This window comes from Trachurus trachurus (genome assembly GCF_905171665.1).
Source record: "Trachurus trachurus genome assembly, chromosome: 16".
Taxonomy (NCBI): Eukaryota; Metazoa; Chordata; class Actinopteri; order Carangiformes; family Carangidae; genus Trachurus; species Trachurus trachurus.
In genome coordinates this window covers 14733680-14787059 of record NC_139902.1, presented here as the reverse complement: position 1 = coordinate 14787059, position 53380 = coordinate 14733680, and the positions used below count along the sequence as shown (strand labels likewise).

At 40.8% G+C, this 53380-nt stretch overlaps 1 protein-coding gene across 1 annotated transcript; it reads left to right on the top strand.

Annotated features, from left to right (window-relative positions):
• Positions 1-3429: 3429 nt before the first annotated feature.
• LOC310999130 (cell adhesion molecule CEACAM6-like) lies at positions 3430-39753 on the top strand (the record flags this gene model as incomplete). The annotated part of the gene is made up of 5 exons (XM_083989453.1): positions 3430-3531; positions 7760-7869; positions 13400-13649; positions 17614-17886; positions 39461-39753. The coding sequence occupies exons 1-5, from the start codon at positions 3483-3485 to the stop codon at positions 39751-39753; spliced, it is 975 nt and encodes a 324-aa protein (XP_083845579.1). The 5' UTR covers positions 3430-3482.
• Positions 39754-53380: the final 13627 nt, after the last annotated feature.

The window sequence follows — 53380 nt, the reverse complement described above, 5'->3', positions numbered from 1 at the left end:
AAATGGTATATATCCTATGTTTATTTATAGACCCACCACCATCACCACCACCACCAGTCTGTCCAGCTGGCTGCATCATTGGAATAGTAATCGGCTGTCTTGTCGTAATTGCACTTTGTGTTGTTCTTGTGTTTGTTCTTTTGAAAAAAAGGTAAGTTGAAACATTTATTTTTAACAGAGATCCCCCACCAGCAAACACTGGTAAGTGATTTAATCTGACATTACTAGTCACTCAGACTTTTATATGAATAAATTGCAATGATGGACAATCTTTCAAAAAAAGTTTTTAGTATTTTTCATGTTGTTTTATTCTCTGCTTTGCATAGAACAAGAAGAAAAAACATATGTGAACATTTCACCAGTATACAAGACCATAAAATGAACTCTATGATCTTTCCTGTAAGGTACGTTTTAATGTAATTTGTTTTTTCTTTTTTGATTTAATGAAAAGGGTAGAAACAGTTATAAACATCAACACTTTAATGACCTGTTAAAGGTCCCATATTACACCCTATCCTGCGAGCGAGTGAGCCAGAAAAAGTGATTAGAATACGTACTTTTCAATCAGCCTGTTCTGACATGCCACATGCGACATCGCTCTGTAAAGCAATGTCGCCAAACCCGGAAAAATTCACTCGCTCTGTCTCTATCTGGACGAAGAAATTAAAACGAAATTAAATACTCAAAGATGTGAAAAACGGCAACCAGGAAATTCCAGGAATCTCTGTAGTAAAGCCCTCGTCTCTTCTTTAAGCTCTTTGCTTCTATTTAGGAAGCAGAGATAGTACTGCCATTCCTCCTAATCAATTCATAATTGACATGGCCTCATATGTTCTGAAATCTACTAAAGGCTTTTACATAAGTGCTAAGTAAATCTCATTCCGATTTACTGAAAAAAACAAGAGAGAAGAGAGGAAGTTTTCAGTAACTTCTGTAACCACCTGCTCACCTAACTCACAAACTATTAAATCTATTTTTTTTTAAACAAAAAAAACATTGGCATATTCTTAGCTTTGACCCCGGGTTGGCAACAACATTTAAAGATCCTCCTCACTTCTCTGAGAGATCATGCAGATTTTCAGTCTAAGTCTCATATGCAGCAACTTCCATTGTGGACACTGTGCTCAGTGTATCACTGTTCAGACAAATTCTTTCACTCGTCCACACAGGAAAATGTTTTATATTAAGAGTATTTGCATCAATACACATTGTCTATTTGATACATTGTCCTTGTGGACTTGCATACAGGCAAAAAAATCCAGACAACTTGTAAGCAGAGGATCAGTGAATATAAGAGTTCAATCACAGGAAATGACAGGGACTATCCTGTTGCTGTTCATTTCAATGACTTTAATCATGACATCTCCACTTTTTTGGTTTATAGGTATTGAAAGGCCTGTTTGCCCAAGGGAAGTGGGAATCATGATCTTCTAAACAATGTGAAGCCTACTGGATACATACACTAAAAACCCTTGCCCGATGTGGCCTAAATGATGAATTATTATGAACTGTCATGTTCTAAAACAAGCTGGAGAGTCGATGCCTACTGTGGATAGACTTACCAATGTTTTCCTTTTACTCTAGGCACTAATTTAGGACAGAAGTTATGTGGATAAGATGGAATTTCTCCTTTTAGCTTCTCACACATTATATAGTGATTATGTATTATGTTTGCCCAGGTTAGGTTTGGTGCAGTTCCTGTCATACCAAGCCTTGATTTACCACTTTATAATTCACTAGTTCTTGGAATGGTATGTGAACCTTGTATTTAAATGTAAACCTGATACCGGAGCTGAGTGATGCACCTCATTTTCACTCATTGAGAGTCTCTCATGGTACATGTAAATAGGAAGTCTTTCCTGTATTGTGCAATTTAGTCATCATTTCTTATATTTATTATATTGATTGTAGTGTGTTAGAGCATTTTTTTTGTGATCAACTGTTTATTTAATTTGATTTGGTTTAAAAATTACCAAACAGTCATACAAATCATTATTGACTATATAAACAACAAAACCCCAAACAACTAACAATCATAATATGATTGTTAGTTGTCTCGTTTTATATTATAAAACGAGACGAGACAAGGACACAAAATAAAAGGACCAGAGGAAAAGAGAGAGAGAAAAAGAAGGGAAAGCTTTGAGGGCAGAGGTTGAAGCAATCTTGTACATGAACGCAAGGATCCTCCATTATCCATAATAATGTATATTATCTCAACTGTGAAACCAAAAATGTTATAGCATGTTGACTGACAGAGGAGGAGCTCACTCAGCTCAGAGCCTGTTGATTACTAATGAGATTCAGGTGTGGGTCATTGAGATCTCTTCCTAAGTTTTGTTTGCATCTACCTTAGGAAGGTCCAAGACTGAAACATTAATAAATGTATGTGTATGTTAAAGACAGTGTTTGGGTGTTTTTCCTTCTTTCTTTTCTTTTGATGCTCTCTGCTCCATCTACGCACCTGTTAAAGACCGCTTTGGTGTGCACAAGACTGTTTGTAACAAAGGGATTCATTTATAAACGTTTAGTGTCTTGTATTTCTGTTTATTCAAAACAACCACTTGTTCATTCCTCTCCTACATTTTGACAATGAATGTTTTTGAACATGTTTAATTGAAAATAAACTATCTGTTTGCCTGTACCCAATACTTTGACTCCTTCAGTTCTCTAATTGTCATGTATTATTCCCTTTACACAAAAGGAGATTAAATATGTCACTACAATGATGAAGATTCTATTTCACCTACATTATGTCATGATAAACAGTTATGACTGATGTTTCTATTTTCTCCTGGCTGCGCCTAAGCAAGAGCAGCTATGACCCACTCACTGTCTGATAGTGATGGACAGAACACATGAAATAACAGAAATTAGAAAAAGATCACTGGCTGAGTGGCTATGTTGTTTGATTGTTTTGTCAGTCTTGTTCCATACATTGTTGAGCAACGGTGTTTACATCACATCATCCTATGACGTAAACGAGAAAAACAATCGCGGTTGCCATGTCCACACCACCCGCTGAAACCAACCCCAGCCCAAAACCCCACCCTGGACTCCGGTTTCAAAAGACCACGGTTTCAGGTTCCAAAAGCGCGGTTGCTTGTGGACAGAACATAGAACCGGGAACACATGTTCACGGTTTCAAAAATACCCGGGCTCGTGTGGACTAGGCCTGAGAGTGTCCTAATAAATGACTCATGAACAGGACCTTTACCTCCGTGCTGCAGTTCAAACCGTCTTCAAACCCCTTCAGCTCTGTGGTCAAAAGCTGCAGTATGTCTCCCTGTGGTGAAATGAGTTGGTGCAAGTTATGTGCAAGAAGAGAACAGGAAGGTTCAACAGTACAATGCAGATTACTTCCTCATACTGCCTTCATACTTGAAAACTACGCTCTCGCACTGAAATCATCAGAGGGAAAGACAAGGAGTGAAAAACATATCATTATTTTTGTTGTTTTATTTGATGATACTGCAGAGGAAATGGCAGCAGCTGTGTTAATATACACTGTCATCATTGGAGCCATCACAGGTGAGCTCTCCAAGCTTGTTACAGCAAATAAAAGAATGTAATGATCTATATATCTACTGACAAATTTGTGAGTTTTCAAAAAAAACAAAAAAACATTGAAATGTTACTTTTTTTCATGGATTCTCTACCAATTTCACTAATTTGAGCTGTGCTCCTGCTGCACCTCCTCACTAACGTACTTGTGCTTTTCCAATCTATATAGAGACAGAGCACACATATTTTCATGTTTGTTAGCAGTGACGGACTGGCACCAAAAAGAGGCCCTGTCATTTTTGACAGAAAGAGGCCACACATTACACAAACACTAAGGTGTGTATATACAGTATGTAGCAGTGATCATAATAATGATGAGACACGAAAATGCATTGATCTCCAATAGCAGGATTTGTACAAAGACTGGACCATAAATCTTGATCCCAGAGCAAGCAGCCCTATAGGTGAGCTTTTACCCCAGTTCATATTGTGCTGTCAGTTTTTTAGAGTTGGCCGGCCGTAAACAGCTGGCCCCAAACAACATTTTTTATTTTTTTTTGTAATGCAACCACATCAGCACAGCTGCATCTTCACACGGCCACCTGGTCACGTCATTACACAGACACCTCGCAGCGGCCGCATCATTACGCAGCCGTTGTGGTATTTGCCCATATTGCCCTATGGCCAGTCCGTCTGTTTGTTAGTGAGATTCTTTCTTTCAAATCTGCAAGTATTTTTGTGACTTAATTTCACTTACAATTTTTTTTATATTTGAGGACAATTCCAGGCAAATTCAACCTGGGGCTATAATTTCCTAATATTTTAGGTCTAAGAGAATGAATCTGAAGATTTTTCTTTTTAATTGCTCCTGTTATGCAGTAGTTCTGTCTGTCCCTGCATTGCCACAGCAGCGTACGTATAGGAGTGGACAGATCTTAGGCTGTTTAGGCTGTTCACATCCCACAAAACCATTCCCCCCCCCCACAGACAACGTCAGATGGCTATTCGAATCGAACATACACTGAGGGGTTTGTTTACTTAAGCGGATACAGGGCTCTCAAAGCAAAAACAAACAGAGCTGCTGCCCTAAATGCCTAAGTAAATGTACAACATGTATGGTGTGTGTATGTGTGGGGGAGTTTTTAATTTATTGTTTTTTAATTTATTGTCTATTACTGCTGTATTTACTTTTGCACCTGGGATTGCGACCAATTTCGTTGTGCTTGCGCAATGACAACAATAAAGTCTAAGATCCGTCCGCTCCTATTATATGCTGCCGTGGTGATGCAAGGACAGACAGAACTACTGCATAGCAGGAGCTATTAAAAAGAAAATATTTAGATGCATTCTTTTAGACCTAAAATATTAGGAAACCATAGCCCCAGGTTGAATTTGCCTGGAATTGTCCTTTAATAAAATAATATAAGAGGACATTATAACTATGAAATTTACCCTGTCATGGTTTGACGACATAAAAACAAATAACACAACATTTACAGCTCAATCCTCTTCTCTACCATTTGAAAGTGTGTCTGTCTGTTGTTAATGATTAACAGCAGTGCATATTTTAATTTTATGGGAGTGTTTTGTCCCCATGTGAACTTCCGGGAGAGTTTTCTTTGAGAATTGGTGACTGATCTTCTCCTGAGTGGGCAGTAAAAATCACTCAAATATCTCAGACATTTACATGTTTACAGTATCTAGACGTGAGCTTGTTAGTTTCTGTGCTAGTGGAGGTTTCAATACCTTGACACCATGCCAGAAGCCCATTAAAAAGCATCTGGTTGATTAGGGAGCCCTGTTGATAGAAGTTATGACCTGCTCACAATGAGCTCACAAAAGAGTGGTCAATATTTAGGTAGGCTATGTTGTGATACTGAGTTTCCCCTGTGTACAGTTTACAGGTTCCTGTGCATTTAGTACTGTGTGCAGTGTCTCTCCCAGTTTAAAACTCTCACTCATTTGGTGTGTGTTGCAGGGCTGTGGAGTAGCAGCCTGGCCCACTGGGGCTGCCCTCTGAGGGGCTTGCTGGTATTGGAGGTCCCATATTTTAATGAATTACTTCTCATTTCAATAAAGACTTATTTGTACACCTACCTGTCTCTGTGCTGGATACTCTTTTGCCTCTGATACCAGACACGACGGGTTAATAAAGGTGGTGACAGCTTTCTGCTACCTCTAGAGACCTCAAGGCAAAATTAATTACTGTAAATTACCCATGACTTTCTTATCCTTTCTGTGCTATCATTGGTGAATGAACAGATCAGGAGTGAAAAACAAATGATGCTTTTCCCTGTTATAATTGATGAAACTTCAGATGACATGGAACAAGCTGTGATACACATCATAATCCTGAAATGAGCTCTGACCCAGCAGAGTTCTCTCATTGCTGAGGACGAGATACCTCAATACCAATTCACCTTGAAGGAATTCCCTCATATCTAAACATGCTAATTTTTGCTAAGAGATTAATTGATTAGCCTCAAAGGTTAAAGGTCACAGTTACTGCACAGAGCACATTTTGGCCAGAGCTCAAGAATTCATGAGATTATAGTGATGTCCCATCAGACAAAAATGATGAAGTGATGTTAATCTGTATATAATCTGTAGCATAATGAAAACTGTCATGCTAAAGAAACTCACAGAATTTTTTTAATGGAGTTAAACTGTTTAGTAACAACAACAACAACAAAGATATTAAACTCATGATAAAGTGCATGAAACTATAACCAACGTAATTTGGTGGCCCAGTATGAGAGGCCGTAGCCCAGCTCACCCTCTCTCTCACACACAAAGAGAAATCAACAGGAGTAGCCTACATACAGTTTACTGATATCCTCACCCATAACCATGTGACTCACCATCCCCCTCTATAAGACTACATAAACAATATAATAATCCAAACAAACAACACTAAACGACCCCTAACCTTAAAGCAGAAGTAAGCGATCCGGTCGTTTTGGCTAATGCTGCGTTCCAGGCAGGCTTTTGAAACCGTAAATTACAGCTTCAAGTCACAACTTACGACTTTGTAGCGTTCCAGGCAACCCACTCGTGTTTTTCCGACCTGTTTTACCTGTGAAAGTCACTATAACGGCCACTCGTAACTTCTGACCCGTGAACTCGTACCAGATCGAACTGGTACCACTTCACAGGTCGGAAAAACACGAGTTACGAGTTTCCTTGAACGCACCATAACAGTCCTCGTCCCTACGTCGCCACATTCACGGCGTCCCTTGGCTGCACACACAGCCCTGCATGCCGTTCTCTCTCCTCATTGGATGAAAACTGTAGGATACGATTTTTTTTCAAAGGAGGTTAAATCGAAAGCAACTGAACTTAGTTATTTGTCTAGGAAGACGTTTCACCTCTCATCCAAGAGGCTTCATCAGTTCAGTTTGAACTGATGAAGCCTCTTGGATGAGAGGTGAAACGTCTTCCTAGACAAATAACTAAGTTCAGTTGCTTTCGATTTAACCTCCTTTGAAATACTATGACTTGGACAAATGAGAATATGCACCGGCTTACTGTAGGATACGATAAATGTTTTCTCCTCGGCTCAGAGCAGAGCAGAGTGACTGGGAGACCCCGTGTTTCAGTCCAAACACTGTATGTAAGTGATTGCTGTCGGAAGATATAACTATTTAAGACTTATATTAACACAAATATATCACTTACTTCTGCTTTAATATTAACAGAAAAAACACATCATTTATTCACAGCTCCTACACATACAGTATTTCACAAGTGTCATGCAGATACAGAACTGATTGTAGGTGCTATAAGTCTTGACAAACAAACTACAACTGGACTGATTAATAGAGGAATACAATTGTGATGTGGCGATTGTAATTTCACTTGAGAAGAATTTAAAATATCTAAATAAAACTAAAATAAATATTTTAATTATTTTCTGGAAGCAATTTGGATGTTGGTGATTTCAACTAAAGAAGAAAGATGAGATTATATGACCCTTGTTATTTTTCCAGTAGTTTTTATTTTACATGTTGACTTTCTCATCAGTGATTTTGTTACCACTGGATAACATTATGAAGTTTTCATTACAGTCTGTCTTAAACTATATGTGCCTCCTCCAATTATTCTGGACAAGTCAAACTTCTGACTTCTGACACTTCCACGCTGTTGTCATTAATTTGTCATCAGCAGGTTGTGTACTTGATACCTGCATCTTTTCCTTATCTCCTTTTCCTAGTTTGGGAACAGGCATAAATGTGTCTCTTTCTCCTTCTTTTAGGAGTGACTGGTCAGCAAGTGGACGTAGAGCCAAATGTGTATTCTTATCCTGGCCAGACAGTCAACCTGAGCTGTGTCTTGACTGATACAACTGGGATTAACATTATTGCGGTCAGATGATGCCGTTTTCTTTGTTTCAGTTAGGGCTTGATAACTTTTTATACCATCATACTCACACACTCATATCTTAAGATATGAACTTCTAAGTCTGACAGTGCAGCTCACTGATGTTCAGATTGTTTTTGGACTACAACTTTCACATCTGAAGTGAAAATATTTTGGCCATTTAATGAAGATGCAACTTTATACTGTACTTCACAACACAAATTAGGTAATTTTGTAGTGTGATGGGGAAACCAGAGTTGCAGTTGGTTCTTGAACATACCCTTGTGTTCAGGCCAACCCCTTTCTACTGCCTCCTGATTAGACTGAGGGCATTTAAGTCACCTGTGACCTCTTGGCTGTCTCTTTGTCTCTCTCTGGCTGCTGTGTGGGCTTCCTCTGACTCTGAGGTAGGAAATAGAGCCACTAGTTTAAATGTTACTTTAAATCAATTATATGTAGTGACCAGGTTGCAATTGTTTGCCACAGCTCTCCTCTCCCTCTCTCCCCCGGTCTTACTGGTGTCTGCATCTACTAATGAATGAATGGAGGTATGTTGTGAACTGTTGATGCTTGATCTGATGTGGAGTGGTACTAACAAATGAAATTCTGTCCTTTTCTATAGTTCTCCAATGTGGGTACTCATTAGCTGGTACCTGGGTTAGCCGGTGCACCTTTTTATTAAGGTAGGCTTTGTGATTTTGACCTGTAAGCAGACAAATTGAATTGAAATGCATGTTTGGTGTTTAGTTTTATTATAATTTAACTGGCCTTTCTTGAATTTATAGGTCATTGTCAGCTGCTGTTTTGCCTTGCTTTTAGTGTTGCCTTCATTGTTGTTGCCTTTATTGTGATTATTGTTAGTCTGGACCAACTGGTGTTTTTGTTGCTTGTGTTAATGTTTGTTTTGCTTTATTTCTTTTAGTGGCATTAGTCGGCTTATAGCGGAGGCTAGTCACAATAGAGTGGTTCCCTTCACCGTTTGTAGTGTTAAAGCGCACCGGGACACAGTTGCAGTGTGCACCATTTGCAGTGATTTGCCGTGAGCACGCGTGGTGGGTAAGTTGTTGCACCTCTGGAACACATCCTTAGGTAGGCTGCCTCCCTGTAGTTGGCTTCTGTCCACTCCTTTTTGTTAATTTCAGAATAAGTGTCACCAAAATAGTAATTTTAGTGTTTTTATAAAAGAATCCCCTGTTAATAAAATTTGTTATACTTTCCTAATTTGATTCATCTTTTTTGTGCCACTAATCCCCTTCTTTACAGATATCTCCAGTTATTGATTATTTCAATTGAAACAAATAAATTTGGCTTTATTTGGAAACCACGTCTCTGTCTTGTCTTAGTATACGAACTTGTGTTGTCTGTGAAAGTATTGAGATCTTATTCAGAATTCCATAAGATATTTCCTGGGGTGAAACTCCCCAGGTGGCGTTGTTTGGGTCAGGTTCTGGTGGCCTCCAGCCACACATTCACCTCGCCACATTCTGGCGTTGTTGGCAGGATTACTGTAAAAGCAGAGACGTGTGTTTGTTTGTCTTTGTTTTTTTTTGTTCTTTTTTTTTTTTCCTCACCAGTTGGTTCAGTTAGTGTGTAGTCCTCATTGATGACAGTTTTAGTATTTGCATAGTGAGTATATGATAGTGTGTGACAGGCAAAACAGCAGCTGATTCTGTAACGGTCTAGAACTTCAAGCAACAGGCCTTGGCTAACCTCTCCTGCTCTTGTCTCCTTCATCATGGCCGAGCTGGATCAGCTAAGAGACTTGGTGGCCCAATTGCGAGAGGAGAACCGGTTGCTGCGAGATCAGGATGCAGCATCTGGAACCAGTGCTGCATCAAGTGACTCTGCTCCTCCTCCCCAACCCTCTACTGCTCCAGCAGTTGAACGACTGTTTTATGTTCCAAGAGACAGAAAATGTCCAATGTTTAGAGGAAAGACTGGTTTGAGCATCAATGAGTGGGCAGAGGAGGTTCAAGCATGTATTCGTGCCCGTCACTTGTCCAGGACTGATCAAGCACTGTTTATTTATGATCATCTGGAAAGTGAGGCGAGAGAGGAGATAAAATATCGCTCTAGGGAAGAAAGGGAAGATCCAGATCAAATCCTTGCTATGACCGAAAAATTTAGGGAATACCTGCTGGGCCAGAAATGTGTAGTATACACAGATAATAACCCTCTCAGTCACCTTTCAACAGCAAAGTTGGGCGCTGTGGAGCAGCGCTGGGCCTCAGAGCTTGCTAACTTCGACTATGTCCTAAAGTACAAGCCTGGCAAGCGTAACGGCAATGCTGATGCCCTCTCACGGCAGTACTTACCCAGCACGTCCACCACAGATCATCTGGCCCGCAGCACTCCGCTTCCTGAGTCCATGCAGCAAGCCTGTAGAGCAGTGCCTGAGGTAAAGCAAAATGCTGTTTCTGCCTTCCCATGCCACTCTCCCTCTAACTTACGTGCCCTACAGGAAGCAGATGCCACCATACACCACTTCCTGGTGTTCTGGATCAGAAAGAGGGGGCCGGATGCAGGTGAACGACGTCAAATGTCCAAGGAGGCTCTTGCACTGGTCAAACAGTGGGATCGAATTGTAGAGCAAGATGGTGTGCTCCATCGCAAGGTCTCCTCCCCCGATGGTGATGAGATTCTCCAACTGGTCCTGCCCTCGTCCATGAAGAGCCAGGTTTTACATCAACTGCACCATGAGCATGGCCACCAGGGTGTGGAACGAACTGTAAGCTTGGTATGGCAGAGATGTTACTGGCCGGGCATGCACCAAGATGTTAAGCGCTGGTGCCGAGAGTGTGAAAGGTGCCAGATAGCTAAGGACATCCAGCCATCTACCCGTACATACATGGGCCACCTCCTTGCTGCACGACCAAATCAAATTCTGGCGGTGGACTTTACAGTATTGGAGCCATCCAGGAACGGGATGGAGAATGTGCTTGTGATGACTGACGTCTTCTCAAAGTACACCCAGGCTGTCCCCACCAACGATCAACGGGCCTCAACTGTTGCTAAAGTACTGGTAAATGAGTGGTTCTGCAGGTTTGGCGTCCCCAGTCGTATCCATTCTGACCAAGGAAGAAATTTTGAAAGCATATTGGTTCAACAGTTATGCAGTCTCTATGGTATTGAAAAGTCCCATACCACCCCTTACCACCCGGCTGGGAACGGCCAATGCGAACGATTCAATCGCACCCTCCATGACCGTCTACGCACCTTGCCTACAACAAAGAAAAGGGACTGGTCATCCTACCTGCCTCAAGTTGTTTTTTCATACAACACCACAGCACATCAATCTACGGGTGAGTCCCCCTTCTTTTTGATGTTTGGACAAGATCCTCTTTTACCTGTTGACTTCCTCTTAGGAAGGAATCCCACCCCGGCCACAGGCAGTACTCATGATTGGATCCAGGAGCATAAAAGATGTAGATGTAGAAGAGAAGATGTAAAAGATGTTTTTATACCAGAGGGAAAGCTGGTGTACCTCAAGGATGTGGGGCTGAGGGGCCGCCATAAGATTCAAGATGTCTGGAGCTCAGTTGTGTACAGGGTCATGAAGGCCCCTAGACATGGAGGATCTGTGTACACCATTGCTCCAGTAGATGATCTCAGTAAGACAAGGAATGTTAATCGCTCTCTGTTGAAAGACCGTCTTGGACATGCAGATGCAGCTGCAACATCTGTGACCTGTCCCCCAGAAGAGGAATCCCCTGTGGCCTGTCGCTCAGAAGAGGAACCCCCTGTTGAAGACTCGTTTGAAGGTGATCTGTATGTGGTAAGGCCAGAGAGCACCACGACTCATGCACCTGTGAATTTATGTCCCCAGGCAGACACTTCACCCTCAGTTCAACCACAGATTGCTCCTACAACCAATACGACCTCAGAGGGACGGTCGCTGGCTACACACCCACCTTCTCAACCAGAGGACCAACCCGTCATTGATGCTGGTGCAGTAAGGAGGACCAACCGTCCCACAGCTGGGAGACACACAAACGTCCATCGTCTCCCACAGGCAGCGGGCAGCAGGGCAACAAGGGCTACTGCCTCCCATGTACGTGTAGCCGATATGGCCATTTTTAGACCTTGGCAATAAGGTAATCGTTAGGGCCAACGATTAAAAAAAAATGGGGGTGGATTGTGATGGGGAAACCAGAGTTGCAGTTGGTTCTTGAACATACCCTTGTGTTCAGGCCAACCCCTTTCTACTGCCTCCTGATTAGACTGAGGGCATTTAAGTCACCTGTGACCTCTTGGCTGTCTCTTTGTCTCTCTCTGGCTGCTGTGTGGGCTTCCTCTGACTCTGAGGTAGGAAATAGAGCCACTAGTTTAAATGTTACTTTAAATCAATTATATGTAGTGACCAGGTTGCAATTGTTTGCCACAGCTCTCCTCTCCCTCTCTCCCCCGGTCTTACTGGTGTCTGCATCTACTAATGAATGAATGGAGGTATGTTGTGAACTGTTGATGCTTGATCTGATGTGGAGTGGTACTAACAAATGAAATTCTGTCCTTTTCTATAGTTCTCCAATGTGGGTACTCATTAGCTGGTACCTGGGTTAGCCGGTGCACCTTTTTTATTAAGGTAGGCTTTGTGATTTTGACCTGTAAGCAGACAAATTGAATTGAAATGCATGTTTGGTGTTTGGTTTTATTATAATTTAACTGGCCTTTCTTGAATTTATAGGTCATTGTCAGCTGCTGTTTTGCCTTGCTTTTAGTGTTGCCTTCATTGTTGTTGCCTTTATTGTGATTATTGTTAGTCTGGACCAACTGGTGTTTTTGTTGCTTGTGTTAATGTTTGTTTTGCTTTATTTCTTTTAGTGGCATTAGTCGGCTTATAGCGGAGGCTAGTCACAATAGAGTGGTTCCCTTCACCGTTTGTAGTGTTAAAGCGCACCGAGACACAGTTGCAGTGTGCACCATTTGCAGTGATTTGCCGTGAGCACGCGTGGTGGGTAAGTTGTTGCACCTCTGGAACACATCCTTAGGTAGGCTGCCTCCCTGTAGTTGGCTTCTGTCCACTCCTTTTTGTTAATTTCAGAATAAGTGTCACCAAAATAGTAATTTTAGTGTTTTTATAAAAGAATCCCCTGTTAATAAAATTTGTTATACTTTCCTAATTTGATTCATCTTTTTTGTGCCACTAATCCCCTTCTTTACAGATATCTCCAGTTATTGATTATTTCAATTGAAACAAATAAATTTGGCTTTATTTGGAAACCACGTCTCTGTCTTGTCTTAGTATACGAACTTGTGTTGTCTGTGAAAGTATTGAGATCTTATTCAGAATTCCATAAGATATTTCCTGGGGTGAAACTCCCCAGGTGGCGTTGTTTGGGTCAGGTTCTGGTGGCCTCCAGCCACACATTCACCTCGCCACAGTAGCAAAATAAAATATTTGTTAGCTCCTCTCCAGTGATGCTGCCCTACAAAACACTCCAGTGTCACTTATCAACAGCATGATGACTGAGGCCTGTTGTGTTTCTCAGTCACTGAACACATCCTAACCACTGACCCTGAGTCTGCTCCACTACAGGTCTCATGGAGATATGACCTAAAGGACGGGGGGAGGACCAGCATTGCTTCATTTGTCCCAAACAATGACCCCAATTACCCTCTGTCACCAGTGAAGGACAGAGTCAGCTTCTCACCCAGTCCTCCAGACCTGAACAGTCCTTCCATCCAGATTAGTGAGGTTAAGAAAACTGATGAGGGGAACTACATCTGCTCCATTGCTGCCATCCCAGGTGGCAACAGAGAGGGCACCACTAACCTGGAAATATTGGGTAAGTCACTAACATAATCTACATTAAGTGTTCAACTGAGACACTGGTCACCACCATGTTGTTGTTGTTGTTCTTCTTCTTCTAACAACATAATCTACATTACTGTAATAAAGTGTTCAACTGAGACACTGGTCACTACTGTGTGCTACTACTGTATATTCTTGCTACCCAACAGTGCAAGCATATATCTGTGGATATATGATAATTGTTACGTTCCTTTCAAGGAAACTGTAACACAACAACCTATGAATAAATTGTGATTTTATTTACATCAGAATTAACAGAGCTTTCTCGAGAGAGAGAGAGAGAGAGAGAGAGAGAGAGAGAGAGAGAGAGAGAGAGAGAGAGAGAGAGAGAGAGAGAGAGAGAGAGAGAGAGAGAGAGAGAGAGAGAGAGAGAGAGAGAGCGAGCTCAAAAAACAGCAATATAACAAACAGCAACTGACAATAATTGACAAACCTCAACATCAAGAATTGACCATACAAAACAGTGATGTATGGACCACTCATTTTAAAACACTGTATCACACTGTTCAAATTAATGCAAACACAGAACAAGCTCAAAAAACAGCAATATAACAAACAGCAACTGACAATAATTGACAAACCTCAACATCAAGAATTGACCATACAAAACAGTGATGTATGGACCACTCATTTTAAAACACTGTATCACACTGTTCAAATTAATGCAAACACAGAACAATCTCAAATTCACGAGACGCTAACTAAATTAGAACTAGCTATAAAAAATTATCAGAATCCATTAGACTCACCCATTACTGAGCAGGAACTCCTAAAGAAACTGCAGACCCTCAAATCTAAAAAAGCTTGTGGGCCTGATGGCATCCTGAATGAGATGCTAAAACACATGGACAAAAAATTCCAACTGACCATATTAAAACTGTTCAATTTGGTTCTGAGTGTAGGTTTTTTTCCTGAGATCTGGAATCTCGGACTTATAACCCCAATATATAAACATGGAGATAAATTTGACCCTAATAATTACCGAGGCATCTGTGTGAACAGTAATCTGGGGAAGGTTTTCTGTAATATTATGAACACCAGACTTATGAACTTCCTTACCAAACACAATGTCTTGAACAAAAGTCAAATTGGATTTATACCAAAACAACGCACAACCGATCATATTTATACCCTACATACCCTAATTGATAAACATGTAAACCAAAATAAAACCAAAATGTATGCCTGTTTTATTGACTTCCAAAAAGCTTTTGATTCTATTTGGCATGTTGGATTGTTGTATAAAATGCTTGAGAGTGGCATAGGGGGTAAAACATATGATATCATTAAATCAATGTATTCTGGCAATATGTGCAGTGTAAAAATTGGTAACATGAGGACAGAATATTTTACCCAAGGTCGAGGCGTCCGTCAGGGCTGCAACCTCAGCCCTGCACTCTTCAATATCTATATTAATGAATTGGCAACCACCCTAGAAAAGTCCTCTGTACCTGGTGTAAGTCTCCACAATCAGGAGATAAAATGTCTTCTCTTTGCAGATGACCTGGTTCTGCTGTCCCCGACAGCACAGGGTCTACAGCATAGCCTGGATCTGTTAGAGCATTACTGTCAGACCTGGGCCCTGACAGTAAACCTCAAAAAGACAAAAGCAATGATATTTCAAAAAAGATACAGATCCCAGGATATTCTACATAAATTCTCAATTGGCACACAACAGGTAGAATACTGCACACACTACACCTATTTAGGAATAAAAATAAGTTATACTGGAAATTTGAATGAGGCAGTTCATGAGCTGAGAGAGAAAGCACGCCGGGCTTTCTATGCCATAAAGAAAAATATACAAACCGAAATACCAACACGAATCTGGCTAAAATTAATTGAATGTGTTATTGAACCGATTGCACTCTATGGCAGTGAGGTGTGGGGTCCACTTACAAAACACAACTTTACTCAGTGGGATAAACACCCCATTGAGACCCTGCATGCAGAGCTGTGTAAAATCCTTCTGCATGTCTAGAGGAAGGCGACAAACAATGCATGCAGGGCAGAATTAGGCAAATACCCACTAATAATAAAAATTCAAAAAAGAGCAATTAACTTTTGGACACATCTAAAACTAAGTGACCCCCTCTCGTATCATTTCCAAGCCCTGCAATGCCAAGACATGAGCAGTAGAAACCCCCTTACCCAACTGGTCCTGAGGCTGAGATCACAAACCTGCCCCACTGGCTCAGCCCAGGAACACAACACCTCACCAATCAGACCCAACCAGATTACTAAACAGCTAAAACAAGACTACATCACCTACTGGCAAACACAAACAAAAACACAGAGCAAAATGCAGTGCTATTTGGCCCTAAATCGACAGTACACCACAGCAGATTATTTGAGCATGGTGACTGATCAGCAACTAAAACGAACCCTGACAAAGTACAGACTGAGTGAACACAGCCTTGCTATTGAAACAGGGAGGCACAGGAAAACCTGGCTCCCTGCAGAGCAGAGGCTGTGCTGTCACTGCAGCCTTAACCAACCAGAAACAGAACTACACTTCCTCACCAAATGTGAAAAATATATAAATATTAGAGAAACATATTTCCTAAAATTTGAATCTATAACAAAAGGTTTTTTAAAACTATCAGATGAAGAAAAACTTCCCATCCTGCTAGGGGAAGAACCAAAGAATAATAAACTAGCAGCAGTCTATGTCTCTGCCTGTCATAGACTGAGGGACAGGAAGAGACACTCGTCAGCTGACACAAATGTTGTTGTTTGATGTTTTGTTTATTGTACTTACAATGATTATACGTCTTTCTTCAGTAATGACAACACTATACTGTAAATGTTGTTTTCCTTAATTGTCATGATTATTATTATTTTTCTTTAATTCCAAACGCTTGCTTTGGCAATATATACAATGTATGTCATGCCAATAAAGCCAATTGAATTGAGAGAGAGCGAGCCTAAACCCCCACCACAGACCTCTCCTGAGCCTAAGCAGTCTAAATACAATAATAATGCAGGTGCTGATTCTGATTACAGTTTAACAGGCAAGACAGGCTGTTGAAAGGTGGCTCTTGATCCAGTTTGGCCAGCCTGAATAGATAGGTGGCATCAGTGGACAGTGTGGGGGACGCCACATGATGGCACCCAATCCACTTGTTACTGTCACACCACACAATTAAGAATAAAAGTTTAAAGGTTCTGGAACTTGGATTGGTTGGGAACCACGTTGAGTTAAAATAACAAGACACAGGGTTGAAGTAAAAAGGGAGAACACCATTTATTTACAATAAAGTGTGCATTTCTGGTGGGCTGGGTTTAAGATGATTGCAGCATAGCCTTCAATCAGGGGGTAGCGGGGCAATATAAGAAGACACAGCTCATTGACACAGTTCATTGAATTCAGCTGTCACTGCACACTCGTCATGATGCATTCAGGTGCTGACACTGTAGGACATCCACCATGTACATTACCACATGAAGACAGGAAGAGAGGGAGAGAGACAGAGAGACACAGGGCAGGCAGACCTCTCACTCTGACCTCTTGACCCAGAGTGGAACTTAACAATCTATTATCAAATCTAAAATGGCACAGTCCCCGCACAGGAGTTGTCTTGTGTCCACATTGTCCCATCAAGATCTGTTTTCCATTAGCTCCGTCCCCATACAAACACATTTAACTTTTTAATTCTCTAATATTCTCATTGGAATTAACTCTTCTAAAGTCTGACCTTGTACTAAAATCAGTGATCCACTCATAACAATAATTAGACCTGAGTATTGATTGCTTTAAACTGGAAATGACAGAATAACACAGTTGACAATCAAACACACTGGACACACTGAATGATTTGGAGCAGGAAGTTGACTTTCACAAGGACAAACTGTTGACTCTGTCAACTCATTAACTTGGTTAGTTTGTTCCTGATTCCATATTTCTCTCACTAAATTCTCTATCTTTTGTCCAACAGAGATAATAGTGGACGCCTCTGTCACACCATCAATAAACCTGCCAGAAGAGGGAAACTCAGTTAACTTAACCTGTGAGGCTGCTGGTTCTGTCTTCACCAGGAAGTGGATGAAGAATGGCGCAGACCTGACTGAGAGTGACAACATGGTGTTTTACAACGAGAGCAGAGTGTTGTCTTTTCTGTCTCTAAAGAAAACAGACAGTGGAAGTTATTCATGTATCCTCAGCAACCCCCTTAGCAGTGATGAAGCTAAATACAACATGGTCGTTATCTGTAAGTAACTTTGTCGCTGTACATTTAAGGTAACCCTAATCCAGGTGGAGTAAAATACCTAATACCTAAACTCTCTCTCTCTCTCTCTCTCTCTCTCTCTCTCTCTCTCTCTCTCTCTCTCTCTCTCTCTCTCTCTCTCTCTCTCTCTCTCTCTCTCTCTCTCTCACTCTCTCTCAATTCAATTTCAATTTCACAAGCTTTATTGGCATGACTGTCATTACAATATTGCCAAAGCATTACAAAAATGGTAAAATAAACATACAATATAAATAAATAAACAGATAATATAATAATACAGATGATACTAATGAACAAACAGTGTAGATATCATTTAGCAGGTAAAACTCAACAGGAGCAGCAGCAGCTGCTCATATAGAGGAGCTCATGTTGAGCAGCTCTTCTCTCTTTTTGTGACAGGCACAAACATATTTTGCTGCTTCTAAAGCAGTGGCTCTTTGTTCTCCTAACAGATGACAGAATTTGTCCTGGTCTGAGAGTTGGGTGAAGTTGGGTGTTGTTAGTGTGATGTTAGTGTATGTCTGTGTCCTGATGTGTGTGTATGCGTCACAGTGCAGCAGGAAGTGCTGCTCTGTCTCCACCTCTCTATGTGGACAGAGCTGACAGAGGCGCTGGTCTCTGGGCAGCCAGGTCTGTCTGTGGCGGCCGCTCTCTAAAGCCAGGCTGTGGCCGCTGAGTCTGTACATAGTCAAGGTTTTCCTCAGTCTGGGGTCAGTTACTGAACTCAAGTAATCTGCCATGGAGTATTCTTTGTTTAGGGCCAAATAGCATTGCAGTTTGCTTTGGGATTTGGTTGTACATGTCCAATAGTTGATGTAATTGTCTTTTTGTTTTTCTATAATTTGGTGGGGCCGGATTGTGTGAGGGTGGTCTTGGTGCTCGGTGTTGGTGGAGCTGAGCCTGTGGACCAGCTGGCTGAGGGGACTCCTGTCTTTGCTCTCCTCTTGGCACTGCAGGGCTTTATAGTGGTAGGAGTTGGGGTCGCTGGCTTTGAGGTGTTGATAGAATTTGATTGCTCTTTTTTGGATCCGAATTAAAAGGGGAAATTGGCCTAATTCAGCTCTGCATCCGTTATTGGGGGTGTTCCTATGGACTTTGAGGATGTTTTTGCAAATCTCGGTATGCAGGCTTTCGATCGGGTGTTTGTCCCATTTTTCAAAGTCTTGGGTTACAAGAGGACCCCACACCTCACTACCATATAGTATAATAGGTTCAATTACCGATTTAAATATTTTCATCCAGACTCTTACAGGGATATCAATACATGAGGATTTTTTAATGGACCAGAAAGCTCTTCTGCCCTTGTCTCGCAGATCGTTAATGGCCAGATTGAAATTTCCTGTGGCTGTAATGTTTAATCCAAGGTATGTGTAACTGTGTGTGTGTGTTGTATGTCTGTAGAGTCCAGGAGGAACCTGTGTTGGTCTTTCTGACACTTGGGTCGTTTCTGGAAGACCATGACTCTGGTTTTGTCCAGGTTAATGGTCAGGGCCCAGGTCTGACAGAACTTTTGCAGATGATCTAATTGCTTTTGTAAAGCCTCCTTACACTCTTAACCCGAATTAGTTGACTTTACTCGCAAATCGCGTGGAAACCCGTTGCCCTATACCACTTTAGTTTTTTCACAAGCTGAAACTAAACAAGTCAAGTTGTATTAACATGGAACTCTAACTTTTTACACAAGCTAAAACTAAACAAGTCAAGTTGTATTAACATGGAACTCTAACTTTTTACACAAGCTAAAACTAAACAAGTCAAGTTGTATTAACATGGAACTCTAACTTTTTACACAAGCTAAAACTAAACAAGTCAAGTTGTATTAACATGGAACTCTAACTTTTTACACAAGCTAAAACTAAACAAGTCGAGTTGTTTTAACATGTTACTCTAACTTTTTACACAAGCTAAAACTAAACAAGTCGAGTTGTTTTAACATGTTACTCTAACTTTTTACACAAGCTAAAACTAAATATGTCAAGTTGTATTAACATGAAATTCTGACTTTTTACACAAGCTAAAACTAAATATGTCAAGTTGTATTAACATGAAATTCTGACTTTTTACACAAGCTAAAACTAAATATGGCGAGTTGTATTGACATGAAATTCTAACTTTTTGCACAAGCTAAAACTAAACAAGTGGAGTTGAATTAACATGGAACTTTAACTTTATATTTATTAGTAGTATGTACTGAAAATCATTAAGATAAAATTAGCTAATATGACTAGTTATTGCTACTCATAATTTATTACAATCACTGTATTTTCCTCTAATTTAGTTTTGATTTTTTTTTTGTATGAAATGTTTAAATTAAATTGGATGGAAATAAAGAAACACCTTTAAATGCTCCAATGCATTTTATTTTTTAAGAAAAATGGCAAAACACAGCCAAAGTTGTTAGGACAAACTTAACATCAGGTCAACCTCAACATGATCAACCTAAAAAGATTAATCTGAAAAAGGTCATTCTTAATCATTGAAACAATTATGTGTGTTGGTGTTAAATGTGTCTCAAATTCACAAGAAAAAAAAAGTGGATTTCCCCTGAGATTTAAGTGGTAAAATCCATTTAAAAAAAAAAAAAATCACAAGAAACCACCACTCAGATATCCAATTCCATCTACCGGTACAAAGACTGATGATGCAACAAGAACTGAAACAATTGTGTCTTTCTGCTAAAACTTTAACAACAACATTTTTAATTTTCACAGAAGTGACATCTTTCAGCGTGCTTCCTACAGCACCTTGAGTGTTGTGTGTGTACTGCAGGTGTTAAATGTGTCTCAAATTCACAAAAGAAAAAAATGTGGATGTCCCCTGAGATTTAAGTGGTAAAATCCATTAAAAAAATCACAAGAAACCACCACTGAGATATCTAATTCCATCTACAAAGACTGATGATGCAACAAGAACTGAAACAATTGTGTCTTGTGTCTTTCTGCTAAAACTTTAAAGGGATAGTTCAACATTTTGGCAAATTGGCCCATTGCCATAATCGCTATAGTCATAGCAGTAGGTTTGTTACCTTTAATTGTCGGTGTAAGCTATTTTTAGAACGGAGGAGCGGAGCGTCAGGCTGCTCAGAGCTACGCTACGGAGGCTAATGGAATTTCTTGGTTTCCCTCATCAAACTCATCAAATACAAAATCCCAAAACTCCAAAACGCTTTCGTGGACAAGTTGTGACCTGCACATTCACCACGCTATGAGATAATAATAGAACGTTACGAAACGGAGCCGTTTTCGAGGTAAATACAGGGTAAATACAGAGACTGCTTGCTGAAAAACTGTCCCTGAACGCAACGCGCATCAGCGGTTTTGCATGAATTTACCTGTAAAACGGCTCCGTCTCGTAACGTTCCGTTATTATTTCATAGCGTGGTGAATGTGCAGATCACAACTTGTCCACGACAGCCTTTTGGAGTTGTTGGGTTGTGTATTTGATGAGTTTGATGAGGGAAACCAAGAAATTCCCTTAGCCTCCATAGTATAGCCCTGAGCAGCCTGCCGCTCCGCTCCTCCGTTCTAAAAATAGCTTACACCGACAATTAAAGGTAACGAACCTACTGCTATGACTATAGCGATTATGGCAATGGGCCAATTTGCCAAAATGTTGAACTATCCCTTTAACAACAATATTTTTAATTTTCACAGAAGTGACATCTTTCAGCGTGCTTCCTACAGCACCTTGAGTGTTGTGTGTGTACTGCAGGTGTTAAATGTGTCTCAAATGCACAAAAACGTGGATGGCCCTAAGATTTAAGTGGTAAAATCCATTAAAAACATAAAAAAAAAATCACAAGAAACCACCACTGAGATATCTAATTCCATCTACAAAGACTGATGATGCAACAAGAACTGAAACAATTGTGTCTTGTGTCTTTCTGCTAAAACTTTTAACAACATTTTTAATTTTCACAGAAGTGACAACATTCAGTGTGCTTCCTACAGCATTTAAGTGTGTGTAGGTGTGTATGTGTGTCAGTGTTGTTTGTGAGTGTGTGGGTGTTGTACGTGTGTCTGTTTGCTTGTTTAACAGAAAATAAAAATGTTTACCCTACAGGTCAGAAAGTGTTATTGCTGGTGTGGCAAAAAAAAAAAAAAAGTAGTCAATAGCTTCTTACAGCAGACTTGACATCTCTTTACATTGCAAGCTGATTTTTCAAAGTCTGTAGCTTTGGCTTTAGGTCAGTGTGGCCCAACGAGAGCAATACCTGTTGGATGAACTGAAATGTGAGCTTCATAGTCTTGGGGTAGTTAAGATGGAGTGCATATGTGAGTCCAAACAGAATGCACATGGCCTTTGGCAGATCTTGAATGTTGTCCATGACAACTTCTCCCTCAATGATGATTTTCAACGAGGTTGGAATGAGATGCTGGGAAGATGCGAGCACAGCACCTTCACGTTCAATGAGAATTATCCCAATGTCCAGGTCACGAAAGGAATCATCATCAGTGTCCTTCATAAAGAATAACAGAAGAGAACAATCATCAAATTAGATTTCTCTAAAACACTATAAGAGTGTCATGGTAAAAAAAAATAATAATAATGGTGAAAACATTAAGAAAGCAAGAGCTTACTTACAAAACCTGCTTTGAAGAAGTTTGTGGGGTTGTCCCCAAGGATGATAGGAAGCCCTCTGAGCACCTGTGTCCGGATTGCAGTTGGCTCTGTAGTCTTTTCGGGATTAAACACAATAACACAAGTTAGATAGCTAAAATGAAAAACAAATAATGATCTATAAGAAAGCTTAACCAGCCAAGAAATGTTTGGATTGAATAACACAACTAATAGAGTAGGACTGTGATATACAGTAAGTACATAATGTGTATGGACCAACCTTGGTCTGTTGTGAAATCTGTGTCAACAACTGTCCAACATTCCCTCTCTTGGATCCAAATAACTCAAGGAGACGAGGACTGTGCCGATCAATGCTCTCATAGAATTCCTGCTTGAGGTTCTTGCCCACGATCCTGCTGAACTCCATGAACACCTGAGAAATACAGAGAACAAAAAAAAACCCACAAACTAAGGACTTGAACAAAAAAAAAACAACTAAGAACTTGCATCAACTGAACTATACAAGGCAGTTAAGCCATCTTGCTCTCTTTAAATACACCAGACTACATTGGAAAAAACTGTAATTTTACCTCAAGACACGGGAGCTGCTACTCTGCTGCAGCTGCTGCTTAGTTTGTGTGAGTGTTATGGTTCAAATTTAAAACCCTTTACAAACATCTAAGTCAATAATACGAACTAACCAGCAGCAGACCAGTAACTCAAGTGTAAAAAAAATACTAATGTTTTCCTTAAAGAGGACACAACAAATATACATCTGGACACATTATATAATAATAGAAATATAGTTATTAGTTTTCTTCTCTTTCTTGAACATACCTGATCTTCAGTAAATAGGGCAGGCCAGCGTTTCACCATCGTGCTTATGGCAGGTTCCGACTCCACTACCTCTTTTCTTCTCAGTGCAAATGTCTGGTCCATCTTCTGTTTCACAAGAAGTCCACTTGGTGTTCTCTTCTGCATTTCATCAACCAAGTCTTTGCAGGCCCCCTCCAGGGCAGCCTGATCACATCCATCCGGAAAGTTGGGCAAGTAGTTTATTTCACCTTTCTTCGCCTTCTTGATGCGCTTGTTAACTGGTTGTCCTTCGGCTGAATGCCTTCCCCGCTTACCTGCATTTACTGCAACATCAAGGCATCCTGATTGCCTACGCTTTGTTCTATAATTTGCCATTTTATGTTTTAAACTATTTTTCCAACCACAACAACGAGTGGTTGAGCCTCGCTCCTGGAGACAGGGGTGCTTGCTTATCAATGCTGCTGCAACACTTTCAAACTGAGCAGCAGTTGGGTATGCTGTGTAGCAATACATGGTCTCTGCCAATCTTTCAAGTATCTCGTGTTTTAGTTCTTTTGATACTTTAAGGTATATACCCTCACTCATAAACAGCAGATCTGCTTGCCTAAGTCTATACTCTACATCAACAGAAAAGGTTGGTATATCGAAAAATTCTGGCCACTGTTTCTGTCGCTCCAGAGGTGAGTGTGAGAGTATCTCTGTTTCTGCTGTACTGGGTGTGTCACTGAAGACTTCATCAGATGAGACAGGAACCAGCTCAAGGACAGGGATGACTTTGACTGTTGGTCTCTCTGGAAGTTCTTCAGTATCTGTCAGATTGCATAGTTCATTATTGAAATCCGGATCTTGGTATTGAAGACTGAAGTTATAATGAAGTCCCAGTGATTCTTTAAGCTTGCTTATCAAATCCTCGACTGTAGAGGGTCTTGTATTTAGGATGACTTTTCTTATGTCTGTCTCTGTTAGAATAACCCTCAAGGTCATCTTCTGGTTTGCAGTCATCTTGGGAATAGAAACAATAATTAGGTCATTAGAAATATACATATGCAAAGGGACAGTTAATTTCTGAGCCATTGCTCTGTCCATCACAAAGATCACCATTTTATGAACCAAACTTTGAATACTATTCTGAAAAACAAAATCTTGGGAATTCTCAAAAATCACAAGACAAAAATGTCCCCTGAAATTAAAGTGGTAAATCATTAAAAGCTGTGTGTGTGTGTTGTCGTTGTCTGTGTGTCTGTTGTCTGTGTGTCTGTTGTCGTTGTCTGTGTGTCTGTTGTCGTTGTCTGTGTGTCTGTTGTGTGTCTGTGTCTGTCTGTTGTTGTTGTCTGTGTTTGCTGTCTGTGTCCGTGTGCGTTGTCTTCACGTGCTGTCTTAACACAGAATATAACGCCTGAGGGTCACTATTAAATTATCACCATATCTGTATCCTATAAGAGGGAAGACATCATTCAGCTCTTTCAGTTGCACCACACACTGAGAGGGGTTACTGCTGTCACAGATGAGTTCGAAAGATCTCAAATGTTCATGATACCACGCAGTCATCTCATTGCAAACAAACAGGATCTCAGTGTTAAGTGCCACTACCTGTTTGATCTGCCTAAATGAAGGGAGGCCAGAGCATGAACCGACAGAGACTATCATGTCAGCACAATATCTGATTCCATCTACATAGACTGATGATGCCACAAGAACTGATGTAAGCTGAGGAACTCTCTGGCAGAAGACCTGTTGGACATTCTCAGGATATGATGTGATTGATGTGATAGTGACCTTATCCATTTCAACTGAAGGCTTGAAAAATGAACTTGCGTCCAAGTAGTAAGCCATCATTTTCTGATGCTTAACAGCCAATGTAAGAGCTACATTTTTGAAGTTGTGGGCATTACGAATGACTCGTTTGAAGAATTTATGTTTTCCTTCAAACCGCATTGTCCAAACATCTGAAAGGGGACCAAATGCCTTGATCATTTCAGAGTAATGCTCTACATAGTGGTGTTTTGGCCGTAATCTAAAATTTGGGAAGGTTGTCTGCAACAAGTCTCTGTGTTCTGTCACTTTGCAGTCAAGGAAATGTACAGACTCTTCAGTGTGTTTTGTAGCTACAGCCAACTCAACAATATCTTTGAGGAGCAGCAGAATATTCCAAGCATTGTCTCCTTCAGGGACTTTATGGCCAATGATAAGTGGGAGCAGCCTGAGTAGGGCCCAGTTCTCATGGCCATTACCACCTATTGTCCCTTTAGTAGAGAAGGCATGGGCAATTGGCTGGGGCTGGTCAGTTTTGTCATGAAAAGCATATTCAAAAGTTTTCATGGCATGGTTAAGTGTTTCTATGGTGAAATACTTCTTAGAAATCATGTCTGAAATACAGAGCGATAACTCAACAGGGACAATGCCCTCCAAAAGGTCATGGAGGATGTCAGGGGGGTACCCACGAACAACATGAAAGTGCTCCAGACCGTCAGTCAATACACACACTCCTTTTACACCATAACGTTTGGCCATAGTTGGATCCTGCTTTACCTCCTGTACCTGCTGGTTGTGAGTGTCTATAGTGCGGGGTTCAAAAGCACCTGAACTTACCTCCTTGGCTTGCATCTCGTTTCTTGTCACCATACAGAACCTGCAGAATCTGTCCACCGTAAAACTTTCGAAGAATCCTGCCAGAGAATGAGCAGCCAGGTTATCAGCAGCCACATATAAAACTGTACCTTTAACACATTCTCCTAACTTTTCAACATACACACCATGTTGTTCCAAAGAAGCCAGATCTTGAATAAGAGGGTGGAGAATTTTAGCATAGCCAAATTCTTTTACATCAGAGACTTTACACAAAACAGCAAGCTGAATGGAGTGGAGTGTGGATCTGTATTTTGATGGTACATTAGCTATCACCCAATACACTGCACACATTTTGTGTTTCTTTCTAGATGTTCCTAAAGGATTGGACACTTCAAAATCATCTATATAAAGTCCAACAGCGATTTTGAATTCCTCCCCTTTAAGGAGGTCATTGTCATTACAGTAAGAGCCATCTCTGTATGAACTGTACTCATATTGCACATGCTTTTGGACGGGAAGAGCTTTATCCAAAATGTCAGCCCTATTCAACATCTTCTGTAGCATTGGATGCAAAGGAACATATACAGTACAAGACTTTTTACCTCTTTCAATCATGTACTCCACTGGTTTAACCTCCGTGAAGTTTTTATTCACATATGCTGCTCTCCTTTTAGCTGTTGATAAGGGGCCATCCTTGCCACAGAATTTCATGATCACATTGCTCTTTGCAGCAGCCCTGACTAACTCTTCCACAACTGAATCATCTACATCTGTATGTTGTTTCAGAATGTCATTGACTGCATTATGCAGCAGTGGCTGGGATAGTTCACACATCTGTAATAGCTGTTGGATGACTTCTTGTACTGTACTTTCTGGAATGTGTAGGACCGTTTGCATCTTTAAAAAAAGAGCTGCTAGGTTGTGCTCTAGCTGTTTCTCTAGATCATGAAGATCTTCATTGGTAGAATCCTCACTGTCTTCTGATTCAGCGGTGTCATTTGGAGGCTCATGTTCTTCTTGGGCCATTTCATTAATTACACTAACAGAGAATATTTCTGGCCTGAACATTCTCCAGTTGTGTGTTCTGTGCTCCTTACTTTTGTGCGCATTAAATGTGGAATACACATTAGTGTGAAAGTTACAGCCATTATATGGACACTGTACTCTGTGATTTATCTTTAAATGTGTACTGCGCAGGTGAGTGAGAAAGACTGCTTCTGTGCAGGGTGCAGAAAAATCACATGACTGACAGTGAAAGGTTACTTGAGCAGTTTCACTCAGTTGTGCACCCTGGGTTTTCTGGTGAATCTTTGCTAGGTGGACCTTAAGTGCATTAATGGAGTTGAATGTGCACACACATTGTTGGTGTAAGCAGGGAAATGGGACAGTTCTACCATAGTTTCCATGTTTTAACCTATAATGTTTTAAAAGGTAACCCCTTTTCTCACACATAAACTCACAATACTTACACTTCCACAGCATCTTCACACCACATTGATCTGAAAAAATAGAGAACAAAAAAACTTTTAGCTTAACAACTCAGCTCAGCAATGTCACTGAATATAATAAGTAATAGAACCGAACGACGACTGTGTTACAGGGAAACCCGCATGTAAACAAGCATGTGAGAGAGAGTGAGTGAGAGGGAAAAAGAGAGCGGTCAAGTGGATAAATGCGCTGAGCACAGCACCAGGTGTGAACAACATAAACACTTTCACAGTGCTTGCTAAACTCCGTAGCCCCGACAGCTATTGAACGGCTTTTCTACTGCGTAAAATGACGGTAATATTCAGTCCCTCCAGGAATTTGCGATGTTGCGATCGCAACAATTAACGCAAATTCAGCCAATCCCCGCGAATTTTTGCGATCTTGCAATTTTGTACAATCACCGCAACTTTTCCGCAAATTGGACCAATTGTCGGTGCTTTCCGCGAGTTACACAGCAGAGAGTGCGAGTCTGGACGGAGCGGTGGTTGAAAGTGAGTCCACGGAGGAACGGCGTGGCTGGGCTGACGGCAAGAAACTTGATACAACGTGCACAAAGTGATAAGTAAAGGAACACAAGCTGAGTTGAACGTGTTGAGTGTGTGAGTTGTCCTGGTTGACCACCCGAGGCTGTGTCAACCCCGCAGCACTCGCCGAGGGGGAATCCAGTGAGTGCGCCACTGCAGGGCCGGAGCGGAGCAGCCGGCGGCCAGGTGCCCCTTCCCCCATCCTGAGGCCCTGGCCCTGGACTTGAGTAGCCACCCTCCCCTTTTTATTCAAAGACTGGACTGTTTTAATAAAACAGTTCTTTTACCACGATTTTTAAACAGACATTTTAATTAAGTAAAACAACTTTCAACTCTATATAATTTTCCTGTGCCTTTCTTAACAAGTGGAAAATTGCTGGTATAACATGACATCACATTAATTTGTGACATTTCAAAATTTTCCTTTGATTTTTAATTATTCAGAACAAAACTGCAACTTTTTTTTGCAACTTTCGCTGTCTCCCGCAATTTAATCACAACAAAAGGGCTTAAAACATCGCAACATGCACCGCAATTTTTTCAAAATGTGGCCGCAAATTCAGGCATTTTAGGCCGCAACAATCACAAAAAAAGCCCGCGAAATCCTGGAGGGACTGAATATTAATGATACAGTCGCGCAAACCTGCCGTGTGTGAGCCGTCCTCAGACTGTTAACACTGAGCTAACTTTAACATTTAGCCGACACAATTTTGAGTGGACATTAGTGTTAGCCTATTTACACCATGCACAGGAAAGTAACATTACACAGAAAAAAAAGCTGCGTCAACAAGTCACCCCGACAGCGATTGAACGGCTTTTCTACCACGTAAAATGACGGTAATATTATACAGTCGCGCAAACCTGCAGTGTGTGAGCTGTCCTCAGACTGTTAACACTAAGCTAACTTTAACATTTAGCCAACACAATTTTGAGTGGACAGTGTTAGCCTATTTACACCATGCACAGGTTCGAACAGTAACTTTACACAGGAAAAAAAAAGCTGCGTCAACAAGTCGTCTCCAAGCTTTTGGGTACCAAAGTTCCCACAAAGATAACAATAGTTATTTTACATACTAACCGTTCCTCTCGGAGTAGGTTGTTTCCTGGTCAGAGTAACGTTAAGTCTGCAGCCGCTTGTCCAGAGACGTTATTGCTCGTCCCGCCAAGTGTAGAGCACCGTGGACGCACAGTTACGCTGGCCTTGTCACATGACCCGGCAGGTTTTTGAATTAGGCCCCTCCCTTTTCTTATGAAAGTTAACATACCAAGTTATCTCTACTAAACATGATTAGTGCAATGAATCTTTCAGCTAAATAGTCCAAACAACTAATGTTGTTTAGTAATGATAGCAGGTTTTTACAAAACATAAAAGAATAAGTAATGATCACTCAGATGTTTAATTAGAATCAAAATCTGGGTTTACAGTGTAGATGGAGCGAGCAGGATTAGATCATCTGCAAAGAGTAGACACTTGACTTCAGTGTCAGAGAGGGTGAGACCAGGGATGTCTGACTCTACCAGGGATTTGGCCAAATCATCAATATAAATATTGAACAGGGTGGGGCTGAGACTGCAGCCCTGCTTCACCCCTCTACTTTGGGGGAAGAAGTCGGTTTCCATGATTCCAATTTTTACAGCGCATTGATTATTTATGTACATTGTCTTGATTATATCATAGGTTTTTCCCCCAATACCTTTTTCTAGTAGTTTCAGAAACAGACCATGATGCCAAATTGAGTCGAATGCTTTCTTGAAATCTACAAAACAAGAGAAGATTTTGTTTTTGTTGTGGTGGACATGTTTCTGGATGAGGGTGTGGAGGGTGTAGATGTGGTCAGTGGTTCTGTGTTGTGGAGTGAATCCAATCTGACTCTTGCTCAGGACATTATGTTCACTGAGGAAGTTTTGCAGACGGCTGTTTAAGATGCTGCAGAACAACTTCCCCAGGTTGCTGCTGACACATATGCCTCTGTAGTTGTTGGGCTCGTACTTGTCTCCACTTTTATGGATTGGAGTGATAATCCCTTGGCCCCAGGTGTCTGGAAAATGACCGATGTTCAAGATGATATTAAATAATTTCAGTATGGCAGTCTTGATTTTATGGCTGCCGAACCGAAGCATTTCATTTAAGATGCGATCCGGTCCACTTGCCTTCCTTGGCTGCAGGGCCTGGATCTTGGTCAGTAGCTCCTCTTCACTAATTTCATGATCTAATGGGTTTTGGTTGTCTTTAACGACTGATTCAAGAGTTTCTAATTTGTTTAGCAGATTATTTTGGGCTGAATTCGGAGTGATTGTACTGTATAAATTTTCAAAGTGTTTTTTCCAAATTTCACCATTTTGAATTGCCAATTCTTCTTTGTGTGATTTGTTGAATGAATGCCATTTTTTCCAAAAATTATTTGAATCAATGGATTCTTCAATTTCTTCGAGGAGTTGCTGTTCGTGTTGCTTCTTTTTAGAGCTTAGTGTTTTTCTGTATAATTTCAATGATTCACAATAACGAAGGCGGAGCTCATGATTGTCAGGTTGCCGGTGTTTTTCATTGGATAATTTACGGAGTGTTTTTCTCAGACACCTGCAGTCAGAGTCAAACCACTTTTCATGAGTAGATTTGTTTGAACTGTGATGATGAGGTTTGCTCAGATTGGACAGAAGTGCTGTTTTGTCAAATATGTCATTGATATCCCCAACAGCCTGATTGAGGCCATCTTTATTGTGGGGATATAAGGTGGAGAGAAAATGGTCCAACTTCATTTGGATAGTTGGGTGCCCGATGGCTCTCTGGTAGTCATCTTTGCTATGACTTGTCCACCTATAAGGTTGTTTGGATGGGTTGAGTCTGCTGGGCTCTGCTACATGGGGGTCTGTTGGGCTCTTCTTAATGTACAGGGTGATTTTGCTGTGATCTGATAGGGGCGTTAGGGGGCTGATGGTGAATGCTCTTAGATAGGAGGGGTCTAGGTCTGTAATACTATAGTCTACTGTGCTGTTGCCAAGAGGAGAGCTGTATGTGTAGAGACCAAAGGAGTCCCCTCGAAGCCGACCGTTGACTATGTACAGACCCAGCGTGCGACACATCTGCAGCAGTTGATGCCCATTTCTGTTGACTGTTTTGTCTAGATTGTTTCTGTGCTGATGTGGATGAGGGGGGATGTTGATCTGGCCAGGTATGTGTTTGTCCCCATGTGTGTTTATTAAGTCAGGTTCTGTGCCTGTTCTGGCATTGAGATCACCACAGATCAGCACGTTTCCCTGTGTCTGGTAATAGTTGATTTCGTCTTCCAGAATGGTAAAGGTGTTTTCGTTGTAGTAAGGGGACTCTGATGGGGGGATATAGGTTGTGCACAGGAATAGGTCTTTGTCTGTGGAGACAGCCTCTTTTTTTATTTTGAACCAAATTGAAAAATTTCCTTTTTTGATGAACTCTATTGAATGAGTGAGGTTTGCCTTGTACCAGATCAACATCCCCCCTGAATCCCTGCCTTGGCTTACATTCTTAAGTTTCATGGATGGAAAAACCACTTCTCTATACCCCAGAGGACAACCAGTGGGCATGTATCCTCTATTCCAAGTTTCCTGCAACACAATGATATCAGATTGTTCTATTTCTCTATTAAAGTCTGGGGTCCTGCTCTTAAGGCCAAAAGCCGAGGACCTCAGACCTTGGATGTTCCAACATGAAATAACAAACGATTTAGAATTCATTAACTATAAAACTCAAATGATGCATTCAGTGTTAAAATGAGATAAACTTCCAATCCCACTGCCAATGAAGAGATTAATTCTAATGCATTTTAGGAATTCGTTTCAATCTAATAATATAATAATATTTAAAAATGAACAAATAAATAAATAATAATAGATATGATTGTCTACTGTACTTGGCCCATCAGGTGGGAGCAGAGCAGGCTCAGCATGTGTTGGATGTCTCTCAGCTGGCTGTGTGGGGGTGTAGGGGTGGGGGCAGGGGTTGGAAGGGTAGGCGGGGGGTCTGCTGCTCTCCTCACCACCTGGCTGTAGTTCAGTGGGCTGGGGCCTGGCTCCTGGTGATGGCGATGGGGTGGGGCTCTTGGGGGTAGGAGGGGCTCTGGGTAGGTGTGAGGGGGCTCGTAGCTGCCCTGGGGTCTACGTGGAGATGGTCTGGGAGGTCTGGGTGGTCTGGGTGGCGGTCTGGGGGGGCTGTGGGCCGAGCTGCTCCTTCTGCGGGGGGTGGACTGGTCTCGGTTGAGAGCGACGTCCTTCAGTGTCCGGGCGAAGACGGGGACGATGTTTTTAAAGAGGTGCACATTGTCATAGAGGCAGCTGATGTCCAGGGAGGGGTGGTGGGCCAGGTGGACATTGGGCCTCAGGACACAGTCTCTGGAGACGCTGCTGTTGATCCTGTGGATGGTGTCTGGGTGGAAGTCTCTCCTGGGCAGCAGGGTGGACACCACCACTCTGCTGGTGGGGAAGGTGCTGGAGGCTTTCTCTATGACTCCTCTGAGGGACTCTGACACTCTGTCCTGCTGCGTCCTCAGCTCGTTGGTGCCGGTGTGGATGATGATGTGGCTGGGGGAGCCCAGCTGCTCCACCGACAGCAGCTCCAGGGCCTGGCGGCTGGTTGGACACCACAGTTTGGACACGTTGTGGTTGGGGAACAGTTTCTTTTCATCTAAGAACTTTCCATTGGAGTCGATGAGGATGAGGATGTCTGGTTGCTGCGCCGGACTGGATGGACGAGGGGTGGAGTCCACCAGAGGGCTGGGAGGGGGTCTGGGTGTAGTGTTGGTCTGTGGACTAGAAGAGAGCTGCTGGGTGGGTGGGGCCTCTTGGTCCTGGTGGTTCTGAGTGGAGCTTCCAGGGTCCTGGTTGTGGTCTGGGTGAGGGTCTAGCTGTCCTGTCAGGCCTGGGGGGTCTCTGTCTCTGTCCTGGAGCTTCTGTGACAGAGAGGCCAGCTCTGTCCTGGTGTTCTCTCTCTCTTCTCTCAGCTCCTTCACCTCCTCTGTCAGAGCGCTCAACGCTGCCATGTGTCTCTCCTGGTGCTGCTGCAGCTCTCTGATCTCCGTCCTCAGTCTGCTCAGCTCAGTCTGGTCCTGGTCTCTGTCCTGTCTCAGTCTGCTCAGCTCAGTCTGGTCCTGGTCTCTGTCCTGTCTCAGTCTGCTCAGCTCTGTGCTGAGGTTGCAGGTCTTCTCCTCCTCCTGGCTCGGCTGATGGCTCATCAGCTCTCTCAGCTGGACCAGCTCTCTCTCCAGCTCACTGAACTTCACCTTCATGTCGGTGATGGTGGAGGTCAGCTTTGGGTCCTGGGTCTGTTCAGAGCAGGGGGGCTCACTCTTCTCAGAGGGCTGGTCGGCAGGGGGGCAGGTGGGGGTGGATGTGGTGTCTGTGTCTGGCAGGGTGGGGGTGTCATCAGGCGGGGTGGTCTTCTCCAGCTGAGCTCTTTCCTTGATGAGGAGGAAGTCCAGCTCAAACTGCCTGAGGTTCCCCTGCACCATGACGGTCCCGTTCTTGTAGAGGTTGACTGAGGTCATGGGGAAGTCTGGGTCCTCTGCTTCTCTGATCTTCAGCTTCCATCCGTTACAGATGCCCTCCTTCTTCACCGAGGGGTAGTGGCTCCTGATAGCAGAGTGCCATGCCAGTGGCTGCTCAGTGAAGAAGATGAAGTTGCTGATGTCTCCGGTCTTATAGGAGTCAGAGAAGAGTGTCTCTGGCCTTTCCCTCAAAACCTTCTGCTTGTAGGCCTTCCTGCTGGTTTCATTCTTCACCTCTTGTGGGTAGAAGAGAGGAACAGCCTCCTGCGCTGTGTCTATGGATGGCAGGGTGTCTGTGACTGAGGCTCTGGAACTCTGCTGGTGCTGCATGGCTGTGTTCCAACTCCTTAGTGACCGTTGCTATGGCTTACTGTCTTGTTGGCTAGCTGTTAGCATTAACTACAAACTAACTTAAATTAGTTTGGTAGTTATTATTTTGTTTTGTAAGCCCTTGTTCAGGTTATACTTCCTCTGGTGTTATCACTCACTTCAGTTACTGGTTGTTGTCCCTCTTCTTGGGCCGTTTCTCAATACCCAGTACGCCAAGTTCGAACTCGTGAACTCCGGGAGTCTGGACTTGCAGAGTTCAGTTGGAAGAACGAACTCCCGGGGTACGAGAGGACGGGAGAACGGGAGGACGGTGTTTTTTCTGCATTTGGAACAGGAACGTACTTGATGACGTCATCGTTTTTGCCGGTTGACGGCGTTCAAACTTCCGGTTATTTTCACTGGTTAAAATAAAATAAACACTATAGAAAAACAACTCCGTTTCATTTGTATATTTTATTATATATTATATGAGGATATAATATGAAGTTTTCTTTTTATACAAATATGAATATAAATTTTCAGAAAATTGCCTATATAAAGGGCGAGTGGCGGGAAAATGTTGTGGGTTTTATTGTTGTAGTGGACAGAGCAGTTACGCAGCGGAAATTGAGCTAGTTATCTATTTATATTGTTATTGTTATTGTTGTTGTTGTCACGTGTCAGTTGTTGTCAAATTGACGACATATGGCGCAGTTGGCCGCTACTTTTATCGCCGGGGCGATGTACGTCGACGCGGAAGAGGAAGCGGAGCGTTTGAGGAGGAGCATCCGCCGGAGGAGAGCCGCCATTCGGCGACGGTCAAGGAGGAGGCGTGTCATCCTGGCATATCTCTCTGGATTGGTTAGTTTGTGTAATATAATATTTTATTTAGTGCTAATTTAAAAAAAAAAATGACATGACCTTTTTAAATTGCTGTCATGTTGAACTACAACACCTATAGGTTTATTTACTTAACTATATAATGCATACAATTTCTAGTCAAACAGTTTATTGTATGAGCCGGTGCATATTCTCATTTGTCCAGGTCATAGTATTTCAAAGGAGGTTAAATCGAAAGCAACTGGACTTAGTTATTTGTCTAGGAAGACGTTTCACCTCTCATCCAAGAGGCTTCATCCTCTTGGATGAGAGGTGAAGCCTCTTGGATGAGAGGTGAAACGTCTTCCTAGACAAATAACTAAGTCCAGTTGCTTTCGATTTAACCTCCTTTGAAAAAAAAGTTTATTGTATGTGGTCCCTGTCAAATTAACTCAACTACTTTTACTACTTAATAACCCTCAGCCTAGGCCCTACACACTTACCTGTCCTCTGTTTTAGCACGCAAACATGAAGATGTTGATATTCAGTCTAAAAGATCTTGTACAGCTTTTTGTCATGGTTTTCAAACGGGAAATAAAGCAACTGAATATGGAGTTAAGCAAACTTCATGTAAGTGTCTATAAATGATTGACATTTGTCATTCAACACAATTTAATAAATACATATTCAATAAATATTAAATACAAAACCATAATAACAAATAGATTAAATACATAATTCATAATAAATAGATGATTAAAAAGGGAATTCATTATAATAAATGCATGATTAAAAACAGACTTCATAATAATAAATAGATGATTACATACAATACATACAATATCATAATAAATAACTAATAAATTGAATATCTCCTCCTCAGGACTCGCAAGGCCCTGTGCGTATTTATGCACAGGTGAATGACCAGGTGCCTATCCTGGCCACTTTCTTCTCCGGGGCTGAGGTGAAGCCGGCGTTCAGGCTCTCCAGGGACAGCATCACCATGCTGCTCCAGATGTTGCCCCGGGAGAAGAGCCATGGATGGAGCCATGAGCTGGAGGTGCTGGTGACGCTCTACTGGCTCGCCTGTGGAGCGTCGTACCGGGTCACCTCCGACGTCTTCTCAGTACCGCTGGCCACTGTGAGCAGGATTGTGCACAGGGTTGTGGATGACATGATGACCATCCTGCCCAGAGTCATCCACTTCCCCAGGGCTGAGCAGATGGCAGAGGTGGGAGCTGCCTTCGCGCTGCTTGCCGGGCATGAGGCATTTCAGGCTGCTGCTGGTGCCATCGACGGGTGCCATATGCGAATTGTTCCTCCTGCAGAGCCACAAAAAAAGAGCTACATTAATAGAAAGCTCTTCCCCTCCATAATCCTCCAGGGAATGTGTGATGCCAAAGGCTCTTTTCTTGACATTTATGTGGGTCAGCCAGGGTCAGTGCACGATGCACTGGTCCTCCGGAGGTCACCCTTCTACCACCAGGCCCTGTATCCACCAGCTGGGTACTTTCTGCTGGGAGATGGAGGGTACCCATGCCTGCAGCGCCCTGTGGCCCTAATGACGCCTTATCGCCAGCCTGTAGCAAGTAAGAAAACACACACCGACACACACACAGACAATTTGGTGACTTTGAATTACATTATACATTTTCACATTTTACATTTAAATATTTCTTTCTAACCTTGAATAGCCCAAGTTGAAGCCCGCTACAACAGGCACCACGCGAGGGCCAGAAATGTCATTGAGCGGACCTTTGGGATCCTCAAGACGAGGTGGCGCTCAATTTTTCTCAGGGCCCTGGAGATCCGGCCGGTGTTCGCCCCAAAGGTGGTTGGTGCCTGCTGCATCCTCCACAACATCTGTGTGGCAGCCCATGACATCCTGGAGGAGGAGCAGGAGCAGGATGAGGATGAGGGAGAGATGGCGGAGGTCCCAGACGGCGGAGATGGTCCGGGCAATGGAGAGGGGGACGAAAGGGGCCTGTCCGGGAGGGAGGTCCGAGGACGTCTGGCTGCCCAGCTCTCTGCTCCTCGTGACCTGCCTGCATGTCTGGGTGAACATGACTACATCTAGAGAGTAAATATTCACTCTGGCTCTCTAGATGTAGTCATGTTCACCTGGAGTGTGTAAATATGTAAATATGTTAGATGTCAATGTATATATTGTGTGAATCAGATTAATTTAAATTGTATAGGTGTAAATATGTAAACTATGTAAATATGTTTTATGTATTTTTTTCTGGATATCCCAAATTTAAATTCAATTGGCCCTAATCAATGAAATGAAATTACTGTAAATAACTATTGGTATTTTTTCTTTTCTCTTTTCAATGTAATCGGTTTTGTTTAATCTTTTTTTGGTTCATTCTAATATAAACACAACTGTAAATAATTGTATATATGTTGTCTATCCAATGTTCTTTTTGGATAAATGTAAATAATTACACACTACTATTTTGTTTTTGTTGTGAATATGTACAGTATCGCTTAAATAAGAATCGTCTTAAACACATCCTAAACATTCAAAAAATTTAATAATACAAGAACATAACACAAACAAAATAAAATATTACTACAACTAAAACTTATTCACAAGCCTCTCAAAAAGCGAGAGGTACCTCTCGGCCCTATCGGCTGCTGCTCTCTCCCTCTCCTCCTCCCTCACCATGGCCTCTCTCTCTCTCTCATCCTCTCTCTCTGCTCGTGTCTTTAAAAAGTCCAATATTTCACCCTCTCTCTTCCTCTTTCTTCCTGTGCTCCTCTCTCCTCTTACGTCCTCTCCTCCTGCCTCTTCCTCTGCAGAGGTAGAGGCCGGGGTGCTGCTGACCACGCCACCTGGCGTGGCACTGGCTACAACCAGGGGCGGGTTGATGGCATGCTGCCCCTGGAGTGCAGCGTCCATCAGGCTGTACCACTGCCAGGTGGCAGCGGTCACACTCCCGGCCTCTACCCCTTTGCCCGTTGGTGGGTCTTTTAACTATACTATAAATAAGTTATTAATCATTACATTGTGACACTGAAAGTCTTTGGTTTAATTTATGACCTGAAAAATTCAAATTATGTAATTGTAAATTAAAAGAAAATAAAAAAATCCAGAGCTTTCCATCACCATATTAAACGCAAATATATCAAAGGTACCTTATATTTGTCCTTCAGATTATTCCACTTCTTTTTTGCCTGTTTGGCTGTGATGGGCAGGCCACAGATTTTAACAAAGTCCCTTGAAAAATACATAAATACATTTAATGGCATACTACCTCCATAATATGGTTTAAGACCGGCAAAGTCGAACCCTTCCCCAGATACACAGGCAATGATGAATATATTATACTCACTCCCATCCCTCCCTCGCCGAGTTTTTCCTCCCCGTGAAGAGGGCCTCGTTTTCGGACCGCCATTTAATGAGGGCCCGGGTCTGCTCAGCTGTCCCTTGAAAGAAATTACAGTCGACAGATTTAATGCACAATACCATACGTTTTTACACTTCTGATGTGTTTAACTAGTCAAACTAATAGGGAACAACAGGGAGTATGAGCGGATAACGTTACACGTTTTGGTCGGTGACAAGTTCTTCATGTTAAATAAAATATAAAACTTAAATAAAACCCTCGCACACCAGACAGACCAATTAATCCGGTATCAAACACCCTAAAGTATTTAGTTTCAGACACTTACCCATTAAATGCAAAGTGAACGGTCACGTTTTACCACTTCAACGATACATAACCAGCGGGCGGCTGATTTCAGAGGGTCACGCCGGGACACGGCTGTAATCAGCGGGGTAGCAGTAATGCTAACCACCCGGGCCAATGGGCTAGCAGCTAGCGGAGTACGATAGCTGTTAGCACAGTTAGCGGGTGGCTATCACCAAAAACTTCGAAGCAAAAACTACGTGCGGTAGCAATGAATCGACCACAGCACTACTTTGCTCTTATAACAATTATATTCTCGTACAAAAAATAACACTTACATTTCGTGACCCTAAATCAATAATAATTTCTAAACGTTTAAAACTTGTAACTTACAGTTGTGGGTCCGCTCCTCTGCCATTGTTATCCCGCAATGCATTCTGGGATACGTAACTGCCAAAAGTCCACGCAAGTCTCCACCGATGCATCCTCGATGAAATGGGCGGGGCAAGAACACATCCGGGGTATTCGACCGTACTTGGCCAGATGCGAACTTTGAATTGGAACAGTACTTGGTCCGGCGCTGATGACGTTTTTCAAGTCCACAAGAACAGAAGTACGGAGAAGAACGCATATTGAGAAACGGCTTTGGTCTCTGTCAGGTCTCTGTTTGTTGTCCTCAGGACTGTTTGACTCACTGTCAGTTTGGCAGTTGGCTGAACTTCTTTGCTGGACTCCTCAGTTCAGATGGATTTCTCCAAGTTTTCTCTGGTTTTTTCTTTTCCGTTCTTCTTCTTTCAGGGAGGTAATTGCTTTAAAAGTGTTTCCTCTTCAAAATTTGACACAAAATTGAAAGTTTATCTCATTTTAAAACAGAAAAAAGAGATCAACCTCAGGAGCTCATAATGATGCTGCTGCTGCTGATGGAATTCCGGAATCTCTCTCTCTCTCTCTCTCTCTCTCTCTCTCTCTCTCTCTCTCTCTCTCTCTCTCTCTCTCTCTCTCTCTCTCCAACTAGTTCCAGTGAGTGTGAGCGCGCAGCGGGTAGGGTAGAGCACACTTTTTACTGCTTGACCAGTAACCTGGAGCAGTTCAGAGCACAGTGGGGGATCAGGGGGGTTCTATGCTCTGTGTCCGAGGAGGGGGGTTTGGTTCTGAACTTTTAGGTGTGTGTGTGGGTGTGTGAAAGGCTGTGAGATAATGTATTATTAAGGATGGTTTTATGAATAAGGAAGTGTAACTAATTAAAATTGGAGTTTCAAAATCAAAAATCTCTCTCTCTCTCTCTCTCTCTCTCTCTCTCTCTCTCTCTCTCTCTCTCTCTCAGTTGGACCAGGAAATGTTCAAATCCAAGGTCCCAGTAGAATAAGTGTGAATGAGACCTTAACATTAACCTGTCTTGCTGAGTCCACACCACCTCCTAGTTTCACCTGGAAACTGAATGAGACAGAGACAACATTCACTTCTGCTGTGCTGAAGAAACACATCACAGATGTTTCTGACAGTGGAAACTACACCTGTGAAGTGATGAATAGTATAACTGGAAGAAATTCATCTGCAGTGCATGAACTGACTGTAACTCTTTCACCAGGTACTGGTCTTGATTGTTCATGTTGTTGATACTCTTGCATATTTCATTTATATATATATATATATATAAACTTTATTTCAGACACAGGTCCATATCACAATCAAACAATATAAATAGTAGTACAAAAATAAAAAGAAAGCACCAACCAGATTTATTCTCAGTTTGAGACAACACTGGTTTGAGAGGCAAAACTCAACTTCCCTTTATAAAACATTAGTAGATTTTTTAGTTAACACAGTTAACTGATAAGTCTGATTATTGAAACAGTTTTGAGATGTGACACATGTGTATTTACAAAATGTTGTATCCCATCTTATCCCATGTTTTATTTTAGACAAACCCCCTCCACCCTGTCCAGCTGGCTGCATCGCTAGAATAGTAATCGGCTGTGTTGTCCTGATTGTAGTTTGTGTTGTTTTGTTTGCTCTTCATAAAAAAAAGTAAGTAAAAAAAAACGTATTATGACATCAGATTCTGTTAAATGGGTTAGGATGCTGGGGATAACAGAATTTGGTATTCTCGTGTTATTTAAAAAAAAAAAAAAAAAACGATGCAAGAATTTAAATAAATTGTTGTTTTATTGGATGTTTATAATAATAACAACAGCAACAACAATAGTAATAAAAATAACTTTTACAGACACAATAGCGACAGACAGAAAAGTCAGAGAGGGACTGACCTGCAGCAAAGGTAAGGGCTCATGCTTTATGCTAATAAAGTGTGAGAATCTGTTTCATTAAATCATGGAAAACATACTTGTTGGTTACTGCTAGTGTTATAACTCACATGTAACTGGCCACAGTTTAACAATACCTTGTTCCTAATATTTAGAAATAACAGAGATCCCCCACCAGCAAACACTGGTAAGTGATTTAATCTGAGAAGTCACTCAGACTTGAATGAATACATTACAATGATGGACAATCTTTCATAAATGTTTTAGTTTTTTTTTTTCATTTAGTTTTATTTTTTGTTTTGCATAGAACAAGAAGAAAAAACATATGTGAACATCTCACCAGTATATGAGACCATAAAATGAACTCTATGATATTTCCCGTAAGGTACGTTTCAATGTAATTATGTTCTTCTTTTTCTGATTTAATGAAGAGGGTAGAAACCTGCAATACTGTATACTGTTTTTCAAACATTTCACATATAGGTCTAAGTGGTCCAACCACATTGTATTCGGAGTGTAGGCTAGTATTACCCCCAAATCAATCTGTGGCTCTGAATCTCAACAATAAAGTAGGCTAGCTTTCAAGAGCTCTCCTGAGAATGACTGTTCCGGAAAAATCTCATACCGGGGGGTGGAGTTCTGTCAACTGGCCCCTTTGGCCACATGATCTAAAAAAAGTGAAGCAATGAATTATGGGAGCGGACAGACTTTTTTCACCTGTACTGCACGTGTCCTAGAAAGGCCATAGGAAGACACAGCCCTGATATGTTATTATTGTGTTATTAAATTTACACTTGGTAAACCATTGTCATTTGGACATTGAGGCAGAGAAACCATAGCACTTCTGCTTTTCTGTAGTGATGATTTCCTTTCCATTCTGATACCAAGTAATACACAGGCTGGTGTCACTGATATTGATGCTGATATGCTCCACTATAAAAGCCCTGAGTGTTGTTTGATTGTTTTGACAGTCTTGTTCCATACATTGTTGAGGGAGGTTTGAGGACAGGCAGGCTGAGGTAGCCTTCACACTTCTCTCACATGTCATTAGCCTACTTCTGTTTAGAAACACTACATTTTTCTACAAAATTCTATAACCTCAAGAGAACATACTTTATTACAAAATGTATGTTTATGTCATAGCAGCACAATGAGCTGCACAGCTTAGGTTAACTGTCTGGCCGGGATACACCGGGATACACCTTTGGTAGTACGTCTACTTGCTGATCAGTCACTCCTAAAAGAAAGAAAAAGTGACCAATTTTATGTTTGTTGTTTACTTCTTTTCCAAACTAGGAGAGGAGACAAGGGAAGGAAGCAGCTAACTATCAGTACAAAACCTGCTGATGATAAACGAATGAGGACAGTGTAGAAGTGTCAGAGGACAAGTTTGACTTATCCAGACTTAACTGGAGGATGTGCATTTTAAGACAGACTGTGATGGAGACTTCATAATATTGTCCAGTGGTTATTTTTTACATAATCACTAATGATAAAGTCAACATGTAAAATATAAACTACTGGAAACACAAGAAGAACCAATTCACTAGCAAGGACCACACCACAACAATGTGCCATTAAATTATTGAATGTAATGTAATGTTGAGGATGGATGAATGGCTATTGTACAGAGTGGTAAAGGTGAATGAAGGTTGATGTCTGCGCTGCTGGTCTGGGATGATGAACTGGAGACCGGTGGAGGGAGGCTCAGAGTGGGGGTTCGGTCTCGGCGTGGGTCAGTCCGAGCTGGATTCATGCCCCCCAGACAGTATACCTTGGAGGAGACCTGGAAGGGGATGCGCTGGTTAAATAGAGAGGGATGGAGGAAGGGAGGGAAGGATGGAGGGATGAGAGTGAGGATGATCTGAGAGAAGGATGTAGTTAGACGGTGCTTTCATAAGGGGAAGAAAGGAGGGTGGGTCGAGAAATCTGAAGCAAACGGAGGAAGAGGGGGTCGACCAGGTATTTGTAGGCTTGACTGGAGGTGTGGTTGAGGCGTGGCCCTGCTCCTTGTCTCGCCAGAACAATAATTTGAGTTAATCAAAGAACATACAATGACGTTTTACAAAGATGTTAAAGCACTTAAATGTGAGAGTCTTACCTGTAAAGGCCACAGCAACAATATAAAGTAATACGAACACACCCATTGGTGACTCTTCCTGATACGTGCAGGTGAGAAAAACTCAGCCACCAGACTGAGACTGTCCTAATAAATGACTCATGAACAGGACCTTTACTGTACCTCCGTGCTGCAATTCAAACTGATGACAGCCACTCACTAAACCTACACCCCTTCAGTGGTCAACAGCTGCAACCTGCCTCACTGTAAAATGAGTTGGTGCAAGTTATGTTTTTATTGCATGAAACCAAGAAGGGTCAATAGTCCAATGCAGATTACTTCCTCATACTGCTTTTATATTAAATCCACACTATTGCACTGAAATCATCAGAGGGAAAGACAAGGAGTGAAAAACATATCATTGTTTTTGGAGTTTTATTTGATGTTACTGCAGAGGAAATGGCAGCAGCTGTCTTATACACTATCATCATTGCAGCCATCACAGGTGAGCTCTCCAAGCTTGTTACAGCAGATAAAAAAACATGTTGACACGTATTAGAAAAAACGTAGACTGATAGACAATGGAATAGAATTAAATACCCAACAGCATACTGTATTTTTGATGACATAAAAAAGCACACCTCAAGTCTGAAAAGTTGTTATGTCGGGGGGAAAACCAATCAACCTTTTCTTTGTTATAGTTGAGCTCTCACCATCTGACCCAGCAGAGCTCTCTCATTGTTGAGGAGAAGATATCTCAGTACCAATTCACCTTGAAGAAATTTCTTCACACTGTATTAGTCAAAACATGCTAATTTTTGTTTAGTGTTGAACTGATTGGATTTTGGTGCTCAAAGGTCAAAGGTCACAGGGACTGCACCGAGCTCAAGAATTCCAATGCTGGGTCAATGATGTGATGCAAATTATTTGTGTGTCCATGTTTAGTTCATTTCAAAAGGGTTAAAATTTGAAAATAAATGTATGATTAATGTGCACACATTCTTTTTGGGGGACCCAATATAACATTTCTGCTTTTAATCATTTTAAGAGAATATATTGGAGAACTAGTAAGTAAGCGGTGGTATAACCATAAAAACTTCAACTTTCTTAAAAACACTAAAATTCTGAATAATGCCATATGTTTGGAATGATCTTATATTTGTACTTTTTCATATGGTAATAAAATAACATTGTTCTAAATATAAACTTTAAAATGGGGAATCATGTGACTACATGAAGTCTCAAGTGGTGTAATTATCATTTAAGGGGACATTTTTTAATATTGTAAAGAAGGCCATTGACAAGAGCAGGACCACTGATGATCACACCTGCGCATTACAGCTCTTTTAATTACTCATAGACTGACCTTAATTACTCATATACAACATAATGTTGTCAAAATATCACTAGTTTATGATGGAAATTACAAAAACACCTTTGAACCTGACTTGTGCAGTAGCTTTAAAATACCAAAATAATAATTAATTTAAAGGAGAAATATCACCCACATTAAAATTTACATACCGTATGTAAAATATACGTATTTACAGTACAGCTGCCCGTTGTATGTCTGGTCGATAAGTGGTAATATAGATAACAGGATAACTTCCCTGTAGCACAAACACCTCAGGTCATTATTCAACAGGAGGCAAAACTGACCATATTTCATGTGTCAGATGCAGAACTAGTGGCACTAATTTTAGATGCTAAGTCGTGACAAACATGCACGTGAACAACGACTGGACTGACTAGAGGAGGAACACAACTGTGAGGTGGTGATTGTAATTTCACCTCACAAGAATCTCAAATGTAAAACATTTAAATAAAAGAAAATGTAACTGATTTAACCTACTGTAATCCTCCTCAAATCTAAGAGCTTTTCACTAGAAAAGAAAACTCACATCATCCAGCAGTCAACCGACAGTGTGCTTTACAGGCCATTAAACCAAACTTCTAAACCACAATGACTGCAACAATTACACAACTGCCACATATGTTTTGCAGTTGTGTTTAGTTTATAATTTACATGGTGATTCTTCCATCAGTGTTTTAAAGCCACTGGACAACATTATCAAGTCTTCATTACAGTCGGTCTTCAACTATAACTCAAAGTCAAACTTGTCCTCCAACCCTGTCCTCATTATTTTTTTTATCAGCAGCAGATTTTGTATACTGAGTTACCTGCTTCCTTTGTCTCCTCTTCTAGTTTGGAAAAGAAGTAAACAACAAACTTGAATTTGTCTCATTAAATTTCTTTCAGGAGCGACTGGTCAGCAAGTAGACGTAGAGCCAGAGGTGTATTCTTATCCCAGACAGACGGTCAACCTGGGCTGTGTCGTTAATGATACTGGGGTTCGGATCACACAGGTCAGATACACACAGACATGATGCAGTTCAATAGGATTTGATAGCTTCTTTATAACACCACACTCACACACTCATATCTTATGATATAAAAGTATAATGCAAATGTCTGACACATCTTTTTAAAAAATGCAGCTCGTTGATGTTGTGGTTGTTACAACAACTTTGTCATGATCTGTGTCCTTTGAGTGTTCAATGTTTTTGTCTTGTGTGATGATGTTCCCTGTGTCTTATCGTCCTTTGTGTAGTTGTGTGTAGTAGCTGTTTTATTTTCAGGGTCCTGTCTTGTCTTCCTGTGTTCTCCCTCTTGTGATTTCCTGATGTGTTTCACCTGGGTTGATTGCACCTGTGTCTCGTTTCCTTGTGTACTTAACCTCAGTGTTCAGTGCAGTGCATGGGGACTGCTGGGGCTGCCTGCCTCCCAGCTTGGCGTTTTTTGTTTTACTGTAGTTGTGTCTGCTTTGTTTGCATAATCCTTATATTTTGTATAAAACCTCTTCCTATTTTATTTAGTGTCTTTGTGTGTTGGTGTTTGGGGTCATAGGTGGTCCATTGTTATGTCTCTCTCGGCCAACATAGTCTGGGGCGTGACACTGTAACAGCTTTTATCACTTGTAGACTGTTTTATTACTCCAAAGTGCTGCTGAAAAAACTCACATCCATATCTGTTCCATTTTTGATTATAACGATATGTACACTCCAGCTAAATGTGCATGTCTCAAAACACAAAACTTATCAACACAATAATAAATGAAGTCTGTTATTTTTCTTAGTCACACGTCCTAACCATCAGTGTCTGCCCCACCACAGGTTGCATGGGTCTATGGAGGGATCCAAATTGCTAGATTTACTAGTGGTGCCAGTGCCCCCGTATACCCAGACTCAGTGAAGGGCAGGGTCAGCTTCTCACCCAGTCCCCCAAACCTGACCAGTCCTTCCATCCAGATTAGTGATGTTAAGGACACTGATGAAGGGAACTATACCTGCTCAGTTTCTCTCTCAGCTAGCGTCAAAGAGGGCATCACTTACCTGGAAGTGCTGGGTAAGTCACATGATGGCTACATACTGTGTTTGTACAGTGTTGAAAGGAGACACTACCACCATCAGGAACTGACTGAGGATACTGTAGTTCAGTTAATGTCCCTATGAAAACTACAGAAAGATAACTTGAAGAGTAATTTACAACTTTCTAAACGTTACAACATAATCACAGAATATGTTTAATCTTATTGCGCACAGATGATACAGTGGAGTATAATGTAAGTATTATGTGACAATCAACAGTGAGCCTGATGAAGCAACCTTTGGAGGATGCTTTTAACCTTTGATAATAAATACATTTGTCAATCAACTCCAATGTGCGTTGGGAGTTTTTGATTTTTCCACTTCTATTCATCCTGCACCAGCTGGCACCTAGGAGAAGAGACACTTGAGTAGATATTTTACAGTGAAATAAGTTTAGTATTGTTTTGACCAATATGTCCCAGTGTTATTGTTTCAGGGGCTTTCATTTTGAAATTATTCATGAAATAGATTTACTTAATTCATCCAAAATATATTGTTCCCTGTGGCTGTAAAAAACAAAACAAACAACGCATTGCACATTGCTCCTGACCACTTACAATCAGTACGTACTAGCAGCATAGTACTGTATGCGGTTTCCAGGTGATGACTCCTTTAAAGGAACCATATGTAAGAAATCTAAAGCAAAAAGTCCTAAAATCATTCTAATATGTCACAGAGACTCAGGAATAACGTTGATATAACATACTGATCTCACCTACAACAATAGTACAGCCAAATATTTGCATTAAAAAAATTGCTTGCTGTTGTGAGCATATAGCCTTTGAGCTGCAGCAGCTAAAGCTAAAGGGTCCGGCCCGGTCAGTTCGCCTGTCTCTGGTCGTCATGTTTTATGATCCAACGGTCAGAAAGTGGAGAAGAAACGGAGCGGCTTGTGTTGTTTACTCTGCAGTAAGACAATTTATATGTTGGCTCATCTACGGCGTGAAGAACACGCACTAATCCTGTAGATGCGGGGTTACAGTGTTTCTTGCTTCTGCTGTGTTTTGAATTTGACTGCAGCAACAGTTTTGGCCACATTCTTACATACAGCTCCTTTAAAGCAGAAGTAAGCGATCCGAACGTTTTGGCTAACTTCTTGCCAGCCGATGGAGTTAGCAGTCCCCGCCCTCATCATGGATCTACTGGTCCTCGTCCCTACGTCACCACATTCACACGCATCCCTTGGCCGCACACACAGCCCTTCATGCCGTTCTCTCTCCTCATTGGATAAAGCTTGTAGGATACAAGGAAGTATACAACAAGTTTTCCCCTCAGCTTACAGCAGAGCAGAGTGACTGACAGACCCGTGTTTCGGACCAAACACTCTATATACTGTAAGTGATTGCTGTCGGAAGATATAACTATTTGAGACTTATTTAACAAAAATATTCCGCTTACTTCTGCTTTAAGTGTTTCAACATGTTTTTTTTTTTTTTTTTCATTTTTAGAACTGACATTTATAGAACTAATGGAAAATTGTGAAATGGAAAGTTATTTTTGAAAGTAAAATTAAATACTGTCACCAGTTTATGTAGTATAAAATAATCGATTAATAAACGAAAATGATGAGGTCCTTTCTCACACTAATGTATAGACATATCTTTTTTCTAATAGCCCAGGCCCCACTCAGTGAGTCCAGTCTTTTGTCCAATATCTGTTTCCCCACTAGCTCTACCCCCATACAAAGAGTAAACACTCCCTCCACATTATTCTGGATGTGAACTGACTCTTCTATCTTCTGACCTTGTTGTAAAATCTGTGTTATTTCACGTATCCCACTTGTACTAATATGGCTGGAGTATTGGTTGTTTAAAAACTGTAAATCTCAGAAATGAGAAATCTCACACATGAGTGTTGACCATTGACTTGTCTTGATGTGGAGAAGGAATTTGAATCTCAATGATTTACTTAAAAATAAATATTCTACCACTTGACCAACAGAGAGAATAGTGGACGCCTCTGTCAAACCATCAACAAACCAGCCAGAAGAGGGAAACTCTGTCAACTTAACCTGTGAGGCTGCTGGCTCTGTCTTCACCAGGAAGTGGATGAAGAATGGAACAAACCTGACTGAGAGTGACAGCATGATGTTTTACAATGAGGGCAGAGTGTTGTCATTTCTGTCTCTGAATAAAACAGACAGTGGAGAATATTCATGTATCCTCAGCAACCCTGTCAGCACCAGGGTTGCTAAATACAACATGGACGTTATCTGTAAGTAACTTGTTGTACACTGTATTTACTTTATTAGATGTAAGGTGGTAAAAATAATGAGTACACTGTAATTTCTACCCCCACCCCTTCTCTCTCTCTCTCTCTCTCACACAGTTGGACCAGACAATGTTCAAATCCAAGGTCCCAGTCATTTAACTTTGAATGAGATCTTAACATTAACCTGCTTTGCTGAGTCGACACCATTTTCTACTTTCACCTGGAAACTGAATGAAAGAGCATCCTCCATCCATTCTTCTGTGCTGAAGAAACGCATCACAGGTGTTTCTGACAGTGGAAAGTACATCTGTGAAGTGATGAATAGTAAAACTGGGAGAAATTCATCTGCAGTGCATGAATTGACTGTTTTACCAGGTACTAGACAATGTCGATTGTTTTGTTGATGCATATTGATGACACCATTATACCTCTGATTGTCTGAAGTGTAGCAGACTCCCTGAAGATTTGTTTTACTAACCCTTTCATGAGGTAGAAACAACATTGCTTTGAGAGGCAAAACTTCACAGAACTTCCCTTTAGCAAATTTGACACATGTTTTTACGAAATGTATTTACAAAATGGTAGAAAAACCTTGTTCTTATCCCATCTTCTATTTTAGACGAAACACCTGCACCCTGTCCAGCTGGCTGCATCGCTGGAATAGTGATCGGCTGTGTTGTCCTGATTGCAGTTTGTGTTGTTTTGTTTGTTCTTTATAAAAAAAAGTACGTAGGAATTATTTTAATATGACATCATATTGTGTCTATAGGTTGAACATACTTTTGGATTCCTGTGTCATTCAGAAAAATTGTTGCTGTAAAATTTCCATTTATTTATTTATTTTACAGATTCAGTAGAGACAGACAGAATAGTCGGAGAGAGACTGAGTTGCCGCAAAGGTAAGGACTCAGCCCTAGCATGTGGTCCACACTCTACCTGTTGAGCTACATCTGCATAATTATTAATTGTCCATAAAGTACCTAAAGGTGATATCTGATTTTCTCAACTAAGTATTTATATTGTGCAGGATATAAAAAAAAATACAATTAAACAATGACCTTTCTTGAGTTAAGGAACTCCTTAACTCATTATGCAAAATGATGGGACAGCAGATAGAAATTAGCCCTTGAGCTAAATCTGGCATGGTTTTCAACAAATTACCTTTTTATGTTTATGAATATGCAGAGTCCCATTACAAATAAACAAATAAATTAAATTAATTATTGTTGTTATACTATTATTGTTATAACTCACATATACATACAGTATAACTGGCCACATTTTAATAATACCTTGTTCCTAATATTTAGAAATAACAGAGATCCCCCGCCAGAGAACACTGGTAAGTGGTGATCTGAATTTACATCACTAGTCACTCAGACTTTTATTTGGATCACCTACAGTCTGCAATTAAGTTCAGTTTTTATATGTATACATTTTTTAATTATCATTATCATTTTTTGTTTTGTTTGGCATGGAAGAAGAATACCAGAACATTTCACCAGTATACGAGACCATATAAATTAAACTCTATGATCTTTTCTGTAAGGTAGGTTCATCATTCCGATTTATTTAAAGGGCATTTCCAGTCATAATCAATGTTTACCTCAGATATCAGGTCACCTATGATCAGTTCATTTCATACCATCCATACTCCCAACTGCAACGTGTGGATGTTTATATTAGTTTTTGTTCAAGAATCTATCGTTTTTTCAATGTTCATTAAAGGGGCTCCGGACTAATTTTAAAATTGTTCTGTGGTCCCAAGTAACGTACTTTTGACCATAATTTAAATTTTAAAATTCGCTTTACAATTAAATTAAATCAAAATTCGGACTTACCACGGCTTCCGTGTTGTTCCTTTCCGGGTCAGAGAACACAACAGCAGAGGGACTCTGAGGCGTTTGTTCTCTGACTCGTAAAGGAATGATGCGCAAGCCGTGGTAAGATTGGGACCACAGAACAAATTTGAATTAGTCTGGAGTCCATTACAACATTGAAGAAACAATAGATTCTTGAACAAAAACAAATATAAATGTCCACATGCTGCAGTTGGGAGTGTGGATGGTAATGAACTGATCACAGGTGACCTGATATCTGAGGTAGACATTGATTACGACTGGAAATGCCCTTTATTGAAAAAGTTAGAAACTGTTATTGTTTAAATCTGAAACTATAAAAGCAAAATTACTGAAGATGTAGTTAAAATCAAAACATTACACTTTAATGACCTGTCAATCTTTTTGTCCTACAGATGATCGGGGGGGAATCGCTTCAATCACCAATTCTTCTCTTGCAACATTGATAAATCAGAACTTGGAGAAAGTGGATCACCATAACAGAATCACAAATTTATCAACTCTGGTGTGATATTATTGTGTTATTAAGTTTTTATCATGCATAATGTGTAGGTAAATATTTCATATTTGGACATTTAAACAGATAAACAATATCACTTTTCTGTCGTGTTTCCTTTCTGATAGACTAGTAGGCTGGTGTTACTGACAGGTTTTTGTTTTATTTATTAGAAATTGACGCTTAGACAGATCTTGTTTTGTTTTATTAATTTAAATTGTCCTAGCCTCTCCCATATTTTGACAATAATGTTTTTGAACTTTGTGTTTAATATAAAATAAACTATCTGTTTATTTTTCATATGACTCCTTCAGTTCTCCAAATAAAGGTGCTTCAGAATAGGATCACCAACCCAACCTGTAAATAGAGCACCAAATTAGGAGGGTGTGAGTGGGGCATGTCTTGTGAGTAAAGCAGTGCAGCTCAAGTTGGCCGCCTAGCTCACAGGCGTGAAACTACTTGAAATGGAACAGGTTATGTGGAAACACTGACTGTCTCTTTTAAATTTGTATGTGTGTTTGTTTTTTTTAATGGACCTTGAGTCTAATAATAAAGTCTATCTATCTATCTATGTGCTCCTGTGTCTTTTAGGTACTGACTTGATTTTATCTTTAGTTGAGGTCACCCCCATCTCCAGAAAAATATAGAAATTTATAATAAATAAATAACAATAATAAAAAATAATACTGAAATGTGGTTGCCATTCCAACTGATTACCATCTGAGACAGTTATGTTATTGTTGTATTTTTCTTTGTTCATGGATTGGTGGTCTGTAGAGCACACTGTCTGTTTTTATCACTGGTAGGACTTTTCTTTAAGAACAGTTTAGCTTAAACATTTTAAGATTGAAATTCTTGAAGTGAAGTGAAATTACATTCACCAACTCACAATTTTATTCTTTTTCCAGTCAGTCCAGTTGTAGTTGACATGTCAGGACTTACATAGCACCTAGAATTAGTGCTACTGTATCTGACACATGTGAAATATGGTCAGTTTTGTCTCCTGTTGAATAATGACTAGGTTTGTGCAGATTCTCATTATGCTACAGGGAAGTTCACCTTTTATATATAATTTATCACCACTACATCATTTTGATATGACCATACACCAATAAAATCAGCATAAATTCCTGAGCTTTGGCCAAAATATGTTCAGTAGAGTCACTGATTTTGTGGGTTTCAGACTTTTTTCAAGTTGAAGTCTCGATTTCCAGATTATTAGCTGTGTATTAGAAAATACCAACAGATAGTTCTCAGGGTTGTGATTCGTGGCCTGTGGAGCACACTGTCTGTTGGGTACTACAACTGAATGCAAGTCTTCTCAAATAATATACAATGATTTTTGACAAAGACTAAACTTAAAACTCTTAAATTTGAGGGTCTTACCTGTAAAGGCCACAGTGACAATGTGAAGTAAAATGAGCACATCCATTGATGACTCAGGAAGGGTCAATAAAGTATGGTGCAGATTACTTCCTCATACTGCCTTTATATTTGGAAATCCACACTCTTGCACTGAAATCGTCAAAGGGAAAGACAAGGATCAAGGATACCATTGTTTTTGGTGTTTAACTTGATGATACTGCAGAGGATTTTTTTCTTTTAAATCTTGTCTTTCAATTTTAACCTCTGATATTTACCCCATATTATTTTTGACGAGATGAAACAAATACTTAACATTTATACTTCAAGTCTTTCCTTACTGTTTAAAAATTTGTTCTGCTCATAGTGTTTATTGCGAATGATTAACAAAGTTGGACAACAGTGCATTTAGTAAATTACCTATCACTTCCTCATGCTGTGTTTGCTGTCACTGAAGGGATCAAGAGTGAAAAACAAGCTGATACACATCATCATCCTGAGAGACGTACTGTATGGTATGAGCTCTCACCATCTGACCAGAGAGAGTTCTCTCACTGCTGAGGACAAGATATCTTCAAGTTTCTTCATATTGGAATAAACATGCTAGTTTTTGCTTAATGATGATCTGATTCAGATTTTGATGCTCAAAGGTCAAAGGTCACAGTGACTGAGAACACATTGTGGACAGAGCTCAGGTATTCTGGTGTTGATTATACTGATATCTGATCAGATAAAAATGATGAAGGGTTAATAATTTAGATATAAAAGGAGAACTTTTCTGTAGCATAACGACGTCCTAAAAACACTCTGGTCATGAGTCAACAGGAGACAAAGCTGACCATATTTCACATGTGTCAGATACAGAACTAGTGGCACTAAATTTAGGTGCTACATAAGTCCTGACAAACATGCACGTAAACTACAATTGGACAGAGGAACTGTGAGCGGTGGTAATTGTAATTTCACTTCACAAGAATCTGAAATTTTAGATTTTTAAATTAAAATTTCATGTTTAAATTAATTTCACTTACCCTCAAATTTAAGAACTTTAACATTTTCACTTGTCCTTGTGTGCTTCTTTTGAACAACTATAACTGCAATAATCACAAAACTGCTTTCGCTGTTAATCAGGGAAATGGAAATGCAAAGCTAATAATTTGGATGGGGGTGATCTAAACTCAAGTTTTCATCCATGAGAATATACAATGCATTCTTGTTTCTGTCTTCTAATTAGTTTTTGTTTGTTTGCTTGTTTTTTTTTTTTTTTTTTTACATATGGACTCTCTCATCAGTGATTCTATAGCCACTAGACAATATTGTGAAGTCTTCATTACAGTCTGTCTTAAACTACATTTGTCTCCTCCGGTTTAGTCTGGAGTCTGGACTTCAAACCTGTCCTCTGACACTTCCACACTTCCTCATTCATTTATCATCAGCAAGTTTTGTCCCTGCTTCCTTCCCTTGTCTCCTCTCCTGGTTTGGAAAAGAAGTAATCAACAGACAAAAATGTGTCTCTTTCTCTTTCTTGTAGGAGTGACTGGTCAGCAAGTGGTCGTCGAGCCAA